The following is a 72,089-nucleotide window of genomic DNA, read 5'->3' as shown; positions in this document are numbered from 1 at the left end:
CTTCCACCAAATTCGGTGAGATCCTTATTTATCTACCCGTTTGCCAGAAGAACATCCCTGTTGTATGATATGAACATTTCATGTCATGGTTATTGTGACTGTGACGAATCCACCTCGTCGCTTAAAACAACCTCTCTAACTTTGCGCGCCACACACACATTCCTGTTATACTGTGTTTGTGAGGACCAATACACTCGCGCTGAGCCCAGTAGCTCCATGAACTTAAAACACAAGCTGTTCCTGGTTACCTGCTGGCGTATTGAGGGTGCACACTTAATATTTCAGTGGGGTTAGCCGTGTGTGTGTGTGTGTGTGTGTGTGTGTGTGTGTGTGTGTGTGTGTGTGTGTGTGTGTGAGTGTGTGTGGGTGTGTACGTGTTTATGCTACGGGGACTTGTCATCTTCAGTCTGGCTGCGTCTTTGCTGGGTTCAAACCCAGTTTGGTGTAATTGAATAAGTCAATGAATCTGTGTAAAAGAATTAAGTTGTAAAACTTATTTGTTTTTGTACATCAATTGTTTGTGGAGGTAATATATGGACAAAACTGATTAATGAGAAGAAATCAGAAATAAGAGAGCCTGTAGGGGCTTAAACTATTTAATGAGGGCTGTGGGAAGAAAAGCGGCAATTTTTGTTTTCTGTTTCTTTGTTACATTGCTGGTAACTGGAGGGAGGCTGAGGCCCAGAGGATCTTGTACATGTTTAGTTTCTTTTGCACCCTGTTTTGAGTTTTTGAGCTCAATAAATCACCAACACCGGTAACCCGACTGAGCCTGGATTCTTGGAGGCCAAAGAACCCCGTCACAGTGACCCAAATCATCACTGTTACTGTTATTATATAGTAAATTAAATCATTACTGTTAAATTGTATGTATTGTCCAATTGTTTATTTGAATTCTTATTCCGGATTAGTTGGAGACATACACTAGGCTATATCAGCCCCACCAAAAATATTTTTCACCAGCCGCCACTGCTCTGACTGAAGAATTTATGGAGTTTTCTTCTTTGTGAAATAATCTTCAGAGGTTCTAGAGGATTCCCAGAACAGTGCCAACCTTCTTTATTAGCTTGTTGAGCTTTTTTTAAGTCATTAGCACTATTGCTGTTACCCCAGCCAATGATGGCAAACACGATCCCTCTCTCCTCAACAAAATGATAGAAGATATGTAGCATCTTGTTGTAAACACTGAAGGACCTAAGCTTCATAAGAAAAAAACAGACTGTAGGGTTGGGAATTGAAAAGATTTTCACGATTCCGATTCCCTTTTTGATTCTATGAAACGATTCGATTCTTTATCGATTCTTTTTTCGACTCCAATTTGGGGAAAAAAGGAGAACAAACAGTTTGATTATCAGCATCAACTTTGTTTACTTAACCCCCTAATTTAAAAAAACAAGCATCACCTTTCTCTCCCTCCCTGAACTGCGGAGCAACTTTGTAGCGTGTTTCGTTACATCCACTGCAACAGCTAGAATCATGTAAGGACTCCAGCTACCAGTAGTTCTAATTAAAAAACATGCTAGCAATGAAGCGCTGGAATAACGACAAAGGCACACTCCCTTATTTACCCCAAAGAGAGGAAGGAAATGAGTTTATTTCTAGAAATGGGATATGATATACCAGGAACAACATTAAGCATAGCCAGTGATGTAGAACTTGCTACTTAGCAGACTTGCCTTCCGTCCTTGTAGAAATTTTAGCCTCTTTCCGGAAGGCATCAAAAACACGGCACTCAATAAAATGTATCCCATGTTGTGCGCGGAGGTGTTTCAGCATGTTCAAAGTATTTCCTCCCGCGATTGAAGTTGTAGCTTTGCAATGATTGCAAAGAGCCTTCTTGCCATCTTTTTTAAAATGAAGCCAAACTTTTGATCTCTTTACTTGGTGTGGCGCCATTTTTTTGCTTTCCTTTTTTGCTTAGTCACGTCGTACTTGCTTACTGAACGCCTTGTGCGTAACTTGCGTAAAAAACGTGACGTAAGTCGTGCTCCCCAGAGCCGGCGCTCTAGGCTCTGGTGCTGCGGGAATCGAAAATGCGTAACTTGCGTAAAAAAACGTGACGTAAGTTGTGCTTCCCAGAGCCGGCGCTTTAGACTCTGGTGCTGCGGGAATCGAAAAAAGAATCGTTCAGCGAGCTGCCAAACGATGCCATGGAATCGGAAAATACGGAACCGGTTCTGAACAGGAACCGGTTTTCAATTCCCATCCCTAACAGACTGTCTTGTCCCTTTTTGTAGATGGATTCACAATTGTGTCTCCAGTCTAGTTTGTTGTTCAAGGGAACACCAAACTCCACTTCTTCTCTCTTGATGTCAATAGGATTTGTTCACAACTTATTGAAAACTTGTTCCTGTTCCTCCTGAAATTTACATTCTTCATTTTTTATTGACATTCAGGATCAGATGATTGTTTCCACACCATGGAACAAAGTGGTTCACCAGCTCTCTCTCCAGCTCCCAATGACTGCAGAGTCATCCCAGTATTTCTGCAGATGACAGGACTCTGTCTGGTCCTGGAAGTCAAAGTTGTACAAAGTAAAAAGAAATGGAGATAGTACTGTCCCCTCAGGTGCTCCTGTACTGCTGGTAACTTGATTTGACAGCTGATACTTCAATCTAACAAACTGTGGTCTGTCTGTCAGGTAGTCTTTGATCCAGGTGATTGTTAAAGCCTCCACTTTAGTCTTAGTCTGAAGTTTCTCCCAAAGTAAGTCAGGCTGAATGGTGTTAAATATGTCATGAACCAAGGACAGATGGACCCAGTATTCAAGGAGAGACAGTCAGTAGGAAAGTTAAAAAAGTTTATAAAATAGAACAAAAACTAAAGAAGAGCTGTGGCTCGCGGACACTGCAGGCGGGGGGGCGGGGCACCGCCCAATCTCAGACACTCTGCAGGAGAAACACAGGTTAAGTGACCATGATGATCTGACAGAAGATGATTATCTGAGTTGGCCACTTACCTGGTTAAACAGTCCAGTCCAAGAATGTCCCCAGTGCTGCAGTCCCAGACGAGATGCTGGAAGCCGATCCTGGTCAGGGATCCAGAACAGACAGGAACAGACAGGTGGGCAGGATCCAGACTTCCAGGCATCCACAGGCTCCCAGGAGGGTTCAGTCTGACTGGGTCCGAAAGCATAACCAGGTGGTCACGCACAGGAGCAGACAGGATCAGGCTCAGTGGAAGAGGGTAGCCGAGACAGGACGTGGAACCAGAACTTGATGCAGGACTTTAAACTGGTCTCCTCCCTGGAGCCAGGCCTACTGGAATAAAAACTGGACCTCTCCATATATAGAGCCAAAAACCCAGAGGACTCCGCGGGGGAGGAACAGTGGACGATCAGGAGACGAGACAAACACAAAAACCCTCTTTCCACTGGCTGCTAGGATCCAGGACATGAACCGTGAAATAAAACTGAACTGACTCACAGAAAACCAACAATGATCTGGCCCTGAATGCTCAGGCTGAACTGAATATAACCAAGAGGAAACAGGTGAGAGGAATAAATTATAATTGAGGCAGGGAGGGAAAATGGCAGGTGAAAGAAATGACCAATTAAAGGAGAGCAAACAGGCCAGATCATGACAAAATCCACTGGAGAAATAAGAGCGCATGAACATCATAATGTTGCCTGCTTTGTCTAAATGACAGTGGGTTTGTTGAAGCAGCTGTTTGATGACATCATCACGTCCAACTCCACAGTGATTAGGGATGGGAATCGAAAACCGGTTCCTGTTAAGAACCGGTTCCGTATTTTCCGATTCCATGGCATCGTTTGGCAGCTCACTGAACGATTCTTTTTTCGATTCCCGCAGCACCAGAGCCTAGAGCGCCGGCTCTGGGGAGCACGACTTACGTCACGTTTTTTACGTAAGTTACGTAAGTTACGCAAGTTACGCAAGTTGGAAGAACTATTCGAGGAGGAAGACAACGAGCTGCGGTCACTTTGTGAATCAAAGCCCCGTCTTTCCTTAGCCCAGAGGGTAGATCAGGAAATCCAGCTCTGTAAAAGCTTGCCCTCCATCCCCTGCAGGGATAGCGCCACACTGTGGTGGTGGAACAAGCAAGATGTGCTGCCCTTGCTATCTGACTGGCTGAAAACTACCTCTGTGTGCAGGCTTCCTCCACCCCATCTGAGAGGGTGTTCTCCACGGCTGGAGACACCATAAGCCCTGAAAGATCCTGTATCCTTCCAGAAAAAGCAGATATGCTCATCTTTCTGCAAAAGAACTGTTAATTTTTCCTACTACTGTTTTATAATTAGTATTTTTTGTTATTTAAAATAGGTTATTATCCCATCATTTGTTATTAGACATTGTTGGTTATTAAGTTTGTTCTTGTATATTTATTTTTCATTTAAACACAGATGTTACTCCAGTTTCACATTTCCTGTGGACATCTTGATCTTGTTGAGTTTGTAAGATTGTGCAATAGTTAAGTAAACAAAGTTGATTCTGATAATCAAACTGTTTGTTCTCCTTTTTCCCCCAAATTGGAATCGAAAAAAGAATCGATAAAGAATCGAATCATTTCATAGAATCGAAAAGGGAATCGGAATCGTGAAAATCTTTTCAATTCCCAACCCTAACAGTGATAGGATAATTTAATAATTATTATCACTGATGATGTGTGAGTTCATTACACCCTAATATTACCAGTCTGTTGTGTTTCAGAACTAATGTTTTCCCCAGTAGTTTATCTAATTAGGCCAGTTCCTCAGTCCAGCTCTACAGTACGTATACCGTTATAATCTTCATTCTGGACATGGCAAATATTTGGGAATGGAATGAGAGCGGCGTCCTTCAGCTAAGAACAAAGTGTAATATTTTGATAAGGCTGGAGTCTAATGGTTGATCAGGGCCCACTTCACGAGATGTGAGCCTGGTTGGTAAGTGCTGCCTTCTGTAACTCTAAGCAACTTATCTGGTCTGAGTAATATTACAATTTCTATCAGAATCTGTTGTCATGTCTCCTGGTTATTCAATACATATAAGTTATGAAATGTTATTTAAAGAGTTTGTCCCAAGTGATCTATTTTCAGGGAAAAGAACTGGAGAGAGAAAGCTTCAAGGCGTAAACATCAGAGCTTTTCTTTCCAAACTGATAGCTGCTTGTTTGCTTGCTGAGGTAGACCAACAGAAGTCTCTCTAAGACCTTCATGGTGTGGAATGTCAGCACAACAGGTCTATAGTCAGTGAGGACTGTTTGTCTTCTTTGGCACTGGAACAAGGTGGGATGTCTTCAACATTATTGGTACTGTTTGTACGGTCAGGCTAACGGTCAGGAGGTGCTGTAGAATCCCACAAAGCTGCTCTGCACAGGCCATCAGGACCTGGTGATTTATTATGATTCAGTCTCTCCAGTTGCCTCTTCACTTGACTTCTAGAGACAGACATGTAAAAGGCGAAGGGAGCAGCACCATCTCCTGATTTGCATGATACCAAACCCATAGAAGCAGGAGAATCATTGGCAGAGGAGGGCAGCGTGTCCATGCAACTGTTGGCAGGAGAGAAATATTCTCAGCTTCTTCCTGAACTGAACTTGTTGATTAATGTATTCGGTTCATTGGCTCCGTCCAGACTTCCATCTGTCTTATCATCCTCCTGCTTGAAGCCTGTGATCTTATTTATCATATATATATGATATTTTTCCAGCTTCGTCCTGTGTCCCCCCTTAGTTTCTCTTATCTTGGTCTTAAGTTGCTTCTGTATCCTCCTCATTATTTCCCTGTCTCCCTTCTTAAAGTTTTTTTTTGTTGTTGTTGCTGAGCGGTTTCTCCAGGTCACTTGTAATCCATGGTTGATTATTTAGAAAGCATTCCACTGTTCTGGTAGGGATGGTGTTATCTCCACAGAAGTTTATGTCATTGCATTGATGTCCTGTCCAAGTGGCTGACACAAAGCTTCCTTTAAACAACCTTGCATGGGTTCTTCAGCTTCCTGTGACCATCTTCTTACAGTTCCTTTTAATGCAGGTTGTCTCTTATAAAGTGGAGTATGCTCTAAGCAGAGAAAAAACAGATTGTGATATAATTTCCCAAGAGGAGATCTTACTTGACATTTGCATAAAATAAGTCCAAAAATTATTTTCTCTGGTATAGCAGCTGACAAACATTGGCAGTGAGGCAGAGAGTTATCATTCAGATCTCCAGTTTTTAAAGTCGTAGGAAAATCATATTTTAATGTCAAATCATCCTGGCTTAAACATGTTTATATATGTTCTCTACTTATTGTTCCAAAATTCAGAAAATTTCTATATAAAAAAAAAAAATCTTTGGGGTTATCTTCTGCAGGCCAGTTAGTTCTACGTCAGCCTGAACACCTAAATTCAGCCAATCATATATCAACGGTCATCTGTCAATCAAATGTTTTCGATCATAGCATCTTGATTCATGTGTCGCAGCTAATATACGCAACGGTTGAAATCAGAATCCTTTCCTTTCCCATTGAGTTGCGTCCCAGTGTTCACGGGGATGGACGTCTGTGTCTTCGGCAGGCGTAGAGCTAACAGAACTGGCAGCGTTGCGAGGCAAGGGCTCAAACATGTACGGCTGGAAGCCTACCAAACCAAGCTTCTGCCGCCCTGGCGTCCTCTTCCACAACATCTTCGTCCCCGCTTTCCTCCTCTAAAAAAAAAATGGATGACGGAGGAGACTCATCCACGACCTCCGACACTAAACTCTCCTCCTCTTGCATGTTTCCTCTGTCCATAGCGTTCCTTGACAGCGTCGTTTCTAAGTCACCAATTTAGTGCTACTTGGTCCCAATGGAATTTCCCATTGGGTACCTGCTAGCGCTAAGATGCTAACTGGTTAGCAAGATGCTTCCTACAAACCGGCCACAACCAAACTTGCTTGTGAACCTTCCGCCACAACAATCCCGCCCACTTGATAATCGACCAATCACATTCACTTTATTCACTGGTGTAAAGTCGGGCACCACTCGGGAGAATTCGGAAATGCAACGGTCGGAACAGCCGCTTCCCTACGACTTTAACACAAATACAATTGATTTTTGTGTCTGTAGCTTAGCAACAACAGAACTGATCACATCACATGAAATAGTCTGAGATTTGATCCTGCTGCCATGTTTCAGTAAAACACATAATGCTGCATTGTCGATATTCTGGCCAGGTCCTTGCTAGGGCTTGGAGTTCTTCTAAACTGTTTCCTAAAGATCTCACATTGATGCAAGAGCTGTTTTACATTTCTTCCTCCTCCCTCTTCTCCTTGTTCCTACTCTGCATCCCCGGTACCTCATTTTCCACTCAGCTTGTACTTATGGAAGTAGTTGAAGTTGAAATGTTAAAGAGCTGCTCCTGGGTGTAAAACAATCAACTTGCTATGGTTGCTGTGGTTAAGCATCATAACAAGCAGGGCTGCTGGAAGTAATTTAGCAGGGGGTGAAAATTTTTTTGTTTTTTTGGGGGGGGGCACATTAGACCTATGAGCCTATATGCCTATTTAAAATACAATAAAATTGAATAATTAAATAGATTGAGATTCAATATTTCATTGTAATATACACTTCAGTTTACCCAACCAGGGTCTGTAACACACAGACATCCTCAGTTTTCAGGTGAATATTTGCGCTATTAATTAAACTTCACAACAACACTTTAACAATGTAGATTTGGTCTGCTGGCATGAACCTGAGTCACTGTGTTTTTGTCACACGTGACTTTATTAGCTCCAAAATCCTTTTATGCAAACCACAAGGAAATAAGTATATTATTATACTATATAATAAATGGGCCATATAGTGACGCTTAAAAGAATTGTGTTGACGCCAAATGATCTTAAAACTTACTTTTATTGAAGAACAGCAACAGAAAAGAGAACTTTGAACTTAATCCTCTGAGCTCTGTTAGTGCTAACCTGGAAGCTGCCGCAGTGCATGCTGGGACAGCCGTCAGTCTCAAGAACGAACAAGTCTGCTCTGATGCATGCTGGGTAAAGAGGGCGGGGCCAGAACAACATCCAGGGACTTTTTGCTTCCTCTGTCTTCTGTTCTTGTGAATTGGAACAGCACTAGGGCTGATGCTGATGGCGTTTCACGAGGACACGAGAACGCACAAGTACACAGATTGAGAAACGGCCAACGTCTCTTAGCGACGGACGAATCAGAAATGCGTTTCTGTGTCATATTTCCACCTCATTCATGTCATCAGACTATGTAAATTTAGCAGTCTGCTGCCGCGAGCTGGATACCTCTTCGGCGACCAGTAGCTTGCTTGACGTTGCCATGACAATGTAACTTCCACAAACTTGTGCTGATTGGGCCTCAAAATAATTAAATAACAATCCAAAATAGTGAAATAAAAAAAAAATCTAAATAATTTTCCAAAGTATTCATAAAAAAATTATAAATTGTGCAAAAAAAAATTTAATACTCTTTTTTATCCGTCTCTCGCCACTAGGGTGTGCTGCAGTACCCCCCGCACCCACACTTCCTGTGGCCATGATAACAAGTATCCAAGCACAATGCAGTTTCACAGCATTGAACAAAAGAGGCAAAAAAAAACATCAGAAAAAAAGAAACTTAGATCCAAAAATTGAGGCATTGACGTTCTCTTAAAAAAAGAATAACAGAGCAAGCTAGCAGAGCTACTCCAACATGCAGTCGCCTTAGGCAGTGCCATTCTAGACTTCTACAATCTAGGCTTCTGGAAAGTGTAATCTAAATACAGGAACTTGACAGAAATTTCATTGTTTGAGTTGTTCCCACTCTGTACCAACAGCAGCCATACAACGTGTATGTTGGTGAAATAATTATAACTGACAATTTGTTCAATTACCAGGTGTTATTAACGTGCTTACCTGTGAGGCCAGACGCTGGATCGGGTGTTATAAACCAATTTGTGGTCAATTACTTGCATTATAATTAAAGCTAGAGTTGCTAATGATCAACCACAAGTCTCCATACTCTTACTTTTTCTCATTTTTCTCCTACTGTGGGCTTTTACGATTGCTCCACATCAGATTCAACGATCTTGTCTTCTGTAAATGATCGGAAATTATCCTCATAAACCTAATGCAGTAAGTAGGTGCACTTTACGGAAAAAAATTAAGTGTCATACTCACCGCCCAAATGATGCCATATAAGGGGAATTTCAATGCTTCTTCTTTCTAAAAAATGGCATTGAAGACAAAGACGAGAGACTTTACTGGTTCGGAGATTGCGGCTCTGCTGGTTAGAAGCTGTGCAGCAGAATCAAATGATTAGTATAAGCCAAGCACTGAAATAAATCACAGGAGTTGTAAATTACGTGGTTGCACTGCTAAAGGTCGACAGTGGCGTTGGATGTAGGAGTTTGCCCTGAAATCGAAGGATTGACGGTTCAAGCCCCGGCTCCGACTTTTATTTTCGTTGTGTCCTTGGGCAAGACACTTCACCTGCATTGTCTACTGATGGTGGCCAGAGGGTGGCGCCAGTGTACGGCAGCCCCACTTCTGTCAGTGAGCCCCAGGGCAGCTGTGGCTACAATGTAGCTTGCCACCGTGAGTGTGTGTGAATGGGTGAATGACTGAATGTAGTGTAAAACGCTTTGGTCAAGTCTCCTGACTTGAAAAAAGGGGCTCTATAAGTACAGGCCATTTACCATTTGAAGAATTAAAAATAAAATATCGAATAAAAGTATAATTGTCTCTGTAAAATGCCTTGAGATGACATTTTTTGTGAATTGTCGCTATATAAATATACTGAATTGAACTAAGCAGCAAGCTGCTGAAAATAATAATCTATTTTCTATTCCAGATGTCATTTAAATCGTAGCTTGTTCTCACATAGAGCTGTTCTTTCTTTTGACTGAATGACAATAAATTAAACCAGTTTCCCTGGATATTGACTGCAGATGTAGTGACCAATATTTCTATGAATAAAAATCTAATTGATTATTGCAAAGTTGCATAATAAATTATGATTTAGCCGAATAAAATTGAGAATTGCTTCCAAGTAAAAAGAAATGTAGTCATTTAGTAAAAAAACTAGGTTTGGATAAGCCAACTGATTGCGCAAAACTCCCAGGTCAAGTTATCAGCGCTCATAAACACCTGAAAGAAGATTAGAAGAAGAAGAAGATTCTCCTAAATCACTCGCACAAACAATGAGTACGAATGTGTTCGTACAAACAGCGTCTCTATTATAGTTTTTACCTTAAAAGGAATTTTATTCAGCTACTTGGTCACTGTTATAAAACAATCACAGACTACCAGCTTAAGTTTGCTCTTATTAAACATGATAATTTCTACCATAGTATTATTCTGTTTATTAAACTTGCTGGGAATTGGAATTTCTACAAAAAGTTATCAACCTTTGGCTTTGCAAGACACAAAACCTTGCCTCTGTTGGTGTTGACTGTCTGTACCTTGTCTGAACTCCACCTTTCTATAATATAGGAAAATATAGCGGTCAGCTGATAAATTTAGAGTCTTCTCTTGGTTGTTGTTCCCAAGCTTACTAGAAGTATAGGTTAGTGTCGCTGCCTCAGCCCTTTTTCCCAGTGCATGTGCTTGAACCCGGTGTTGCCTGTCTGTTACCTGCCAGGGGGAGTATAAACAGAGGAAATAAATATATGGTTTTACTTTACCAGCAAAGCAACTCCAGATTCTCTGGCTCCACTTCAAATTAAGCATCCTAAAATCCTGTTTAAGCCCTGGCTAAATGATGACACTTAGGCTGCCAGGATGGAGTGTTGCAGAGCTAAAGGTAGTGTCACAGTCTTGGTTTTGTTATGATTATTTTGAGTATTCAGCTTTACTTTGCTCCTTGTTTTAGTGTTTAATTATTATTTTCTTGTTAGTTCCTGTCTTCCTGGTTTTCCATTTGTTGTCCTCTGCTGCCCTCTTGTGTCCTCTTTCCCTTGCTCTGTTTTCTGTTCTGTCCTCACCTGTTTCCAATCCTCTCGTTAGCCCTCTCTTTGTCTCTGTCCCCTTTAAAAGCCTCCCTCTTCAGTTCCTGTTTGCTGGATCCTCGTCTAACGTCTGTCTGTTTACCTCGTCTCTCCCTGGCTCCTAGAGTTTGGTTTCCCCCTGATGTCTCCTTGGTTCTGGTTCGTTGTTATTTTTGTTGGATCTTTGATTCCTGCCTCAGTTCCTGTGAACCTCATTAAACCCACCAAAATTCACCTCTGCCAATGTGGTAATGTGACCTTTTTGCTAAGCTTATTGCATGTATTCTAATTTTGGATTTTCTTTATTTTTGAACTTGTTTGCTTGTTTTCAATTTTGTGTGTTGCATGTTTTTTTTTTGGATTTTGTTTGGAGGCCACATTGCCACTCACACCTGGACACGCCCACAGTAACGGCACAGGTGTTCCCCATCAACCAAGCAGCGTGCCGACTGGGACGCTGATTAAAAAGGCAGCTGTTTGGTTGGAGAGACACACCGGACATGGGAAGGCCGATCATGGAGGGAGCCGGACGGAGCGGGTGAGAGAGAAGCAGCGGGAGAGGTTTGGGGACTGACGGCCGGAGGCACGCCGGAGCGAGGTGCAGAGACGCACGCCGGAGCGAGGTGCAGAGGCCCATCATGGAGCGAGGTGAAGAGGCCCGTCATGGAGCGAGGCGCATGTTGGAGGTGACCTCGCAGGCCAGCTATGCTGGAGAGGCCCACACGCGCAGCGTGCCGGAACGAGGATCCAGCGCTGGGGTGGACGGTGCCCTCCATTGTACCTGCCGAGTGCGCGTCTTTTAACAGACTGGGCCATTGACTCTGCTGCTCTTCATCATCTGTATTTTTATCTTTCTTTTTAATCTTTTTCCTTTTAACTCATCTTTTTATCTTTTTTTTATTGGATTTTAATCGATTAAACTTTTTTAGGCCCTGCTCACAATCGCCGCAGTCTGTTTGGTTTTATGGTTTTTTTTTAAGATGATCGCACCTCTAGGGTGCCACACTGTGACTGGCTGTAGTAAATGAAGCACAGAGATCTACATGAACAAGTACAGACTCAAGCCCATCATCTATAAAGTTCTCCTTCCCATCCTGTTAGACTTTGTTGTCGTCGGACTTGAAGAAAAACCAATAATTAGAGAAGCATAAAATGCGGCTTTAAACTGGTTAACATGAAATTAAAATGTGAAAGGTCCACTTTCCCTCCCAAATTTTTCCTTATTAGACGTTTTAAACTCTAACTGCACTGTCCCTTGTGCAAACTTCAGAAATGGGAACGGAATGTTCTCGGCATCAAAACTGGTTTCTCTGTTTATTTATGTTTGAATTGAGAGAACCTTCACAGCTGAGTGATTTGCTGCTGCTTGTTTGGCTGACTCAGGTTTCAGTCAAACAAACAGACCTGAGTCAACGACGAGGCTAAATCTGGGGAGAGGTTCTGCATTGTTTCTGTTGTCAGACAGAAAGTATAGCAGTTCAGAGGCTTCATACTGGTGCTGTTACTGAGCTGTAGTTCTTGGACCTCCATGTCTTCAGCAGCCATCATGACTTTGTCAGCAGCACACGTCGCCTTTCTTCACCTGCCTGACACAATTACCTGCTACTGAGCTGTTAACTCACAGCTAAGATCTAACCCCTTTCCCTTAATCCCACCGCCATTTGACATGCATCCCATCCTGCTCGCACGTGTCTTAGATCAGCTTTAGCTCCCACGGTGAAGCTCCGGCCTGGGCGGGATGTTCAGTAGATTAAACTCTCCACAGGAAGCAGTCTGCCGACCCACAGACGAGAAACTGAGTTTGGGTCCTTCAGCTCTGATAACTGTTTTACAGTCATGCAGTGTACACCTGCTCTAATGCAGCTTAGTGATGTGAACCAAACATGACAGATTAATCTGTCTTCTTTAGGTGTGAGGGATGTTCTTGGAAACATTTCAAGAGTTGCACAGCATCAGGGTGATCCCGTATTTTATCATTTACTGAATATTATCCAGACTTTCCTGTTTAGGTTTTGGACTGTAGTTGTTTGGCACATGACACAGGCTTGAAGGTTTCTGGTCCTCCAGCAGCTCACAGGTTTCTTTATGGGCTGTTTTAATGAAACTTCCCATCCTATTTCATGAAATATAGTTTTTACTTTTTTAAATTGTACTAGATAATTTTGTTAAACATATTGGCTACAACCTACCTTAGAACTTCAGTAGTTTTTATGTTCTTCCATGATCTCGCCAGAGATTTTGATCAAATTTTTATTCACTTTCTGAAATAAGTACTTGGTAACTTCTTGGCAATGATATTTGTTTTCTACATGAACATGTAACATTCCTGGAGAGAATGTGTTTGTATCTTCTATAGCAGCTGAATCTGTTCCGCGTTGCCCGTGTTATTAACTGCGGAAAAGCACATGGCTAATTTGCATACGCGAACAGGATTATGGCTCCACTTCGCAAAAAACAGAGCATATTTGTGAATAAAGGTTTTGAATTTTAATACTGGAAATGTTGAGCTTTAAAACTCAGGACCCAAAAGCAGAGGCAAGTTGGTGTGGCACCCGAGAGGTGCGATCATCTTAAAAAAACCATAAAACCAAACAGACTGCGGTGATTGTGAGCAGGGCTTTAAAAAGTTTAATCGATTAAAGTCCAATAAAAAAAATAAAGATATAAGTTAAAAGGGAAAAGATTAAAAAGAAAGATAAAAATACAGATGATGAAGAGCAGCAGAGTCAATGGCCCAGTCTGTTAAAAGACGCGCACTTGGCAGGTACAATGGAGGGCACCGTCCACCCCAGCGCTGGATCCTCGTTCCGGCACGCTGCGCGTGTGGGCCTCTCCAGCATAGCTGGCCTGCGAGGTCACCTCCAACACGCGCCTCGCTCCATGACGGGCCCCTTCACCTCGATCCATGACGGGCCTCTTCACCTCGCTCCATGACGGGCCTCTGCACCTCGCTCCGGCGAGCGTCTCTGCACCTCGCTCCGGCGTGCCTCCGGCCGTCAGTCCCCAAACCTCTCCCGCTGCTTCTCTCTCACCCGCTCCGTCCGGCTCCCTCGATGATCGGCCTTCCCATGTCCGGTGTGTCTCTCCAACCCAACAGCTGCCTTTTTAAATCAGCGTCCCAGTCGGCACGCTGCTTGGTTGATGGGGAACACCTGTGCCGTTGCTGTGGGCGTGTCCAGGTGTGAGTGGTAATGTGGCCTCCAACCGTTGCATTTCTGAATTCTCCCGAGTGGTGCCCGACTTTACATGAGTGAATAAAGTGAATGTGATTGGTCGATTATCAAGGGGGATTATTGTGGCGGAAAGTTCGCAAGCTTTTTGATTGTGGCCAGTTTGTAGGAAGCATCTTACTAACCAGTTAGCATCTTAGTGCTAGCAGGTTCCCAATGGGAAATTCCATTGGGACCAAGTAGCACTAAATTGGTGACTTAGAAACGACGCTGTCAAGGAACGCTATGGACAGCGGAAACATGCAAGAGGAGGAGAGTTTAGTGTCGGAGGTCGTGGATGAGTCTCCTCCGTCATCCATTTTTTATTTAGAGGAGGAACGCGGGGATGAAGATGTTGTGAAAGAGGACGCCAGGGCGGCAGAAGCTTGGTTTGGTGTAGAAGGCTTCCAGCCGTACATGTTTGAGCCTTTGCCTCGCAACGCTGCCAGTTCTGTTAGCTCTACGCCTGCCGAAGACACAGACGTCCATCCCCGTGAACACTGGGACGCAACTCAATGGTAAAGGAAAGGATTCTGGTTTCAGCCGTTACGTATATTAGCTGCGACACATGAATCAAGATGCTATGACCGAAAACATTTGATTGACAGATGACCGTCGATATATGATTGGGCGAATTTAGGTGTTCAGGCTGAAGTGAAACTAACTGGCCTGCAGAAGATAACGAAGAAAAACACAGATTTTAAGACAGGATTTTTTTTTAAATAGAAATTTTCTAACTTTTGGGACAATATCATCTGATAAAAAGTACATTTATACATGTTAGGGTTCCAGTTTGTGGGGGTTGGCCTGGAGGCCCTCTTCCTGGTTACCACCCACACCTGCGGCTCGTTTGGTCATTACCAGAGGAGTATATGAGCAGCGGACTGTCACTACCTCGCCGCCAGAGTGTTTGCCAGTATTGGGTATTCTCTGAGTTTAGCTGAGTCTAACCTCAGTTCTAACCCTTTGTCTCCTTTTTGTGATCTCTGGCAGGATCATCACCTGATCCACTGGATAAGCCTGGTCCTTCAAGCCTTGGAATGAATCTATTCGCCTCACTGAGAAAAAGGAAAACATTCACCCAAGCTTGTGACAGTCGGCTCCGCTCCTCCTCTGGACCACTTATTGTGGTCCAGAGGAGGTCCTCCAGCAAAGTAATCTCCAAATCTGGACAACCCCCCAACAAACAGGAACCAAGGATCAACCAAAAACTTTTACAGTGAGTCCATTTCTGGCTATTCTTCTGCATTGGCCTATTTTCCATGGACCTTGAACTCACCACTCTGATCTCCCCCTAGGGTTTCCGGTTCCGGTTCACCCGACCGCTGGTTTCCCCCAAGCTGAGAAACCCATGTTTTGTCTCTCTGAGTACCACTGTTTGTCTCACGGCGTTCCACACCTTGCAATAAACTGTTTAACTTTTAGCCAGCCTCTGAGTTGTTTCTGCATGTGGGCCAACTTTTGAAACCCCTCATGACAATATACATGTTTAAGACAGAATTATTCAACATTTAAATATAACTTCCCTACAACTTTAATTCTTACTTTTACAGATTTTAAGATTCTTCATATAGCTAATAGATCTTCTTTAAGCTCCAGGGTAACTTGTGAAGTTCCATGAGAGCCAGTGCATATATAACAGTTTCAATTTAATAATTCTGGGCCTGTTTTTCCAGTGCTCAGTCCTGTTTCTCATTGCAATGGGCTCAGCTTTTACTGTGACTATCGCTATGTCCTCTCTTTCGTCCTTTTGACATGAAGACTGACAAAGAGCTCATATGCTTAACTGTTTCTTTACCAGAGACAGCCTCCTATGGAACTTCTTTACTTCTTTTGTATGTCTGCATCAGTTATCTTAAACCCCCAGTCGGTCCTGACAGAAGGCCGCTCACACTGAACCTGGTTCTGATGGAGATTCCGTTCCATTAAAAGAGAGTTTTCTCCTCTGGTTGTGTACTGTATGTGCTGGGTATGAGGGATTGGTGCAGAGTCAACCACGGAATGCATGCAAATATGTACTGTCTTTACATGCTGATCATGGAGCAAAGTCAAAGACTCGATACAATTAGCTGAGTTCCCTTAGATAGAAAACGTTTAACTGATCTGACTTTATGATTTGATTTAAATGTCTCTTCACAGACACTTGAGATGACATGTGTTGTGAATTGGCACTATATAAATAAAGTGAATTTATTTGATGGACCTCAGGCACCTGCCAGACAGGAGAGCCTCAAACAGTTTGCCTCCAGGGTGGAAGCAGTTTTCCGCAATCTTCCCTGCTCAGGTGTGTATTTCCTGAAAAGCGGGAAGACTGCAGCCAGTCATCTTCTCAGCCGAGCAAATGGCATTATGGCCTGTCAGCACTAAAATATCAATAAACAGGAGATAGATAATCCAGGTCCAGAAAGTAAAAACCCTGCCTGGTCTTCATCCTGTTGACTTAACCAGGCGATTACACCATCAGGAGATTATTCTGTTTTGTTTAGCTGCAAATGCAAATGTTTGGAACGGATCTCTGCACAGACTTTTTACTGTTGGGACCTGGATTAACCACCTCTGAGACAGCTGATCAGCGCTGTGGCTCAGGGTCGATGAGGAGACGCGGCTCGGTCCAGCTGCTTCATCAGGTTTCTGCTTCTAAAAGAGTTTATTGACATCAGTTGTAGAATAAAGACTTTAGGGGAGGGGTGGACTGGGTACAGCTGGCCAACTCTGAGTAGAGAGGGGAGAAACTCTGGGACTGGAGCTTGATGAATGGGATTGTGACCCATTGACTTGCAAGTCAAGAGAACGTTTTGGGTTCAGCCTTTTAGCTGAGTGTGTACTTTAATGTCCTGAACAAGTCTGCCTTCTCCTCTCCCAACCATAGATGTCTCACTTTAGTTGTAAATAGCTTTAAAACAAACTTGCATGACTTCTTCAGCTTCATTTAACAATCATCTCACAGCTCTTTTCATTTCAGGTGGCATCTGATGAAATGGCTTAAACTATTAAATAAAGAATGACAAGATTATTTCCATGCTGGAGGCCTCAGTGCCTTTCCCCCTTTTACACATGACCTGGACGTTTGGCCACAAACCTTGCCAAGTCCCTGGGGGGGCTGGCATTGTGTGTGTGAGACCAAAGACAGCCTCATGGAGATGACTGCAGCATTTGCTTACTACCGGTTCTCTCTGTGCCCAAGATTAATCCTTTTAGAGCAAAACAGCATCCAACCTTATATGGGAGATGATCAAAAACAACTGTAAACTCACTTATTAATTGAAGGTCTTGCTTTTGACACAGATGGCTCCTGGACATTTGCTTTAGACATGTCCTAACTTTTTTGTTGTTTTTGGCGGAGTATCTGAAAAAACGCTGGAATGTTGGAAGTTTTATTATAGAAGGAAGAGAGGGCATAAGGTTATTTAAGGTACTTTCTCCTACTACAACTAATACATTTTCGTACCACTGGGGGTATTTTCTCCTACTTTTCTGCAATTTTATAGTTTCGCTCTGATCCATTCCTGTAAAGATGACAGAGATCATTTCAAGAGTTTCTACACCAATCATTAAAATATTTCTAATGTGGCCATGTCACGATTCAGAACAGAAGGATCCAGTATTTTTGCAAGATAGACTCAAAAAGCATTTATAAATAGGATAATTTCTGTGACAACAGCTGGTAGGACGTCTGAGGCAGAAAACACAGGTTAGTGACCATGTAAATCTAACCAAGGAAGCTTATGACCATAAGTCAATAACCTGGTTTACAAGTTCAGTCCATAGCCGGAGAAGGAGGTAGGATCCAGCCGGTGGGCTGCCAACAAGATTTGGCGGCAGATTGTTCAAGATGATGCAGCCCTGCAGAACATGCAGGAGTCCAAAGACATGTCAGGCAAGCTGATCAGAACAAGAACAGGCAGGCTCGGAGGTCCAGGAGTCCAAAGACAGTTCAGGCAAACTGTTCAGACAGGAACAGGCAGCGTCGGTGGTTGAGAGGCAGAACAAGTCAGGATTAAGAAATCAAAAACACCAAGGAACTCTTAAAACACCCTCACCACTGGCTAGAGTGAAAAAGAATAATCTGGCGCTGATGAATGGATACAAGTAGCTTAAATAGAGTCAGGAGCAGTTGGATCAGATGAGAGGTAATGAGAAACCGGGCAGAATTCGACAGGTGAACGACACGAGAAATTAAGCCAGAGTCAGTGCCAAGATCATGACAGACAAGTCTAAAATTTTGTATTAAAATATTCTGAAGTATTTTTATTAATCCACTCAGTTAATGATAAACTGCTTATAAAGCTTATTCTATGATTAAGAAACTGGGAATGGGACAAAAACATCCTACTATTGGACGCCTGGAGACATGTTTACAGGAAGAAAGGGACAAAATGACACCATGAAAATCATGGCATTGTGTCCTCTAAACCTGGGGGGTGTTGTAAGGAAAGGTAGTATTACAAACTGGGACAAGATGTAAGGTAGAATTATTTCAGTTCACCTCTAAAAGAAGCATCCTGTTCTTTTTATCTTTGTTCATGTCAAACAGTATGTGCAACTCTGATGCTCGCTGCTTTCACCATGTCCCGCCTCGAATAACATTTGTTCAACACTTTGAACACAGGAATCCTGACAGACACTTTTTTTTTTGAAGCTTTCAGATGCTGCTCTTCACAGCCGGGGGTGTCAGCCTCCATTTCTCATCTTCCTCATTTCAATGTACCTCACAAATGACATCTTAAGTTGCCAAAAAAACAGACTAACTGGAACTTCCAGGGAACAGGAAGAACATGCTTGTTATTTAGAGCATAAACTCACACACACACAAAAAATGTCAGTTAGATGTGATAAGATTTTGAAAGCATTTTTCCGTCTCATATCCCATGGAGAACAAACATATTTATTAGAGGAGAAAAGTAAAGAAAGTGGATGGAGGAACCTTAGATATTCAATCAGTTTCACAAATTCACCCAACTGTGTTTAAATCCATTTGCTTTTGGATACCAATCAAGATAAACTGCACAGTTAACTGCAGCTGCCGCTAAATATATCTTGTGTTACATAATGCACATATGTTGTTTTTGGAGTGATGTTATCATGTACCCCCCCCCCCCCACCCCACCCCCTCTCTGTCTCTCTCATATATTTTCCAGGTGTAGAACCAGACTTCAAGGTTTCAACTGTTATTCTCAATCTCTGCTCTGTTATTTCACCTTCTCATTCGTAAAACTTTTTGCCTCAATCCTTTCCTTTTTTGTGTTTTTACGTCATTATATTGTTTATTTTTTCATACAGGTAAAATATCCAGTTTAGCATTATTTATTTATTTATTTATTTATTTACGTGTTTATTTGAACAGGGACAGTGCACATTAATAAACATTTCTGTAAATGAGCCAGTGTTAGCTAAGTAGCTAATTTTCAACTGTAGTCCCTGGGCAAGGTTTAAAATGTCAACATAATAAAAACAACATCATTAAAAATTAGTGCAAACAATAAAATACATAGGTAGTAATCTACATAAAAGTTGGACATTGATCTGTAAAAAACAAAGACGTTATTATAAATATAAGATTTAAAAAGCATTGATAAAAGTGCATCAGACAGGCAGACAGAAGTTATTGATTATGATTACAGGTTTGATTCTCCTGTAACCATGCTTTTAACATGTTTTTGAAAGTTCTGTATGAGTCAGCATTGCGTATATGAGTTGGAATGGTGTTCCAGGACTGAGCTGCTCGCACTGAGAAGGCTGACTGACCAAATTAGCTTTTTCTCAGTGGGACTGTAAGGTTATTTGAAGAGACAGATCTGGTGAGTCTGCTACTTTGTGTGAAAAAAGCGGTAAGTGGTGGTGGAGCAAAGCCATGTAAAATTTTAAAGACCAGGTTTGCATCATGAAATGTAACTAAATTTTCCCAGTTTAACAGGACATGTTTGTCCAGTATACTACAATGATGAAAACGAAAGCAATATTGAAACATTATTGAAAGCAATAATGCTGCTCTTGTGACGGTATCTGTTGGCTTTCTTTTTGACATCAGAAAGCAATTCTGAGTGCTTTAGTGCCTGAAAGGAAACCTAAAAAATAAGAATACTAAAAGATCCATAGTGTTATTTATATTCCACAACAGAGGGAACTCAATCCTGAATTAGAGTAAAAATACGGGACATTTAGGAAAACTGGACATTAGTTAAAAATGTATAAATAAAACATTTAAAAGCGGGGAGTGGATGCACCATTACCTCCCTACTGATCCTATCACCTTAGTCATCCAGAGGCTCCTCTCTGGTCATCGAGGTTATATAAGAAATAAACAGATTTACAACAGAGACATTTTTTTCCTAAAGTATTTTTAAAAGAATTTCACGTTTCACCGCATTTTCAGCTACTGGTTTTCTAGGTGGTGTCCTTAAAAAGAAGTTTACTGTGTTGATAATTGCCAATCTTTTGGAGAGACGGCATCCATGGATGCATAATGGATGATGCAGCTCTTCTTTCTGACAATCTGGCCAAATGTTTTAGTCCATCCAAACCCTGACAACCCAGGGTGCAGACCAGGAAGCAGAGTTTTAGTTTAATCCACCACTCTGCAGATTCTTTATTGTTACCCACTCATTATTCCATCCAGACATTGTCTTGCCCACAACCAAAATCAAATAAATTAGAAAAGAATTTTAAAGGATTAAATCCTGATTATCAAGTTAAAATGAAAATGACTCCAATTGAAAAGTTAAAACTATTAAATGTTTATTCAACATTAGATCTCTTTTTTCAAAATGTCTTTTAGGTAATGACTTAATTTGTGATAATCAAATTGTCAGGGTTCCTGTGTGTGGGTTAGTGTGAGTTGTGCATCTCTAATATAGAGGATCTTTGTGAAGATCTTGGGTAGCCTACACAGGTGAAAGAGATCTTTATAATCATAGTGCTGAGCTTAAAAGAGCACCAGAGCCTATATTCAGTGCTGGTTTCTTGTGTGTTGAAGATGTTAGTTGCTCCCTAGTATTTTTCCTGACCTTTATTGGTTTTGTTTGGTTTTAAGTATTTTTGTATTTTGGATTTTTGCCTCTGTTTCCCTTGGACTTGCATTAAAACCATCCAAACTCATCCGTGCCTACTCCTCTCTGCATTTGGGCCCTCAAAACCTCCACCAAACCTGACACAAATTAATTTATGCTGCCTTACAGAAACTTGGTTGCAGCAAGAGGATTGTGAGCATAAATGAGGCAACTCCCTCTAGTTATTTAGATTGTCTGGGCGAGGAGGAGGAGTAGCAACAATCTTTCAGTCTGACTGACTGATTACTCCAAAGGCAGTTATTATTTACAACTCTATTGAACATTTAACACTTAGTTTCCCTCATCCAAATTGCAAAGCCACAAAACCTCTTCTTTGTTTAACTTTGTTTCATGCACCATGTCCTTACTCTGAATTTTTAGATGAGTTTTTAGAGTTTTTCTCTGATTTTGAGTTGAATACTGGCAGGGTCGTCATAGTGGGGGATTTTAACATCCATGCTGACATTGAAGGCGATAGCTTAAGAGCAGCCTTTAATGCTATCTTAGACGCTATTGGCTTTGTTCAAAATGTGAATAGTCCCACACATTCTCATCTTCATACTTTGGACCTTGTTCTGAGATACGGCATAGAATGTGAAGAAATAACAGTCTTTCCTCCTGTCCTCTCTGATCACTTTTCAATAACCTTCAGAATTATTTAACAGAATTCTCCTCCCACAAAAGGTTTGACTTTAGCTGATCATTATCAGATAGTGCAGATATACATTGTAAATGTGTACGACTTTCTTTCTCCTCTGTATCACTGAACAAATTGATGATTTTGTTGATGGGGTTGCTGGTTTTCTGCATACTGCCTCAGACAAGGCAAAAAAAAAACAACAAACGTTAAAATGCACACTGAAGCAAAATGCTAGGAAACTGGAGAGAAAATGGCGCTCTTCATACCAACTAGAATTCTATAGTCTCGAAAAAAGTTTACTGCTGTATAGGATGACCCTTCATGAAGCAAGAGAGCATGTTTCTCCTAATTAATTGAGGAGAATAAGAATAATCCCAGATTTCTTTTTGATACAGTTACCAAACTCACCCAGAGCCATAGCTCTGTTGAACCGTCCATCCCACCCGCTGTCAGTAGTAATGATTTTATGTGATTTTCTATAAATGTGATTGAGTCTAATTAAAAGTTAGATCATTAGCACTCCTCTAACTATGATTTTTTTTTTTTTATCTCTGGAAGGTGAGGCAGCATCTGAGGAAGCCATAGAATCTGAACCGGGTTTAGACTGCTTTGATCCAGTTTAACTTTCAGAGTTAGCAAAACTATTATCTTCATCTAAGCCTTAAATTTGTATGTTAGATCCATTTCCGACTAAGTTATTTAAGGAAGTATTCCTTCTGATTTCTACTTCCAGTTTAGTTGATATTAGCTTCATCTGGTCTGTTCCTGTTTGGCTGTGACTCCATCCTGGAGAGAAATATCAGCTGTGCTGCTGCCATCAACACCTTTGTTTCTAGATGTTGGAGCTTGGCCTGTTTTCCAGTGTAGTCCTGTTTCTCTGACTGTGACTAACTGGATGTGCTCTCTTCATCCTCTGACATGGGAGCTGGCTCGGAGCTCGTCTGCCTGGCTGTGTGTTTCCTGGACGGGGCCGCCTGTGGAGCTGGTTGACAGTTGCCTTTTGTATTTATGCTCACCATGTTAAGACTGGACTCTCTTGATGAGATGACTGGAGACTGGTGTGCTACTGCTTGGTAGGAAAGAAAACCTGCAACCACAGCCCTTTCTGGAACCAGTTTGACATCCCTGCCCTAAAGGGTAAAATGTCCTTTGAGGGATGCAGTGACACCTAGTGGAACAAATAGTAACTTGCAGCCTTTAAAGGTCCCTCTCCAGTCACACAAATGTTAAGTTTGATTTGGAGAAACAGCAGGATACGTCTGGACTTTGATTGCGTTCTTCTATGGGGAGCTGTCCAGCAGAGGTCCTGTTGGACACTAACTTCTTCCATCTAATGAAGATCCTGCAGAGCTGCTGGAAGTTCTCGCAACAGCAGACCAGCAGAAACTCTGAAGAACACATCACCTACACATTGCATGAACCAGATCAACCCAACAATGCAAATGAACAATGTTTCTGAATCAAAGCTCAGTACAGAACCTGTTTCTCCAGCTTTGGCAGAATTCAGTTCATCTAAAGAACTTCAAGGTGTTGCTGGAGTCGAGGTCACAACCTGAGCTGTTGCTGATAAAACCTCTTATCAGAGGAAGGCAGGAGGCTGGTCAGCAGGAGATACGAGTGTGTGTGTGTGTGTTCAGATTAAAGGCAGCCTGTAGTCCCTCCTCCCCTGCAGCCCTCTATATATTCAGTGGTGAATCCGGTAGGCTGCACTCTTCTGCAGACTCTCAGAGTGTGAGGGAGTGTGTTCAGTAGTGAGAGAGTGGCTGAGAGACACCAGCTCTGACTGAAACATTGACACCTGGTTGCATGTGTGAAGTTTAGAAGATGATTGAGAACTACAACATTCCTTTCTGGATCTACCTGGCTGTAGTGTCTATGTTTGTGGGTGGAGCCATGAAGAAGATCCTGGCATGCCACCTGAGCGTCGGCCCCACTCTGGTGGCCTGGCTGGGGGCCACGGTTCTGGTGGAGCGGCTGTGGGTCTTCTGCCTTCCAGCCATGCTGCTGCTGGTGCTGCTTGCTGCCATGGGCTGCATCTACTCACGGTCCAGGACCGCCCAGCTGCCCAACCTTCCTGCCCAGGGCAAAGCTGTCTTCATCACAGGTAAGAGGAGCCCCCCCCCCTATTACTCTGAGGTGTGCTGGAAACTTAAATATAGAGTTGAGATTATAACACTTTATGAATGTAGTTGGAAGGGAAATACACCTTTCAGTATCTCAAAACTGGAGTTCATATCTAAGTAGATAGAAAAATAATTACATCATATTTAACTGCAGCTTTTCTGTAGCAGAAATAAAATCTTGCAATAACTTTTAGATTAAAGGGAAACCTTCAAAGTTCCTTAGAAGAAAGATTTCTCTGTATATTAGAACAAAAATAGAAATGTTTTCTATCCTGATCATGTTCTTCTTTCCTTAAAGAAAAATAAAAAGATCAATAACCTGAGTTTTTAATAAGTGTACCTGAGTTGGTAATAATTAGGGTGTCTATGATAGGAAGTCAATGGAAAGTCCCCACAAGAATAGTGCAACACAACATGTGTTTGTGTTTACTTGTTTATTTAACCTTTAGGACTCTTTTTGATATATTTACTATCTTTCTGAGGTCCAAATGTGGTAAATCCCCATTTTTTGTTAGGGAGTCAATTTAGAGGTATGTTGTGAATTCACTTTAGGTTATGTTATGGTAAATGTCAGGGTTAGGCATAAATGTATGAGCTAAAATACATTTAAAGTCGTATATATTGATAGAATGTGTCGGGGGGGGGGGCTAGTGTTGCTCTGTGTTTGCGCTGACCTCTGCCTCCACTTCAGGCGCTCTGTGTTTCTGTTAACGAGATAATCAGTTGTGGGGATTAATGCGAGGCTTTAATAACTCTCTGCTGTGATCTGTGGAGGAAATCAGAACGGTGGAAACTTTCCCAGCCGGCTACTCAGAGAGGCTGGTGTTAGATCACCTGCTGGTAGCAAACTCTCCTCCTTATTAGTGTCAGAAGGAAGCAGAAAATATTCCCAACATCAGAGAGAAATGGGTTAAAACGATGGTGGAGCAGCGCAGATCTTTGATTAGAGGCTTTAAGCAGGAAACGAGCTCCATTCTGCTGCTTTTCAAAGGTGCTGCTTTGTTTAAATCAGTGACGTTAATGTCACCAACCTGCAGTTTTTCAATAATACACCTCAGGTCCAGCCAGATAAACTGCTGCTGACAGGAAATCTCCTCTGCTGTGGAGGATAAAGAGATGACATAATGAAAAGGTCACCAACTATCAGCCTCTGTACACCGAACACCAGCCTGACTCAATCAATCAACTCCAACCTCAACTTTACTCACCATCGTCTGTCCTGCAAAGATGGGATTAAAGCTGAGTGTGAAAAAGTTATCCCACATGATTTAATGATGAACTGATCATCTTTGATCGGGGGGGGGGGGGGGTTTCTATGACAACAGCAGTCACAGCGTTGAGTTTTATCTCAATACAATGTCAAAGCAGAAAGGAATCAGCACCGACATCAGAGATCCAACGATGCCATAAACATAAAAAAAAAATATTTCAGACAAATTGTGAGATTTATTTATACTATCAAAACAAAACTATTAAATAAACCTTATATGACGTATATTCATTCATTTAGAATGGCTTTTTATTTAAAATACATAACTGTTAGGTTTATGTATTCAGAAATATTAAAGTATATTTACTCAAAATTAATACTCAATAACATAAAGTTTATTTGTTTGAATTGTATGATAATGTTGTTACCTTAATGCAATTATAAACAATGAACTTAGTGCATTTTAAATAGATAAACGTATTATTATCTATTTTGAGAAAGTATACTTTAATAAATCAAAATACATAAACCTGATTATTATGAATTCTGGATAAAGTCAGGTTTATTTAATAGTTTTGTGTTAAAATGATCTAAAATGATCGAAAGCATCATGAAGTCATTTCTAACTATTCAGAGTCCATCATCCTGCAGAGAGCGAGATAGATCACTACAAAGATGGCAGACAGTCTCCGTAGAATGACTCAGCAAGAAGCTCGGAGAAATGACCCAAAAACTCAAATTTCCACCTCAGATTAAACAGATTAGCAGATGAAAGTTCAAATGTTCTGACCCTAAACCGGTCTGGCTACTCTGAGGCGACGGAGGAGAAGGCCTATCCTCTCCAGACATGGACAAAACCAGAAAAATGGTCTAGACTCAGTATCAGATCTGAGTTAAGAGCTGAATCTCAGTCCCAAAAAGAGCAGTCAAACTCTGTACTGATGAGAACGCTGCGACGGGACCTTCAGGGATGTGCAAAAGTCCCAACCATTGGAACCCTGTTGGAAAGCAGAGGGGATAAAGAGAGCTCAGCTGTTGCAGGAGGTTCAACATGCTGCCCCGTTCTGTGTGATTCAGCAGAAAGAGACATGCTTAACATGACTTAGCAGTTTTGTCTCCAAAGTTTCGCCTGAATCATGGGAAGACATCATTTCAGGCCCGCCACTGAACCTGGTTCTGCTGGAAATGTCTTCCTGTAAGCAGAGTTTTTCCTCTCCACTCTAAAACTCTAAAACTGACCTTATGGGTTTTCCTTGTCCTTTACCTGAGTCTTTACTCAATTCTTAGGAGAGTTTCTAACCGAGTCTTTTAAGAGTTTAGTCTCAAATTACATAGTCATTCAAACCAAATCCCAGATCCAAGTCTTTTTTGAGAGTTTTTTTCCTTTTCTTGACCTCCAGCCTCTTCAGTTTTTTTTTTCTTCCAAGTCTTTGGCCAAAGTCTCGTATGAAGTCCAGTACAGCACTTACTGTTGTTCTTACTGTTAAAATAGAGTTTTTCCTCCCCACTCTCGCTCTGGTCTCTAAAACTGACCTTATGGGTTTCCCTTGTCCTTTACCTGAGTCTTTATTCAATTCTTAGGAGAGTTTCTAACCGAGTCTTTTAAGAGTTTTGCCTCAAATTACATAGTCATTCAAACCAAATCCCAGATCCAAGTCTTTTTTGAGAGTTTTTTTTTCCTTTTCTTGACCTCCAGCCTCTTCAGTTTTTTTTTTCTTCCAAGTCTTTGGCCAAAGTCTCGTATGAAGTCCAGTACAGCACTTACTCTTGTTCTTCCTGTTAAAATAGAGTTTTTCCTCCCCACTCTCGCTCCATGCCTGCTTGGTTTGAGGGATTGCTGTATAGTCAGCAGCAAAATCAAAACATTTGGCTGGAAACAGGTTGCAGGTTCAGTCTGATCATATAATCCAATAAAGCCACTCAGGGTAGACTTGGTGAAGACATGCAGCAAATGATCTGATGTCTGGAATCAAACCCAGGTCAGCTCTAGTCTCCACAGCTGACCTTATGGGTTTTATTTCAGGTCCTTGACCTGAATCTTTACTCAATTCTTAGGAGAGTTTCTAACCGAGTCTTTTAAACAAGTATTTTGTCTCAACTTACATAAGCAATCAAACCATGATGGACGAGGCTTTATGTAGGATCTGCACCTCAGGCCTTTTCTTCCAAGTCTTTGGTCAAAGTTTTGTATTTAAAGTATACAAGTCCTTTACCTGAGCCTTTTATGTCTTCCATTCTTCTTTTAATTACCTTATATTTCTGCGCAAATATATATATATATGTTGTTTTTTTCTGGTATCTATATGATTGTTTTCGTTATATTTTGTTCCTCCCTTTCGTTTCTCCACCTTTCTCTATTTTTCCATCCTTTCTTTCCCTCTTTCTATTTTTGCATCTGACATTTCATGTATTTGTGTTCCCACATGCGTGTTCCTCCCTCTCTCTGCACCTCCCACCCTCCTCTCTTCTCCTGGTTTCTGCTGCTGCTGCAGAGTTCATTCCAGTTCAGTTTCAAGTGAGCAAGGAGTAAATCGGTGCCGAAGAGTTCGTTTTGTTCTGGGACCGTTGTTTCCATCCTCATTAGATTTTAAGCACCGACTGAATTGTTGTGTAACACGTTTCCACACTGTGACCATTCCAGTGGATTTCTGCTTATGCAGAGAGGTTTGTTTCAGGGATGAGGCAACGCTGACCTTTGCTGTGCTGCCATATTGTCTGCAGAAAACAAGAAAAACAACCTCAGAACAACAGAGTGTTTCCTAACGACTGTCTGGGTTCACACAGATGATCTGAAATCAGCACAATCCTCTCTGGGACCGACCGATTGGAGAGGCGCTGATTGCAGTCAAGGAGAAAGAAAGAAAACAAGGTCAAAATGAGATCAAATCCCAACATCTGTCATTATTCATGATGAGGAAATGGCAGAAGTTGCAGAAGTTGATGTAGGTTTTCTTGGAAGAAACCTCATTAAAAAACCCAGGAAAGCAGGTAGTAAAAGTTGAGGCTCTGATGATTTTAATGAGGCTGAAGTAACGAGACAAACATGATAGAGTACACCTTAAAGTTATTGGGTCTCGTTGTTAGACGCAGTGTAATCATTATTCTCATACTTTTCTTTCTTCTGGCTGTAACATAACCTTAACACCAATAACATCTTGAAGCATTCCCAGGGATCCACGGATCGCTCAGCAGGGGCCCTCCTTCTTGCTGTGTCTGATCAGGCAACAAACAGACCAAATGAGCCCGACAGAAACTTCTCACGTTTGGATAGAAGTCTTACAGAACTGCCAAAAGCACCTGGTGGTGCGCTCTACATCTATTTACCATTAAAAGAACTTCACAACTTCTTTCTTACCTCTTCCTGTGTATCATTTGGTATGATCACCTTTCTGAATGTTGCCAGGGTGGCCAGAAAGATGAGGAATAATTCTATTCAGTGTATTTCTATAGCTCCAATTCCCATCATGTCATCTCAGGTCACTTTCCAGTTCACCAGATCATCCAGTCAGATTGATTCAAAGTTTTCTATCTAAGGAAAACCAGCTGATTGCATCGACTCATTGACTCTTCAGCAATCCCTCACACTAAGCATGCTTGTAGCGACAGTGGAGAGGAAAAACTCCCTTTGAACAGGAAGAAACCTCCAGCAGAACCAGGCTCAGTGTGAGCGGCCATCTGCTGAGGCCCACTGGGGTTCAAGGAGACAGAAGCAGACATAGAAAAAGAAGCATAGATACAAAAGGCAACTGTCAACCAGCTCCACAGGCGGCCCCGTCCAGGAAACACACAGCCAGGCAGACGAGCTCCGAGCCAGCTCCCATGTCAGAGGATGAAGAGAGCACATCCAGTTAGTCACAGTCAGAGAAACAGGACTACACTGGAAAACAGGCCAAGCTCCAACATCTAGAAACAAAGGTGTTGATGGCAGCAGCACAGCTGATATTTCTCTCCAGGATGGAGTCACAGCCAAACAGGAACAGACTAACGCCAAACGAAGCCTCAGGAAAGGGCCTGAAAGTCTGCTAACATCTTTCATCCTCCTTAGACTTCAACAAAGGATCTGGACTCATATCTTCCTTTTCAGATGGAAGAAAATAACTTTCTAGATTCTCAAAATAAAATAGTTGTGTGTTTTAGAACCAGCTAGTGTCCTATTAGAGTCCAAGTCTGTAATTGAATGACTCCTGACCTGACGGCGTTATGATTCTCCTCGTTTAGGACTCTGAGTTTTTAGTTTTGAGTTATTAGTTATTCTTTTTTGTTGATCTTTAGTTTATTTTTCATTATATTGAAGCAGTCTTTAGTTCCTCTCTGCTGCCCCCTTGTGCTTGTTTCCTTTGGCTTCCTTCTAGTTGGTCCCATTCACACCTGCTCCATATTCAGCTCATTAGTCCATCCTTTCTTCTGTTCCCCTTATATACTCCACCCCTGCAGTCACTCAGTGCTGCTTCCTTGTCTCTGGCTCACCATGTCAGTTTTTCCCTGAAGTTTTCTCTTTTTTTGTTTCTTGTATTTCGCATTTTTGGATGTCTGCGTCAGTAATTAATTAAATCAACAAGAACTCATGGCAGCTTCACTTATCTCCGCATTTGGGTCCTAAAGCAACCTAACCCACGTTGTTAACGGACGGGTCGTAATATGGCCTCTAAATCTTTCAAGAATAAAAAGAAAAGGATTATTATTTTTTTTATTAATCCTTCCAGGGAGATTTTTATTCCATCCAGGTTCTGAAGAATAAACCGAGTCTCTTTAGATCTCTTGTTTTTGTTGCAACCAGAGATCTCCCCTTGACTTCCGCGTGTGGCTCCCAGCTGAATGATCAGACGGCCTGACAGATTTACAAACTCTTGGCTGGACGCCGCCTCTTTCAGGTCTTTGAAGCTTTAATGGAGCCGCAGAACATGATTCCATCTGCTCTCCGCTAAACCTCAGAGCCATCAATCATACTGACAGAAGCTCCTAACTGATTTTCATCTTTGTGGAAAAGAAAATGTATGAACTAACCAACGAAGGAAATGCTTTATAAAAGACCTTGCCTCCTGAAGTCCAGACAGTTCGTGTCGCTCTATGGTTTTACATGCAGCCCTTTAATCAAGTGATTTATCCATCAGCTTTAGTCCTTTTATTGTATTCTCTAAACCATTAAATCTAGTCCCAGTTATTTCCAGTTACCATTAACCTGCAGAAATAATTACCCTCCAGGTTTAAATCAACTCACATCCAAAGAGGTCACTTCCACTTGCAGACTGTTTAGAGTTGCATTCCTAGTTCTCATTAGGTCATTCTTGCTCTTTAAGGTTCTGATGGTTTTAGCATTATCTAGGTTTTATATCTGAGTCCCTTACAGAAGTTTAGTTCCCAGCCTAGGATGCCAATCTACCTGGATAGTTTCCCCTATTCTATGTTTATCAGAATTCTTTTCTTACAAAGTAAAATCAAATGTTAAATTTCCAGTGCTGGATCCACGTCGGCGATGCTGAGTAGAAACAGGCGGGCAGCAGATCGAAGGTCCTGCTATTAAACGATGCGGTGAAGCAACAGTTGAGCTTGTCGCCTGCCACGTAAATTGCTGTAATTGGTGAATATTAGCTAAACGCATCATAATATAGGCTACGTTCACGCCGCAGCCTGAAGTGACCTAAATCCGATTTTTTTTTTTTTTGGCCATATGCAACCTGGATCTGATCTATTCATGGCTGTCAGAACAACATAGATCCGATTTTTTTCCAATGCGATCCAGGCCGCTTGGCTCTGTGGTCCTGAATCCGATACGAATCTGATCTTTTCAAATGCGACCTGTGTTTGAACGGCCAGGTCGGATTCATCCGACCTGAACGTCATTAATACCCGACAAAGGTCACTATTCTGGGTCTTGCTACGCAGAAGCGGCAAGAAAAACAACAACCTTAGCAGACGATGATGCGGAGAGCAGCATTTATGTTTAACCATACTGAAAAGATTGAGTTTTTATGGTTGGAAAAGATCGCTAGATGCGCGCCGGCGCTACCAGCCATGTTTATTTCCGTAAACAGAGAGCATGCTGGCCTGTGACGTCATTGCGCCCTCTACTGAAACTGTATGGCAGCAGTTCACACAGGAGATCACATACAAGTTGCATATATTCAGTGTATTCTCATTATCAGTTCGTATGAAATTGTACGAAAAGTGATGCCCAGTACTTCGTACATTTTTGACGTTTTTTTCGTCTTATTTCGTTGTATTTTCACGTCTTGCCTCGAGACAAGATATCCGTGCGCATGCGCATCTTACGCACCATTCAATAACATACAATTTAACATACAATTAACCCTGACCCTAACATACAAAACAGCAAGCAACCTAGTGAGAGACATCATGAAGTAATTATTGCACTGTCCGTCCCAGTTTTACGTCCGTCCGCCGATCTGCTTTTTTCGTATGTCTGCCTGCGCATGCGCACTGATATGTTTTTTCGAGGAAAAACATCAAAAATGTACGAAATACTGTGCATAACTTTTCGTACGATTTGATACGAACTGATAAAGAGAATATGTTGATATATTTGGAAATCTGAATTGAGCATCAAGGCCTTCAGAGTGATGGTAGCCTTACTCATGTGAAAGCTCGTTATGCCAAAGAGCAGGTGCTAATGTGCAGGGATCAATTCAAGCAACTATTTTAAGTGTTCATTTTGAAGTTCATGTCACGATTTGGTGTTGGATTGAGGACCCAAAAGGAGATGCAAGTTGGCAGAGGTGAATTTAGGTGGGTTTAATGAGGCAGGAATCAAAAAATCCAACAAAAATAACAAACAAACCAGAACCAAGGAGACATCTGGGGGAACCAAACTCTAGGAGCCAGGGAGAGACGAGGTAAGCAGACAGACGTTAGACGAGGATCCAGCAAACAGGAACTGAAGAGGGAGGGCTTTTAAAGGGGACAGAGACAAAGAGAGGGCTAATGAGGGGATTGGAAACAGGTGAGGACAGAGCAGAAAACAGAGCAAGGGAAAGAGGACACAAGAGGGCAGCAGAGGACAACAAATGGAAAACCTGGAAGACAGGAACTAACAACAAAATAATAATTAAACACTAAAACAAGGAGCAAAGTAAAACTGAATACTCTAAATAAACATAAAACCAAGACTGTGACAGTTCAACTCTTGACAGTTTCTTTAGAATCCCAGACGATCAGTGAACTCTTATCTCTTAACACACATTCAGTAATGACAGCGATAGCTGACTTTGGGGTTGCAGGATGCAGAAGTTCAGGAGGACTACCTGTTCAAATTCCAGTTCTATTTGTCTCAGTTGTTGTGTCCTTAGGCAGGTTTTTTCACCTGCATTGGCTACAAGCCTGGTGGTGTCTTTATGTCAGCGTGCCCCAGGGCAGCTATGGCTAATATCTGCCTGTATCTGCATTTTCTCACACCCAGAGCTTATCCCAGCTTTGGCTCTGTGAAGCATGGACCAAGTGGACCCTTGAACTCTGACAATGGACAACCTCTGATCACTAATCTGATCTCCTTCTGGAGTTGGAGCTGCAGATGTACTGCTGGCGTCCTCACACCCACAGATGTACAGTTCTGACTGCCTCCTTGTTTCTGTATCTTGCCGGGCTTGTTTGTTTGTTTTTTTATTGAGGGGCCCTTTGGGACCTCAGCTCTGTTGCATTACAGAGGAGTCTCCTCATGCTCATCCTACTCCTGCTTGGAGGAATAACACATTTCTGCATTTCCATCTGTCCCCCTTGGCCTAAAACTGGACTCTTCTTCTAAAATGCGTCCTCAGACAGATGGTTGGCCGGAAAAACGTTGGACATTCAGCTCATGTCTTCTCCTCCAATCGGTTTAAACACACCTATTGGCCTTTAGTCTCAATAATGACACCAAAACAATTCATCATGCAACACGCTGAGTAAAAACTAAATAAGAAAACAAGTCCAGTAATTCACTTTCTGTTGTTAACTGATTAATAATGATTAAGGAAGAAACATTTCCTATAAACAATCAGTCCTCTACATCAACAGGTACAGAATGCAAATACTTTGCTGCAGTGTGTGGCACGTGTTTACTTCCTGGTTCCTGGCATGTTTTTTGCAAGAATGCAAAAACATCATGATTAGTATGTAGATCTAGAGCTTTGGAACTAGAGGCTACAGCTGCCAACGTTCTATATCAGCCGCTCCTAACGAGTTCCATCTTTAACCCCCTCCCCCAGAATAACCTGTAAGGTGAAGTCAGTCTATAATCAGATGCAGCAGGGAGCAGAGCTGAGGGACGGACTTCACACCACCGAAGCGTCTTCTTTCTCGGGACGTGATGCTGGAAGCCCTCCAAGGACAGAGGAGGAGAAGCCTGCCAACACCTCCACAGCCTCGCCAGCAGCCGCTTCAGACACCCGCCGCACAAACGGAGCAATCAGAACAAAAAGTTCTGCTGCGGATCAGGCTGTAGGAGCCTGGTGGACGTGACAGATCCCCACGGCGGCTGTTTTCTGAGCAACCCTCTGGGAGAACATATGTGGGGGGGAGCTTGGATGAAACGTGTTTGAACACCAAGAGGACTGAGGAAGTGTGATGATGGAGGGTTAAAACCAGCAGCCACTCGCTTTCTGTGAGCTTTGAGACTCACTTTTTAGGGTGTGAGTCCAACAGAACCAGCTGGGTTCTGCTGCCAAATCACAATGCTGGCATTAAAGGAAGGAAAATGAGCTACAGATGGACGAGAAGTCCAGCAGCAAACATCTGATCCTGCGGACTTCAATTCAATTCAATTCTATTCAGTTTATTTCTATAGCTCCAATTCACATCATGTCATCTCAGGTCACTTTCCAGTTCAGCAGATCATCCAGTCAGATTGATTCAGTTTTCTATCTAAGGAAAACCAGCTGATTGCATCGACTCATTGACTCTTCAGCAATCCCTCACACTAAGCATGCTTGTAGCGACAGTGGAGAGGAAAAACTCCCTTTGAACAGGAAGCAGGAACCAGGCTCAGTGTGAGCGGCCATCTGCTGAGGCCCACTGGGGTTCAAGGAGACAGAAGCAGACATAGAAAAAGAAGCATAGATACAAAAGGCAACTGTCAACCAGCTCCACAGGCGGCCCCGTCCAGGAAACACACAGCCAGGCAGACGAGCTCCGAGCCAGCTCCCATGTCAGAGGATGAAGAGAGCACATCCAGTTAGTCACAGTCAGAGAAACAGGACTACACTGGAAAACAGGCCAAGCTCCAACATCTAGAAACAAAGGTGTTGATGGCAGCAGCACAGCTGATATTTCTCTCCAGGATGGAGTCACAGCCAAACAGGAACAGACCAGATGAAGCTACTATGAGAAAAAGCAGAGAGAGCAGAACGTTAGAGATTGAACTAACAGATTCTGCAGAGTGGGAGAATAGAGAGTAATCGTCTAATATTTAAACTGTGGATGAAGAGCAGCAGACTTGAACAAGTAATAGTTTCAAATCATGTCTTGAGGCCTAAAGATGCAGCAAAGTTATCAAAGAGAGGAAAGTTTTACCATATTTATTATTTGATGAAGTCCAGGCTCTAATCTGATGGAGTTCGATAAAGATGGACTTCTTTGAGTTCTGCTTATTAATGTTAACATATGAGAGATATGATGAACCAATTCAAAGTCGTGTTGTCTAAATTCTGAACAGGAACAACCAAAACGGGATAATTTAATTAACAAAAAAACAACCAAACTAAAAACCTAAAAACTTGCAGAACTAGAAAAACACTCAGAGAAGCTGACCTCCACCAAGCAGCAAGTTTTTCCAGCTATAGCTAAACGTGACTTGATCTGGATCATTACCAAATTTTTATGTATTATATTATTATTATATATATAAAAAAAACAAATAACAAAGGATCAACAACTCACCGTCGAGTGGTTGTCACAGCACACTTAATGCAATGCTTCGGCTGTTTCAATTTAACTCGATTTCCCAGTATTCTTCGGCGATTTAGGAAAACGCCGACATGAGTTGCTAGCCACAGCAGTAGCAGCAACAGAAGAGGTCCGAGTTCACCTTCGACCCAGAACTTATAGTGTGCTTCCCGGTTTGACCCGCCAAAATAAAATGCGGTTGATTATTTTATGCAGGTTACATTAACATGAGGCACCTCTGGGAAACAACATCTATAAAATCCGTTTAAATGAAATGATCCTATAAAAAAACCCACCAACCTCCCATTTTCTCCTGGTTTGGTCTTCAGTAAAATACCCCGCGGACTTTTTGAGTCCGCTGCTGAGGCTGTGAGCAATCACTGCTGCCCCCCTCTGGTTTAGTGGGGAACTGCTTGCTCCACCAAATATCCATAGCTCACCATGTTAGAAAATCCTGTATTCAGACTATGATCTGGATCATCATCAATATTTAATGGATTGCTCGTTGGACCGAGTCGCACCTTTGGAAAAAAATAAAATCAAAATCTGTCCATAATTTATCAAGCTATCCTGTCCACATATGGACAGACAAACCTCCTTGGCAGAGGTAACTACTTGGGCCACATTATGAGTTCTGCCGTCTGTGATGTCGATAACCCGACAAGCGTACATTTTTCTGCAGTCTGTGTAACGTAAGCAGCTCTGATCTTTGGAAACATGGAGACATTTCAGTCTAACTTTGACAAATAATGAACATTTCACCAACTTTCTGTCGAATGCCTCTTTAAGTGGCCTGTACTTATAAAGCACTAAGTCAGGGGGCCACTTCCCAGCTGCCCTGGACTCTCTGACAGGCTAACACAAGCAACACCTGCTCCCTGAGCTCCATCAGTAGGTTGGCAGTTTGGTCTTGCTCAAGGACATGATGACATCAGAGAAAGCCAGAACTGCCGTCAAAATGACAACTGTTACCCCTGATCTGGTGAAATAGTGTCGAACTGGTCCAATCAGAGTTGGGTGCTCCATGCACTTCATTAAGGAGCAGGTCTTTCTTCACAAACACAAACTTATTTTAGCAGATATTTATTTTCTATTTACCTTTATTAATGCAGAATGAATCTCAGTGAGAGATAAATTCTACTCTAAGGAGATGCTGGTTCTATGTTCGTTTCAACTTTCCTTCTTCTATGCGGAGAATTCAGCTGACGTAGGTCACCAAATGTTAAAGGAATAGTACACCCAAAACATGATTAGCCTTCATTTTCTACTCACCCCCATGCTGAACAACACTCTGGAGTACTTTTTTGATATCTCAATTGCATCTGGAGATCTGGGAGGCTTCTTGCTGTCTGCTGACATTCAAATAATGGAGGTCTATGGTGACCGAGGCAGAAAGGTCCATAAAAGTCCACAAAAAACGTGTCAATATTCCTCCATACTGCTCGTCCAATGTATTCCAAGTGTCCTGAGTGGGTAGCGTCCAGAATTTACTCGAAACGAAGTCATTTAGAATGTTTTTAGAGCATAAACAGTAGTGTATAGGATTTCCTGAAAGCGCGTTCACGAGTCTACGGAAACCGCGGCAGACCAAACCAGATGAAAGTGCGCATTCAGCTCGGCAAAGAACTCATGCTCTTCCTCAACACTGAAGTCCTCAGACATTTTTCTTTCGTTGTTTCTTTCTTTGCACAGGTAAACAGCACATTTCTTCTTCTACGCTTGCATTATTGGCAGAGCAGACGCTGAATGCGCACTTTCATCTGGTTTGGTCTGCCGCGGTTTCCGTAGACTCGTGAACGCGCTTTCAGGAAATCCTATACACTACTGTTTATGCTCCTTTTTTTTTTTTTTTTTTTTTTTTTTTTTCTTTTTTTTTTCTTTGGGGGGTTTGGCATGTCTGTTTTCTCGGGGGGGCGGGCGGGCCTGCTGGGTGGGGGTCCTGCTGGCGGCGCGCCGCTGGTGTGTGGGGGTCCGGGCGGCTCCGGCGGGGGTAGTGTTGGGGGGCCGGTCTGGGCGGGCTGGCTGCGCTGGCTGGGTATTCGGGTGGGTTTTCCCTCCTGGAGGCATGGCGGGGCTGCTCTGTTCCCGCTGATCGCGGGGGCTGCGGGGCGGGTGGGGGCCTGGAGTGGCTATGACCGGCGCGTGGTGGGGGGCCGGGGCGGCGGAGCTGCTCTGGCCGCGGGTCAGGGCCTGGTGCGGGCTGCGGGGGGGGCGGCGGACGTGGCTGGGCTGCTTTGGCTTCGTCCGGTGGGGGGGTGGCGCGGTTCGCTCCACTCTGGCTTTGTGCTGCCCCTCGGGCTGCTGGGGGGGGTGGTTGCGCCGGCTGCGGTCTGCTCTTCTTGCGGTTTTGCGCCGGGCGGCTTTTCTGCTCTTGGGTTGATTCTGTGCGCGGTGTGTTGCATTGCGCGATGTTGGCATCGGTCTTGGTGGGGTGTGGCCGTGCTTTTGGCCTGGGGGAGCGTTTTAGGGGGGTCCCGCGGCGCTCGCGGCCGGTTTGCGGCGGATGCGCCCCGGCTGCAGGCGGGGGCCACCTGTGTGTTTTTCCTGGGTGGTGCGGTCGCGGTGGGTGTTGCGGCCGGTCGCCGGGGCTTGGTGCCGGGGGGCGGGGCGTGTTTCGGTGCTCTGTGGGGCTGGGGCGGTTCGGTCGGTGCCGTGGGGGGGCCGATGTTCGGTGCCCGGCCCTACTTCAGGGTGGCCGGCTGCCGGCGGGGCCCGCGGACTCGTCCCCGCGGCTCCCCGGGGCGCCGGCATGGCGGTGGCTGGGGGGCTTCTTCGTGGCTGCCTCTCCTCCTCCCTTGGTGGGGTCTGGTTTCCGGGGCTGGCCCCGCCTTGGTGCCTTCGCTTCTGGGGTCCCCTTGGGCGCCTGGGGCTTTGGGTCTCCCGGCGCTGGACTCAGTGCTCTGGGGGGTGTGCCTCTCCGGCTCTCCACAACCACTATTGAGCATTTTTTCTATGGTTAAAACTTTACATGCACAAGTTCACCCTCACAAACAACTACAGGTGCTAGGCTTCAGGTACTCAGAGATTCACTTCCAAACAGAAACCCCACATTCATATCTTCAGGTAACACAGAGTACATGTCAGACTTAATAATATTACTTTAGTGATAGTTTCAAGGTGTTTGCTTTATTGTATATCTCGTACCATGTTTTTTGGTTGTGCTGTTCTTTTTTTTCTTTTTTTTTTTTTTTTTTTCTCCATCTCATTACAGGTGTTGAAGCAGACTGAAAATGTTTTGTCATTGTCTCCTTCCTATCTCCTCTTTCTTTCATCTTTTGTCCTGTTTTTTTCTTTTTCTTTTTCCTTCTTCTTCTTCTGTTTTTCTGCTCTACTTACATTGCAGTGTCCATATGAACTGTAAAACTCCCTGCATAATTATAATAAAGCAATTTATATACATGAAACAAGTGGAGCGGTATGGCAATTGCGATACCGCTACACTTGTGAAAGTAAAATCTGTTGGGCTCCTTTTGGCATCAAGACAATTATTCTTATTGCCACCTTGCCAGACAGGACACTGTAAAAAAAAAAAAAAAAAAAAAAAGGAATACATTGGACGAGCAGTATGGAGGAATATTGACACGTTTTTTGTGGACTTTTATGGACCTTTCTGCCTCGGGCGCCATAGACCTCCATTATTTGAATGTCAGCAGACAGTAAGAAGCCTCCCAGATCTCCAGATGCATTTGAGATATCAAAAAAGTACTCCAGAGTGTTGTTCAGCATGGGGGTGAGTAGAAAATGAAGGCTAATCATGTTTTGGGTGTACTATTCCTTTAAGGAAACAAGGAAGAACTGTCCTTTAATCAGAACTTATTCCGGTTTAGGAAAACGATATAATAATAGTGATGTGTTTGGTGCAGTTTTACTCTGTTTTCTGCTGGCAGGAAGTTCTGGGTTTAAAACTTGGATGAGTAGAATTAGCATGTAGGATCTTTCAGCGATGGCTTCTCTTTTGCTTCCTCCTGCTGACCCAGAACAGAACATGCATGATAGAGGAAATGCTTGCTTTAAATTCACCTTACTGCGTTTCTGCATGGTTGTTTCCATGTGAGGGATTCACCGAAAACCAGACCAGGAATAGGTACAACTGCACCCCCCAAATTTCATGTATTGCACAGTTGTAAGAAGAGTAAATCAGGGAGCCAGAAACCATCTGGATTCAACTATCATGTAATCCCAGGGTTTCCTTTCCTGCAGGCTGTGACTCCGGCTTCGGGAATGCGGCGGCAAAGCGTCTCGACTCCTTGGGTTTCGAAGTTTTCGCCACCGTTTTGAACCTGGAGGGAGACGGAGCCAGAGAGCTGCAGAGAAGCTGCTCCTCCCGCCTCACCCTCCTACAGGTGGACATCACGCAGCCGCAGCAGGTGCAGCAGGCGCTGCTGGACACCAAGGCCAAGCTGGGCCTCCGAGGTGAGCTGCACTGCAAAAAATCTAAATCTAAATAAGTCATTTTTTCTTGCAATAAGTGCATTTTTTCTTGAATTGAGGAGGTAATTGAGACACTTTGCCAATGGAACAAAACAATTTACATTTAAAATAAGACACAAATGCATTGTCTTATTTCAAGAGAAAATTATCTAATTATCTTATTTTAAGACTAAAATTACTCATTCCATTGGCAAATTATCTTATTTACCTACTCAAATTAATGGTAAATACACTTAATTTAAGACATTTTTTTTTATTATTTTTAGATGGTTTTTGCAGTGTGGGTAGACCAGCAGGTTTAGAACATCCAACTGGAACAACAACCTTTAAAAAGCATCTCTAAGTGAAATCACTGATAGCAAATGAAAGTGCTAGAAACATTAAGTGGGATCAGGTTGAAGGTGAGCCGTGATGCAGAGCTGCAGGTGCCATCAGCTCCAGATGTTTCTGAGCTGCTTTAACCCTTTTTAGGGCGCTCAGTGAAATGCTTTGAAAATCAAAATCCAGGAGAATCCAGGATCCAGGATAAGACCTTCTTACCTTTGTAATATTCAAAGAATATGGGTGTTTAGATGGTAAAAATGAATGTCAATGCAATAACAAGAATCGCCAACTTGCCCAAATATTTCTGAGAGTGAAAAAAAAAAATTTTTTTGGTCCATTATAACCTGAGAGGCATTAATGCTGATACTGCTACTTACAGATTTTATAAACCTAAATATAATTATTAACTAGGATTATTAATTTTGAAACTTTTAAATTAGATTTTTACCTTTTTTTTCTTAATTTGTTGAATTTTTTTTCAATTTAATTTTCAGTAGGTCAGATATCATCCGAGGCCTCGTCTAATTGGTCAAATGCCCAAATAAAATGTACAACCAAGTAGCAGCATCTTTGCTGAATGGCTGGATATAGATCTTGTGCTTCTAGACACCACTGAGGGGGGGGGGGGGGGGGGGGGGGGGGGGGGGGGGGGGGGGGGGCTACACCCTACATATTTTCCATAATTGTAATCAGCTGAAGCTCAAACTGCACAGGGTTTAAAAGTTCGCAGCTCATGATCAGCAGATGGCCGCTCACACTGAGCCTGGTTCTGCTGGAGGTTTCTTCCTGTTCAAAGGGAGTTTTTCCTCTCCACTGTCGCTACAAGCATGCTTAGTGTGAGGGATTGCTGAAGAGTCAATGCAATCAATTGGTGTTCTTTATAAAGGAAACTTTGAATCAATCTTACTGTATGATCTGGTGAACTGGAAAGTGACCTGAGATGACCTGATGGGAATTGGAGCTATAGAAATAAACTGAATAGAATTGAATGATGTATGATCTAACACTATACGTCCAAAAACCACCTGTCAGACTGAATGCCTGAGATGCCCCTGATAGGACAGTTTGGAAGAAGAGGAGGAAGAATTCGCTTGTTTGCAGTTCCGGTAAATCGGCTCGTGGACGTTTATAGATCTGCTTTCATCGCAGCATTGGATCATGAACGCCTCACAAGAGGCGACTGAATTTCTAACATGTTTAGGGAATGAAGGTTGGACAGGATGGTAACCCCAGAGGGACAAACTTCAGCACATTAACTTTTCCTTACAATACAAATCCACACACTGCAAAAAATCTAAATCTAGATAAGTCATTTTGTCTTAAAATAAGTGCATTTGTTCTTGGATTGAGGAGGTAAAAGAGACATTTTGCCAATGGAACAAGACAATTTACACTTAAAATAAGAAAACACAATTGCATTGTCTTATTTCAAGTGCATTTTATCTAATTATCTTATTTAAAGAGTAAAATTACTCATTTGATTGGCAAACGATCTCATTTACCTGCTCAAATTAAGGGTGAATACACTTAATTTGAGAATTTTTTACTTAATTCTAGATCGTTTTTGCAGTGCAGGAATTCCTTCCCTTTTTCAGGTCTAGAAAATGCACTGCAAAAATGATCTAGAATTAAGTAAAAAATTCTTAAATTTAGTGTATTCACCCTTAATTTGAGTGGGTAAATATGATGATTTGCTTTACTCTTAAAATAAGAAAATTAGATAATATGAACTTGTTTTTTATTATTTTAAATGTAAATTGTCTCGTTTCATTGGCAAAGTGTCTCACTTTCGTACTGAATTGGAGAAAAAATGCACTTATTTTAAGTAAAAATTGCTTAATTAGATTTCCATTTTTCCAGTGTGAAATCTGCTTTCACACTGGAAAACTGATCTAGAAATAAGTAAAAATGTCTTAAATTGAGTTCATTTACCCTTATTTTGAGTAGGTAAATGAGATAGTTTGCCAATGGGAGTATTTTCACTCTTAGTATTAAAATAATTAGATAATATGCACTTGAAATAAGACAACTCAAATGTTTTTTCTTATCTTAAATGTAAATTGTCTCGTTCTGTTGGCAAAATGTCTCACTTTCCTCCTCAGTTCAAGAAAAAATGAAATAATTTTAAGAAAAAATGACTTTTTCGCAGTGCAGGTGGACCTATTCTGAACCTCTAGTGTCAGAAGAACGTTCGTAAAGCACTGAAAGTCTCACAGAAACTTGGCTGTGGGCACATCAAGTGACTCTAAGCGAGACTGGATCTGTGTTTGGCGGATTGATGCTCTGCAGCCGGATTTGTCTCCGTTAATAATCAAATTCCTTCCTGGTTCTGCTCAGCTGCTCCCCGGCCCACGGTGTGCCAGACAGAGATGAGCAGGAATGTTTGCACTGTTTGTGCCGCAGCCTTCTAGGAAACGCTGGAACAAGCAGATGACTGCTCTGGGACCGGTCCCAGAGTCAGGGCTGTCCAGTGGGATGGGAAGCGGGGAGGGTGTTGTTCTCTCATGAGGGACTTCTGTGATTGGATCAGAGCAGCGGCTTCCCCGGGCCTTATAATTAGAGCCCAAAGAGTTGGCAGCAGTTTGCAGTCATTTGGGGGCGTCAGCAAATAAAAGAAAAGAAGGGAAGGCAACACCCCCCCCCCCCCCCCCCCCCCCCCTTTCTCTAACAGTTTTCAATTGTCTCATGTTGTAGGGACATAAATGTCATTCCTCTCTTGTGGGGATAAAGTTTTAAAGTCTTTATCACATGAGTCATTAAAGTTTAACGCAGCGGTTTGAGCTCTGGGCCAGATTTCCAGGAAAACTCAGAGAGGGTAGTGAGACCTCCTGCTCTGAATGAGAAGAAAATGATGCACATTTGTTTCATACTTCAGTCTCAGAAGTATTCAGAGAAGATTTACAGGCGGCCGTTTGTCCTAAAATGCACCCGAAATGTTGGTCCTCGCTGGGACGGGACTCTAACCTGGTGGAAAAATAACTAATTCGATATTTAATGTGGACTTGTAAAATCTCAAGATGTTGATGGTAACGTCTGAGTGTAAAAAAACAAAACAAGCGCACCCTGGATGGGAGGACAGAACAAAACAAGGCTGATAACATGAATTGATTTTATGTCGGGTGTTTCCCACTTTTTACAGTAACGAAGTACAAATACTTCGTTACTGTACTCAAGTAGATTTTTATTTTACTATACTACTTTATTTTATGGCGACTTTTTACTTCTACTCCTTACATTTTTACACAAATATCTGTACTTTCTACTCCTTACATTTTAAAAAATTGGCTCGTTACTTTAGTTTTGAATCATTTCAATGGAGTTACCGTTATTATTTTTCACGCCATCAATACCAAATTCAATCTAATTGGATGGGAATCTACGTTGCATTTGACGCACCACTACAAGATGAATCGACAGATTCGGCGGTATTCATTGGCGGCAAATCATTGCAGCTTGGTGGCGGTGGCGTTAGCATAGTAGCATGGACGACGAGATGATTGAAAATGAACACAACGGAGATCTAGTCCTATTGGCAGACATCCATTTAAAATGTAGGCAACGGCATGAAAAAAGTGGTTTCTACTTTTACTTTTATAGTTTAAGTAAATTTACAAGCCTGTACTTTGTTACTTTTACTTGAGTAAAGAAGTTTAATCAGTACTCCCACTTTTACCAGAGTATTTTTTAACACAAGTATCTGTACTTTTACTCAAGTACGGAAAGTGAGAACTTTTGCCATCTCTGATAATACCCGTTTTAACTGTGGTTTGCTGCCATAACCAGAAACAAAGGGAGTAACCGGTGTTAAGGGTCTTGCTCATGGACTCTTTCAAACGGATGACCTTGAAGCCTCAGCCTGACCTTGCCTCAACCTGCTATTCTCCAAACCTCTAAGCCACCACTGCTCCTCTAGATCAAATCAGATTATATTATTGTGTCTTCTTCACAAGCTGTTGTTCATTTAAGGTCAGGTTAAAGAATATTTTATATCCTCATGAACCATAAAATCAGAAGGTTCTTGATTGATTTGACTGGTTCCTGTTTGACATGGGGAGAACCTCCTGAGACATGACGTAACCTGAGCCGTCTCTCTGACGTCTCCATAGTTTTAGTCTTATCAGTTCACACTCAGAGCTAAACACTGATCCCACGGTGGCCAAAAAAACAAAGCCTGGAATTCTGGGTCACTCACCTCCGACGGGCCGAGCCAGAATTGTTTACATGAGCAGACAGGAAAAGGCTGACCTGGGTTTGGCCTGAGGTATAGTGATCACGGTCTTATATGCACGCAACAACCCTGCAGGGGTCACATAGCTCCTCTGAGACCTTTATCGGTTTTCCTCATGCGGAGCAAACACTGTAGAGCTGAGATGGTTCCACGGTGGAAAACCGGCACAGCTGGGATGTCAGAGTTTATTTATATCTGCACAGCTGCTTATTGACAGTCAGCTCATGAACTCACTGATGAATGAGACAGAATCTCTTAAAATGTTTGGTCTGTATTTTTCCACTTTACACAGACATCAAACATTAACAGCTTTTTTTCACAGTAAGAAAGTTAAAGTCAAACCAGAACTTGACTCAGTGACCTGTGTGTGCAGGTCTGTGGGGTTTGGTCAACAACGCCGGAGTGTGTGTGAACTTCGGAGAAGCAGAACTGTCCCTGATGTCCACCTTCAGAGGCTGCATGGAGGTGAACTTTTTCGGCACGGTGGACGTCACCAAGAGCTTCCTGCCGCTGGTGCGACAGGCCAAAGGACGCATCGTCAACATCTCCAGCCCCGCAGGTGTGCAAAACACTCATCATGCATTTGGTAAAATGTTGAAAACAATTGATTCCTTCATTTTCACAGTTAGGACCCACTTTCTGTTGCTTTGTCACATCTCACCCAGAAGCTTTTTTTAGGCTGTATCGTGAGAGAAAGTGAAAGAGTTCAGTGGGTGTAAAAACAGGATTCATAACCGCTATAGAATCATTCTCCTGCCAAGTCAAACAGACAGAACCAGTCCAAGTCAAAGACTACGTGATCCAAAGCAAATAGAATCATTCAAAGACAATCATCCTTTAGGACCTGAAACTTCTGACTTTTTCCATCCAGCAGAGTGTGTTTTTTCCTATGAACCCAGTAAAACCACCACTCTACTGGTTCAGCATCTCATTGGACCATCTACCTGTGTCTTCCAGGTGACCAACCGTTTCCATGCCTGGCTGCATATGGAGCGTCCAAAGCAGCTTTGAACCTCTTCACTGAAACCCTGAGGCATGAGCTGAACCCCTGGGGGGTCCGAGTGAGCACCATCCTTCCCTCCTCCTATAAGACAGGTGAGCCCTGACCCCCCAGCCCACATTATTACACCTCATCTAAAGATAGATCATCTGCAGGTTCCCAGCAGCTCTGGTTTTGTGGTGAGTTCATGAGTTAGAAAAGAAAATAACATAATAAACGGATGTGGGGAGCTCCCCCTGCTGGTCGTCATGCAGTTCTACTTCAAGCTGTAGCTTATTCATTCTATTCCCAGTCAACAGCAGAGGCATTAAAATAACTATACGAAGAAAACCCATTGAGAGAATACTTTGTTTGATAAAATAAGTTAATTAAAATAAATCTATGAGTAAATAATTTTAGTAAAAGTTAGATCGGAACCACCAAGAGTAAATGTGAAAGTTTTATATTGTTTTTATGTCTATGGTAACGCTTGGTAGTATTAGGATTAGATTTAGGTAGAAGAGTCTGTCATTGTTCTATCTGTAGTAAAGTTGGCTTCTGCTTTCCGCAGCTACCTCCACCAACCACGCCTACTGGGAGCAGCAGCACAAGCTGCTCCTCCAAAGTTTGTCTCCGGCGCTCCTTGAGGAGTACGGCGAGGACTACATGACCGAGACCAAGGATCTCTTCCACAGCTTCAGCGAGCACGCCAATCCAGACCTCAGCCCCGTCGTTAACACCATCGTCAAAGCGCTACTCTCGCCACAGCCGCAGGCTCGCTACTACGCCGGCCCTGGCATCGGATTGATGTACTTCATCCACAGCTATTGCCCGTTCAGTATCAGCAACCGCTTCCTCCAGAAACTGTTCCTGAAGAAGAGTCTGGTTCCACGAGCGCTGAGGAAGCAGTCGGGTCTGGATATGAACCTTGGCCTCCACAACAACAACAACGAGGAGAAGCTGCAGCAGTTGTAATCTCTTAATAAGAGGACGTCTATAGTACCACACTCAATAAGCCTGCCATGTTCTGTTTATCTACCTGATTGAGTCCATCCAGGTTGTTCAGGGAACAGCATAAGGTGTGCTCCGTGAACACACTGATTTCATGTGCCTTTATCAAGCAGAGAGCTGGAAACCCACCACAGCAGCAGCATCGGGTCACTGGTGGACCAAAGAGGACGCGCTCATCAATCAGTCATAAATTATTACCACATAACGGTGTGGAAAGCCAAGGTATCACCCGGGTTCATGCTGCGTTCTTCAGCTTGCCAGACTCCACCCGGCTGGTGTCCTTGGACACAAAAGGAACGCTCCCACTCAACAAATACTCGCTGCTGAATGTCTGCCCACTGGTTTCTGTCTCATCAAGTCATGAGAGGACAGGAATACACCTCAGACCCCTAGATGTCTGCGTCACATGGAGTCATTTCAAAATAAAAGGTCCAATACAAACACAAAACAGACATTATAGTAAAACCTCAGTTCCTCCGCCTACAAACCTGCATGTTAAAGCTGCTGTAACAGTAACAGGTCTTCATTCCCAAACCTGAGGCACATATTTAGTCGGAAATATATGCATTTATTTAATCTAAAATATGCTTCAAATTTTATTTGACCCATAACCAGATCCCACCTCTGGATCAGTCAGATGGTTTCTCCCTCGTTTTGAGTCGAAATGTCGAAATGTTTGTAGCAGATTTATTGTTGAGCCAGTCTGGTACCATGTACTGGAAGTTAGAGGAGTGTGTGTGTGCGTGTGTGAGGGTGTGTGTGTGTGGTTGTGCGTCTGCAGATGCTCAGCAAAAACTGAGTCTCTGAAAAAACATCTGTGGAACCGTTCCATTTTATTCTGTTTTTTTTTTTATCCAACTATTAATGGTATATTTTTTTCTCTTATCATCACTTAAACTGTGAATTTTATACAAAAAAAATGAAAAATAGTAACAAAAATATTGTGTTCACTTTGTTTATTCTTTCATAGAAATAAAGTTGACTTTTTCAGACACCGGCTGCTCTTCTTTGTAACGACGAAGATCTGATTGGTGCTCAGTTCCAAACAGATTGTTTTAAAAATGTTAACTTTGCCATTTCTGCCCTTTTATACTGGAGTCTATCCGCCATGAAGATAGGGGGTGTTATTCTTGATGTTTTTAGAGCTCATAGGAGCTCCACTGGAAAAAAAAATTGAAATCTAGATAAGTAACTTTTTCTTAAAATAAGTGAATTTTTCTTGGATTTAGGAGGTAAAAGAGACATCTTGCCGATGGAACAGGACAATTTAATAAGAAAAAACAATTGCATTGTCTTATTTCAAGTGCATATTATCTAATTATCTTATTTTAAGAGTGAAAATATTCATTCCACTGGCAAACAATCACATTTACCTACTCAAATTAAGGATAAATACACTTAATTTAAGATATTTTTACTTATTTCTAGATCGTTTTTCCAGTGTCTAAGTCGGGTAAAACTCATTAGGTTCACAGATCATAGAACCTTGGTTGGTTTGAGCTTTAACTCAGCATGAGGAAGGTAAAGGAGGTTAGGTGTGACTGTGACAACAACAGAAGCAATGGCCGATCTGATGAAGAACCAGATAAGAACGTGTCTCAGGGTTAAAAGAAAATGTCTTTCATATTATCTAAATATTTCTCCGACCTTTTTGCAAGATAAAAATGTGAAAACGGTGGTTGGCACATCCAGTCCTGCAGCTATGGAAGCTCTGGATCTGTTATCTACAGGTTCTTCTTAAAATATTAGCATATTGTGATAAGGTTCATTATTTTCTATAATGTGACGATAAAACATTGATATATTTTAGATTCATTGCACACTAACTGAAATATTTCAGGTCTTTTATTGTCTTCATATGGATGATTCTGGCATCCAGCAAATGAAAAACCAACATTCCTCTCTCACAAAATGAGCATGTCATGAAAAAGGTTTCTAAACGAGCTGCTATGCACCTAATCATCTGGATCAACAAATTAACTCTAAACACCTGCAAAGGATTCCTGAGGCCTTTAAAACTCCCAGCCTGGTTCATCACTCAGACCCCCATCATGGGTCAGACTGCCGACCTGCCTGCTGTCCAGAAGACCATCATTGACCCCCTCAAGCAAGAGGTTATGACACAGAAAGATGTTTCTGAACCAATCGGCTGTTCCCAGAGTCCTGCTGCATCAAGGCGCCTCAGTGGGAAGGAAAAAGTGGCAGAAAATGCTGCACAACCAGAAGAGGTGACCGGACCCTGAGGAAGATTGTGGAGAAGGGCCGATTCCAGACCTTTGGGGGACCTGAAGCAGTGGACTGAGTCTGGAGTAGAAACATCCAGAGCCACCGTGCACAGGCGTGTGCAGGAAATGGGCTACAGTTGCCACATTCCCCAGGTCAAGCCAACTTTGAACCAGAAACAGCGGCAGAGGAGCCTGACCTACAGAGAAGCAGCTCTGGACTGCTGCTCAGTTTTACACGTCATTTGGAAATCAAGGTGCCAGAGTCTGGAGGAAGACTGGGGAGAAGGAAATGCCAAAATGCCAGAAGTCCAGAGTCAAGTAGCCACAGTCAGTGATGGTCTGGGGCGCCATGTCAGCTGCTGGTGTTGGTCCACTGGGTTTTATCAAGGGCGGGGGTCAATGCAGCTAGCTATCAGGAGATCTGTTGAAAAGCTTTATGGAGATGAAGATGCACCACCTGGCACCTGCTCACAGAGCCAAAACCACTGGTAAATGGTTCACTGATGGGCTCAATTGGACTGCCAACTCTCCTGACCTGAACCCCATAAAGAATCTGTGGAATAATGTGACGAGAAAGTTGAGAGACTCAGGACTCAACACTGTAGATGAGCTAAAGGCTAAACGCTATGGAAGCATCCTGGGCCTCTATGACACCTCAGCAGGCTGGTTGCCTCCATGCCACGCCGCATTGAAGCAGTCACTTCTGCTAAAGGACCCCCCCCCCCCCCACCCACCAAGTATTGAATGCATAAATGTACAGAATTATTGAAGGTTGACTTCTTTGTATTAAGAACATTTTTCTTTTATTGGTTGGATGAAATATACTAATTTTATGAGACAGGAATGTTGGTTTTTCATTTGATGGATGCCAGAATCATCCGTATGAAGACAATAAAAGACCTGAAATATTTCAGTTAGTGTGCAATGAGTCTAAAATATATGAATGTTCAAGTTTAATCATAACATTATGGAAAATAATGAACTTTATCACAATATGCTAATATTTTGAGAAGGACCTGTATATGATTACTTGTGATTTGATTTGATTTAGAGTTTAATCAAATAAATTCCAGATTGTCCTGTTGCTCTTTGAACAAACGCCCAACCGAATGTCTAACAGATGGGATTCAATCTTAAATCTTGGTCAAACATAAGAATATAAGAATTTCTTAACAACATTTTGAAGGCATTCAAAATAACAATGCAAATCCAAGAGGTCAATTAAAAGCATATTTCGTAATATAAAATTTCATGAAATGATTTGCATCATCAGAAATCAACTGTTTGCTCTAAGTTACTTTTGGGAGCTTGATAATAGAAAAACTGCATGAATGTTGCTACAGAAATGTTCAAATTTATATTCCATTATCTATCATGACTTACACTATATTGCCAAAAGTATTTGCTCACCTGCCTTGACTCACATATGAGCTTAAGTGACATCCCGTTCCTAATCCATAGGGTTCAATATGACGTCGGTCCACCCTTTGCAGCTAGAACAGCTTCAACTCTTCTGGGAAGGCTGTCCACAAGGTTTAGGAGTGTGTTTATGGGAATTTTTGACCATTCTTCCAGAAGCGCATTTGTGAGGTCGCACACTGATGTTGGACGAGAAGGCCTGGCTCTCAGTCTCCGCTCTAATTCATCCCAAAGGTGTTCTATCGGGTTGAGGTCAGGACTCTGTGCAGGCCAGTCAAGTTCATCCACACCAGACTCTGTCATCCATGTCTTTATGGACCTTGCTTTGTGCACTGGTGCACAGTCATGTTGGAAGAGGAAGGGGCCAGCTCCAAACTGTTCCCACAAAGTTGGGAGCATGGAATTGTCCAAAATGTCTTGGTATGCTGAAGCATTCAGAGTTCCTTTCACTGGAACTAAGGGGCCAAGCCCAGCTCCTGAAAAACAACCCCACACCATAATCCCCCCTCCACCAAACTTTACACTTGGCACAATGCAGTCAGACAAGTACCGTTCTCCTGGCAACCGCCAAACCCAGACCCGTCCATCAGATTGCCAGATGGAGAAGCGCGATTCGTCACTCCAGAGAACGCGTCTCCACTGCTCTAGAGTCCAGTGGCGGCGTGCTTTACACCACCGCATCCGACGCTTTGCATTGCACTTGGTGATGTATGGCTTGGATGCAGCTGCTCGCCCATGGAAACCCATTCCATGAAGCTCTCTGCGCACTGTTCTTGAGCTACATGAAGTTTGGAGGTCTGTAGTGATTGACTCTGCAGAAAGTTGGCGACCTCTTCGCACTATGCGCGTCAGCATCCGCTGACCCCGCTCCGTTAGTTTACGTGGCCTACCACTTCGTGGCTGAGTTGCTGTCGTTCCCAAACACTTCCATTTTCTTATAATACAGCTGACAGTTGACTGTGGAATATTTAGGAGCGAGGAAATTTCACGACTGGATTTGTTGCACAGGTGGCATCCTATCACAGTTCCACGCTGGAATTCACTGAGCTCCTGAGAGCGACCCATTCTTTCACAAATGTTTGTAAAAACAGTCTACATGCCTAGGTGCTTGAATTTATACACCTGTGGCCATGGAAGTGATTGGAACACCTGATTCCAATAATTTGGATGGGTGAGCAAATACTTTTGGCAATATAGTGTATGTACGGAAGAGGATTAGGGCCACTGAAAAAAAAACAAAGTTAACTGATTTTTTTTTTTTTTTTCAGTATAGTATGGGATTAAAGTCAGAATTCTGACATTAAAGTCAGAATTCTGACATTAAAGTCAGAATTCTGACATTAAAGTCAGAATTCTGATTTTTTTTCTCAGAATTCTGAGATTAAAGTCAGAATTCTAACATTAGAGTCAGAATTCTGACTGAATTCTGACTTTAATGTCAGAATTCTGACATTAAAGTCAGAATTCTGACTTTTTTCTCAGAATTCTGACTTTAATCTCAGAATTCTGACATAAAGTCAAAATTCTGACATTAAAGTCAGAATTCTGACATTAAAGTCAGAATTTTGACTTTTTTCTCAGAATTCTGACTTTAATCTCAGAATTCTGACTTTTTATTGTCAGAATTCTGAGATTAAAGTCAGAATTCTGAGAAAAAAGTCAGAATTCTGACATAAAGTCAGAATTCTGACATTAAAGTCAGAATTCTGAGATTAAAGTCAGAATTCAGTCAGAATTCTGAGAAAAAAAGTCAGAATTCTGACTTTAATGTCAGAATTCTGACTTTAATCCCATACTATACTGAAATAAAAAATAAAAAATCAGTTAACTTTGTTTTTTTTTCAGTGGCCCTAATCCTCTTCCGTATTTATGGTACTACAGATCCAAATGGAGGATAGAGGGGTCCCACAATCCAAGACCTTAACAGAGGTCCTTAGAGCTTAGAATTTATAAGAGCTGGCGTTGGATTTCAAGTTGACAATTTGTGTTTTCTCACGTAGAAGGTGAGATATGTCAGTGGTGGTTGTTCTGATCCTCAGCAGCTTATAGTCACATAGCTTTATGCATATGAGGGGATTTAAAGAGGCCCTTAGAGATTAGAAACAAGGTCTGCAAGCGGAGATCCTTGGTTGGAACTGCCAACATCTCCAGATTCAGTTCAAGCAGAGTGCAAGATGCTAAAAGAAGTTTTCAAAAATAATATCAGAATGTCTCAACATTTTCACAGGAACCACGAGCTTCCTGATGGAGGTAACAGTTGTTTCATATTTTCACCCAATTGCATAAATGTTTAAAAAATAAAAACCTCTAGATTTGTGTAATTTGTTCACAGTGAGTTTCTGAGGTTTTAATCAAATAATTCTCAGGTTGCTTTAGCTGGTGATGTAGATGAAGGAGCTGGAAGGGAGGGGCTGCTATTATTAAAGGTTCCTACGATGGAAGTGCAGCGAGCTAACTGCGATGGGAAGCTGCAGTTAGGTGCAAACGCTCCCAGGGAACCCGTTGCCCCCCGTCATCCTTCCTAATGGCGTCAGAGAATGTGCAGCTGCTGCTGGTTGTTTGGACCCGGTCCTGGAAGTTTAGGTCCAGCTCAGCAGCAGCAGCACAGAGGCTATTCTGATTGACTGCTTGGGGCCTCAGGTCACGCAGACTGAACCTCCGTTCCTGGACAAGATCCAGCTAGACTGATCTCACCTCACTTCCCGACATCTGTCTGAATTTGTCAGTCATGAAGTCACATAAAGTGTTGCACAGACCAGTAGGAACACCTTCTGTCTTCATCGGCTAAATCCGCACAAAGCTTTTCTTTCCACCACATAGATTTTCAGCAAACAGATTGAGCTGATCAGTCACTCATATTGCAGATGGGGTTTCAATTAAGTTGCAACATCTGTGATTTTAAAAGAAATCATAAATGCTTTTAGTTCTGAGTAACTTTATTTTTTGGAGCAGATGGTTTCTATAAAATGATCAAGTAACACTCCAGATTATACTGAATGATGAAAAATTACGTTGTGATTGATCTAGAATTCAGAGAGTTGCTAAACAGAAAGCAGGTTTAAGCCGGGCGTACACTGCTTGCAAGCAGCTACAGCTCAAACTGTACGATGAAACTGCAGAGTTTAAAAGTTCGCAGCTCATGATGTTTGTTTTCACACTGCAACGCTCTGATGAGATCTACCTGCTCACACCGTACGTCTGAAAACCAGGTGGGACTCAGCTCCGCAGGGAGATGGCGCTACTCGGACTCGTCTATCCAGAAGCCAAACTAGTAGAAGAGGAATATGAAGCTCAGACTTAGACTTCTTTATTTGTCATTCTGTATGCACATTGCGTTGCATACAGCTTATGAACGTTGCATTGATATTTCAAATGAGATGGAATTCCTTTCCGGATTGTTACACGAGTTATACAAAAAGTGCAGCAGTGGTCAAAGTGTAAACTGTGCAGTGGATAAAAACAGTGTGCAAATTGCAATGGTTCAGTGCAAACAGGCATTTGTGCAAAAATTAGTTATTTCCTTCGGTTGAGAAGGTGAGATGAACTGAAAAAGCTAAAAGTTAAACGTTCAGCAGCATTTGATGCCCGATAATGTGCAATAGGTGCAGAGTTCGGTTTGTGGATCAAAGGTTCAACAGTCTGATGGCAAGAGCTGTATACCAGCCGCTGCCGCCAGGGGGCGCCGCCATGTTAGAATTAGAGTGAAACGCGCTGCCTTGGATATTTGGGCGATTTAGTGCTGAAAGCCCTAAAAAGAAAAGGAGACGACGTATTTGGACAAAGAAATGGCTGAGCTAACGTGGCTACTACGGTCTGACAGTTTGACAGAAAGAACTCCATTTCACTAATTTGCCCCCCCGCCATGCTGCTGGGTTTACATCTGAGAGGAAGAAGAAGAAGAATCTTCGTTTGCCCACTGAGCGATCTGCCTACGGCCGCCTTACGACGGCCGACTTTAGTTCAAACATGTTTGATCTCGACCTTACGATTCCTGATGGGGAGGTTGTCGTTACAGGCTGATCGCCCCTCGTTACGCCCTGGTTACACTCCGCCACGCACCATCACGCTGAAGGTCGACCCGATCAATACATTTCCGCACGACTGGAAAACCGGCCCAAAAAGGGCAAAGAGCGGTACAGCGTTCGACCGGCTTTAGGGATCAGAGATGGAGCCAAACAGAATAACCGACAGTCCAGTTCCAGCTGTTGCCTCGCTGCTGTTTTCCCCTTTCAGCAAATTATTAATCCACAAACAAAGAAAATGCGACAGTTTCTACCAATAAAATCATTGTTGAAGCACCAAAAAGTTTGAGAGAAAGGAGAAAAATTATGGTGAGAGAAACATGGAGAGGAAAAGATAAATTTTCATGTTTGAAATTGTCATGTTTTCGGTTATACTTTGATTTGTGTCTTTCTTAGTCTTCTAGTTTATTTGGTTTCTTTTCCATTTAGTGTTTTTCTAGTTATTCTTGATAATATTTGAGTTCTTATGGATTTCTTGTTTGCCCTCTGCTGCCATCATGTGTTGGTCTCCTTCTTCTAGCTTCCTTCTACACTAAAGTAAAATAAAGTAAAAAAAATCTTGGTGTTGTTTTTGATCAGGACCTGTCATTTAAATCCCAGATCAAAGAGGTTTCTAGAATTTCCTTCTTTCATCTGAGGAATATTGCAAAAATTAGAAATCTCCTGTCCAGGGGTGATGCTGAGAAACTAGTCCATGCATTTGTTACTTCAAGGCTGGACTATTGTAATTCTTTACTTTCCTTTTTGATAAAGCTTCTAGTTAGAGTGGCTCAGGTTATCCTCTGTTCCTCATTATTTTTTTGTTGTTTTTTTTTTTTTTGCCTCTGTTGCCTTGGACGTGTAATTAAATCTAAAAAAAACTCACCTCGGCCTCCTTACCTCTGCATCTCTGCATTTGGCTCCTCAAAAACCTCCTCGTAACCATGACAGAAATACAGGATTTATAATTTGGGCAAACCTGATTATCTTTAAGTCTCAGTCAGTAAAATGGTTTTTGTAAATACTAAAAAAAACTGTGAATAACTTTGGGTATTTGCAAAAAATACTAGTAGAAAATGAAATTATCAGCCACACTGACTGACTTCAAAACATACAAATCGTTGGGTACATGAGGACAGCCAACCTGATATGCATGCACCAAACTGCAGATAAGTACAGATCGGATTCCAAGTGCAGGAAGGTTTCTGAGATTTTCTCTCCCGCTGCCAGCAGATCTATAGATCTGTGTGTAAATGGTGCATTAAAAACCTAGTGGAAAGCTCAAAAAGCAGGACCGTTTAGAGAGGGTAAACAGCAATGCATTCTGGGTCTTAAAGGTGTCAGGCACAGCACTGGCCTTGTGTTTTTTTTTCCTTAAAATTTGGAAACAAACTGCTGCGTGTTTCTGAGCCATGATTGTTCAAATGTTCGCCTCGGAGGAAAATCGATCGGATTATATTTTCCAACCGGTTTCTAACCTTGAAAAATCATTGGAGAAACGTTTGGCTTGGAGAATCAAGATTTCTATAGATACTTACAGATAAGAAATTACTACAATGTAGAAATCAAGCAGAATGACGACAACCCATTGATAGATCTCTTCATTAAAGCATATAAATCAAATCTTCCTAGAGGGTTAATATCAAAACTATACATTTGTATTAATAACCCAGACAACCATTCTACTACCTATATTAAAAATAAGTGGGAAAATGAAGGTAGTTTTACTTTAACTGAAGATGAATGGGAAAGTGTATGTTTATCTCAATGGAAGACAACAAAGTCACATATCTGGAAAACTATCGCACAATTCTTTATAACACCATGTCAAAGCGCTCATTATTCACAAGGGAACACTGGATGCTGGAGAGGATGTGGGTGCCTAAAGGCGCATCATTATCATTTGTTTTGGGAATGCCCAGTTATCCAGAAATATTGGAAAGACATGAACAATGTAATGCAAACTGTTTATAACGTCACCAGAGATGGCAAAAGTACTCACTTTCCGTACTTGAGTAAAAGTACAGATACTTGTGTTAAAAAATACTCTGGTAAAAGTGGAAGTATTGATTAAACTTCGTTACTCAAGTAAAAGTAACAAAGTACAGGCTTGTAAATTTACTTGTCTGCCAGCGTCTCTCAGCTGCAGCCTCCTCCCAGTTAGGAATCGTCGAAAAATTAAGAACTCTTGAGAAACAAAAATCAATAAATTCCTTATGTTTCAGTATCTTGTTCAGTATCTTTCCTAACATTTCAGCTGCTTGAACCCGGGATCTCATTCTTTTGGCCATGACCCAAAGCTCATGACCAAAGATTCAATTAGATTGAATTTGGTATTGATGACGTGAAAAATAATAACGGTAACTCCATTGAAATGATTCAAAACTAAAGTAACGAGACAATTTTTTAAAATGTAAGGAGTAGAAAGTACAGATATTTGTTTAAAAATGTAAGGAGTAGAAGTAAAAAGTCACCATAAAAATAAGTAGTAAAGTAAAGTAAAAATATCAGAAAAATCTACTTGAGTACAGTAACAAAGTATTTGTACTTCGTTACTTCCCATCTCTGAACGTCACCATCCCTTTCAACTTCATGACCATGAACCTTGGACTGAAAACACCGGCAATGGACACAGTAAACAAATACCTTTGGAATATAATGATTGCTGCTGGAAAAAAAGCCATAACTAAGAAATGGATGACGCAGTCAGCCCCCACCATTTCACACTGGATTGAAATTATGACTGAAATAAGAAACATGGAACAAATTACTTTTAAAATTAACTTGAAACTGGACATTTTTCACAAACTTTGGTCCAAATGGGACTCCTACAGGTTAAAACGTGCTGTGCTTCAAGATGGTCCATGATCCATCGCTACTTTCAACGAGCTGTACTTTTGCCAACTGCTCTCTATGTTGAACTGTTCTGTGTTATTAATGTTGTACTGAAAACTTAAAAATAATTGGATCTGTCAGTAAGGAGCCTGATTGACATGGATAGCAGCCATAAGACAAATTTAAACCCCCGACGCCTTCCCCCCGAGAAGACATGCTTCTAAATGAATGAAAGCCTTTCAGATTTGACACCCTTAATATATCACTCAGCTAGAGCTGAAGATGGTGGGAGGTTTCAGTGGAACAACAACTAGATCTGTCACAGCAGATGTGGATGGAGGGCAGTAGCAGCTGTCCACAGGGTCAGAGTTACATAGATCCACATTATCTGAATTCTTTAATCCCTTTTTTGCACTTTTCTTCCAATACATATGGATTCACACACTGCAAAAAATTTAAATCTTAATAAGTAATTCTTTCTTCAAATAAATGCATTTTTTTCTTGAATTCAGGAGGTAAGTGAGACACTTTGCCAATGGAACAGGATAATTAACATTTGAAATAAGAAAAAACAATTGCATTGTCTTATTTCAAGTGAATTTTATCCAATTGTGTTATTTTTTAGAATAAAAATACTCATTCCATTGGCAAATCCTCTTACTTACCTACTCAAATTAATGGTAAATACACTTAATTTAAGAAATCTTTACTGAGTATCTCAGAGCTCTGGATGTTGTCGGGCTGTCATGGTTGACACGTCTCTTCAACATCGCGTGGAGGTCGGGGACAGTCCCCCTGGATTGGCAGACTGGGGTGGTGGTTCCCCTCCACAAGAAGGGGGACCGGAGGGTGTGTTCCAACTATCGGAGAATCACACTTCTCAGCCTCCCCGGAAAGGCCTATGCCAGGGTGCTGGAGAGGAGAGTCCGGCTGATTGTCGAACCTCGGCTGCAGGAGGAGCAGTGTGGTTTTCGTCCTGGCCGTGGAACGGTGGACCAGCTCTACACCCTCTGCAGGGTGCTTGAGGGTTCATGGGAGTTTGCCCAACCAGTCCACATGTGTTTTGTGGACTTGGAGAAGGCATTCGACCGTGTCCCTCGTGCTGCCCTGTGGGGGGTGCTCCAGGAGTATGGAGTCAGGGGCCCTTTATTAGGGGCCATCCGTTCTCTGTACAAGCGGAGCAGGAGTCTGGTTCGCATTGCCGGCATTAAGTCGGACCTGTTCCCGGTGCATGTTGGACTCCGACAGGGCTGCCCTCTGTTACCGGTCCTGTTCATAACTTTTATGGACAGGATTTCTAGGTGCAGCCAAGGACCGGAGGGGGTCTGGTTTGGGGAACAGCGGATCTCGTCCCTGCTTTTTGCGGATGACGTAGTTCTGCTGGCTCCCTCCTGCCAAGACCTACAGCGTGCGCTGGGGCGGTTCGCAGCCGAGTGTGAAGCGGCTGGGATGAGAATCAGCTCCTCCAAATCCGAGGCCATGGTTCTCGACCGGAAAAAGGTGGCATGTCCCCTTCGGGTTGGAGGGGAGTCCTTGCCTCAAGTGGAGGAGTTCAAGTATCTTGGGGTCCTGTTCACGAGTGAGGGAAGAATGGAGCGCGAGATCGATAGACGGATCGGTGCGGCTGCTGCAATAATGCGGACGCTGCACCGGTCTGTCGTGGTGAAGAGAGAGCTGAGCGAAAAGGCAAAGCTCTCAATTTACCGGTCGGTCTACGTTCCTACCCTCACCTACGGTCATGAAATTTGGATCATGACCGAAAGAACGAGATCCCGGATACAAGCGGCTGAAATGAGCTTCCTCCGCAGGGTGGCTGGGCTATCCCTTAGAGATAGGGTGAGGAGCTCGGTCATTCAGGAGAGGCTCAGTGTAGAGCCGGTTCTCCTCCACATCGAGAGGAGTCAGTTGAGGTGGCTCGGACATCTTCTTCGGATGCCCCCTGGACGCCTCCCTCGGGAGGTGTTCCAGGCATGTCCCACCGGGGGGAGGCCCAGGGGACGGCCCAGGACACGCTGGAGAGACTATGTCTCTCGGCTGGCCTGGGAGCGCCTAGGGCTTCCCCCAACAGAGCTGGAGGAGGTGTCTGCAGAGAGGGAAGTCTGGGAGTCTCTGCTTAGTCTGCTGCCCCCGCGACCCGGTTCCGGATAAAGCGGGAGACGACGAATGACGACGAACGAACGAATCTTTACTTATTTCTAGATCGTTATTGCAGTGTATTTCCCTGCTTATTATTTATTGACCTTTCACTGATTTCTTAGGAACAGGAAAATATCCTCGGCTGTTATGACAGCTTCAAACACCTGGGCTAAACACCAAAATAAGTGACAGGTGGATTAGACTTTGCCTGTGGGTGATTATCATGGAAGGTTAGTGGGTATATATACAAAAGTGTTTATATGCAAATCAGGTGCAAACAGCAGAGAGTAGATAGAATTGGACTAAAGGAAATATAAAAGTAAAATATATTCCAGGGAATGAGGTGATAAAATGATTTTCTATGTGAAAACCAATATAAACGCAAAGGAAATATGAGCGCTATAAAAGTTCTGTTTCAGACAGGGGAAAACAGACCACTTGCAACAGCGCACCCTGGTGGCAGAGGAACTTCAACACACCACCCATTTACAACTACTTATCCATGAGGTGCTAGGATAATTATTAGATATTTTCTTATGCAATGTTGGATCCCTTTTAATCCTAAAGTCTTTATTGAAAGGTTTGCGCATCTCAATAATTTTGCAAATCAACAATGTAAAACATAAAGTTATATAGTTGTAGTGATTTTTGTATTTTGTTTTTGCTTTTCCTATCAGTGGTCTTTGCAGTATATCTGATCTGAATGCAGATGAAAGTTACAATAAGAAAATAAATCCAAATCTGAGTATAATGAGCGAGAAATAAAAACATTATGGATTTTGGAGAAAAATACAAAAATAGTTAATCGATAACACCCAAAAAAACACTTACGGTAATACTTACTTACTTAATAGCCCTTGTTCTTCATTTTCCGTTAGCTTTTTACTGACTATTTTTTTACTCACACAGTAAAAGTGGACAATACGGTTTCTTTTCCACTGAATACGGGACAGGTATTTTATTGCTAAATACGGAAAGATTCTGCTTTTCAAGGGACGAATGGAAACCCTACTTACCATGTGTTGCATCTGAGACACGGACACATGCACAACCCTGTACCCACTCTCAAGAGGAAATCCCTATTAAACAAATGACAGAGCGTGCAAGAATCCATTTCTCCTCGTGCACGCTCTGTTTAAAAGTTGCCGTTTGCATAACTCCATATATCTTTAACAACAAAGGACAAAAAGCTCAGATTGCTGAACAACTGACAGGCATGACATAGGATGGCAAAACATCAAAAAAAAGAAAAGCAATAGCACGGACCCTAATTAAAAGACACATTAAAAGAGGGTAAAAGGGAAGATTAAAAACAGCGGAGGACCAAAAAAAGAGCAATGTCAGCAAAGGAATTAAGAAAGACCACAAAGCTGAGAAACAAAGCAAAGAACGTGGATAAAAATCCACTTTAAAGTTCAAATGAACTCAAACATTACAAATAGACGACAAATGCACCACATCAGGAGGAGACTAACCCCCAAAGCCTGAGAGAACTAAAGGCTTCAGGTCTGACCTGGGGAGCTCATTCATAGCAGAAAAGGCTCTTGCACCCCTAGAAGTGAATTTAACCCCTGGGATGACTGAGAAAACCTGTGAGGAAGCTTTAGATCCCTGGGAGGATCGTAATGGACAATTAGCTCTAAGATGTACAGAAAGGAGAGACAAGTGCTTTTCATACCAGCAGTAGAACCTTAAACTAGATCCTAAAAAAAGCAGGGAGCCAGCGAAGCTCAGCCAGGATCAGGGGGATGAGCTCAGGTCTGCCCCTTCCGGTTAGCATCTGAGTTTATTTATTAAGGTATGAAACCCACTGATGCTAGGGCAAGTCCAACATGACAGGGCAAGTCCTACATGACAGGGCAAGTCCAACATGACAGGGCAAGTCCAACATGACAGGGCAAGTCCTACATGACAGGGCAAGTCCAACATGACAGGGCAAGTCCAACATGACAGGGCAAGTCCTACATGACAGGGCAAGTCCAAAATGACAGGGCAAGTCCTACATGACAGGGCAAGTCCAACATGACAGGGCAAGTCCTACATGACAGGGAAAGTTCAACATGACAGGGCAAGTCCAACATGACAGGGCAAGTCCAACATGACAGGGCAAGTCCAACATGACAGGGCAAGTCCTACATGACAGGGCAAGTCCAACATGACAGGGCAAGTCCTACATGACAGGGCAAGTCCAACATGACAGGGCAAGTCCAACATGACAGGGCAAGTCCAACATGACAGCAAGTCCAACATGACAGGGCAAGTCCAACATGACAGGGCAAGTCCTACATGACAGGGCAAGTCCAACATGACAGGGCAAGTTCAACATGGCAGGGCAAGTCCAAAATGACAGGGCAAGTCCTACATGACAGGGCAAGTCCAACATGACAGGGCATGTTCAACATGACAGGGCAAGTCCAACATGACAGGGCAAGTCCTACATGACAGGGCAAGTCCAACATGACAGGGCAAGTCCAACATGACAGCAAGTCCTACATGACAGGGCAAGTCCAACATGACAGGGCAAGTCCTACATGACAGGGCAAGTCCAACATGACAGGGCAAGTCCAACATGACAGGGCAAGTCCAACATGACAGCAAGTCCAACATGACAGCAAGTCCAACATGACAGGGCAAGTCCAACATGACAGGGCAAGTCCTACATGACAGGGCAAGTCCAACATGACAGGGCAAGTTCAACATGGCAGGGCAAGTCCAAAATGACAGGGCAAGTCCTACATGACAGGGCAAGTCCAACATGACAGGGCATGTTCAACATGACAGGGCAAGTCCAACATGACAGGGCAAGTCCTACATGACAGGGCAAGTCCAACATGACAGGGCAAGTCCAACATGACAGCAAGTCCTACATGACAGGGCAAGTCCAACATGACAGGGCAAGTCCTACATGACAGGGCAAGTCCAACATGACAGGGCAAGTCCTACATGACAGGGCAAGTCCTACATGACAGGGCAAGTCCAACATGACAGGGCAAGTCCAACATGACAGCAAGTCCAACATGACAGGGCAAGTCCAACATGACAGGGCAAGTCCTACATGCCAGGGCAAGTCCAACAAGACAGGGCAAATTCAACATGGCAGGGCAAGTCCAAAATGACAGGGCAAGTCCTACATGACAGGGCAAGTCCAACATGACAGGGCACGTTCAACATGACAGGGCAAGTCCAACATGACAGGGAAAGTCCTACATGACAGGGCAAGTCCAACATGACAGGGCACGTTCAACATGACAGGGCAAGTCCAACATGACAGGGCAAGTCCTACATGACAGGGCACGTTCAACATGACAGGGCACGTTCAACATGACAGGGCAAGTCCAACATGACAGGGCAAGTCCAACATGACAGGGCAAGTCCTACATGACAGGGCAAGTCCAACATGACAGGGCAAGTCCTACATGACAGGGCAAGTCCAACATGACAGGGCAAGTCCTACATGACAGGGCAAGTTCAACATGACAGGGCAAGTCCAACATGACAGGGCAAGTCCTACATGACAGGGCAAGTCCAACATGACAGGGCAAGTCCAACATGACAGGGCAAGTCCAACATGACAGGGCAAGTCCTACATGACAGGGCAAGTCCAACATGACAGGGCAAGTCCAACATCACAGGGCAAGTCCAACATGACAGGGCAAGTCCAACATGACAGGGCAAGTCCAACATGACAGGGCAAGTTCAACATGGCAGGGCAAGTCCAAAATGACAGGGCAAGTCCAATATGACAGGGCACGTTCAACATGACAGGGCAAGTCCAACATGACAGGGCAAGTCCTACATGACAGGGCAAGTCCTACATGACAGGGCAAGTCCAACATGACAGGGCAAGTCCTACATGACAGGGCAAGTTCAACATGACAGGGCAAGTCCAACATGACAGGGCAAGTCCTACATGACAGGGCAACTCCAACATGACAGGGCAAGTCCTACATGACAGGGCAAGTCCAACATGACAGGGCAAGTCCAACATGACGGCAAGTCCAACATGACAGGGCAAGTCCTACATGACAGGGCAAGTCCAATATGACAGGGCACGTTCAACATGACAGGGCAAGTCCAACATGACAGGGCAAGTCCTACATGACAGGGCAAGTCCTACATGACAGGGCAGCTCCAACATGACAGGGCAAGTCCAACATGACAGGGCAAGTCCAACATGACAGGGCAAGTCCAACATGACAGCAAGTCCAACATGACAGGGCAAGTCCAACATGACAGCAAGTCCAACATGACAGGGCAAGTCCAACATGACAGGGCAAGTCCTACATGACAGGGCAAGTCCAACATGACAGGGCAAGTCCAACATGACAGGGCAAGTTCAACATGGCAGGGCAAGTCCAAAATGACAGGGCAAGTCCTACATGACAGGGCACGTTCAACATGACAGGGCACGTTCAACATGACAGGGCAAGTCCAACATGACAGGGCAAGTCCAACATGACAGGGCAAGTCCAACATGACAGGGCAAGTCCTACATGACAGGGCAAGTCCAACATGACAGGGCAAGTCCAACATCACAGGGCAAGTCCAACATGACAGGGCAAGTCCAACATGACAGGGCAAGTCCAACATGACAGGGCAAGTTCAACATGGCAGGGCAAGTCCAAAATGACAGGGCAAGTCCTACATGACAGGGCAAGTCCAACATGACAGGGCACGTTCAACATGACAGGGCAAGTCCAACATGACAGGGCAAGTCCTACATGACAGGGCAAGTCCAATATGACAGGGCACGTTCAACATGACAGGGCAAGTCCAACATGACAGGGCAAGTCCTACATGACAGGGCAAGTCCTACATGACAGGGCAAGTCCAACATGACAGGGCAAGTCCTACATGACAGGGCAAGTTCAACATGACAGGGCAAGTCCAACATGACAGGGCAAGTCCTACATGACAGGGCAACTCCAACATGACAGGGCAAGTCCTACATGACAGGGCAAGTCCAACATGACAGGGCAAGTCCAACATGACGGCATGTTCAACATGACAGGGCAAGTCCAACATGACAGGGCAAGTCCAACATGACAGGCAAGTTCAATTAAAAATAAAGGCTAGGTTCACAGGTCAGATTGAGTTTATAAATGATCATTAAACACTAACTTTTCTGTTAGTCAGTAATAAATAATATTGTTACCTTTAATAAATGATGATTGATGATCTATATCAGGGGGTCACCAAAGTGGTGCCTTCGGCCACCAAGGGGCCCTCAAGGACCACATGGGGTTCCCTCAGTCTTCTGTAAGTGGATCATTCCATGGAAAGTGTTAAGATTGGACCTTTGAATTTAGAGGTTTTTGATCATAACCTTTTTTCTTTAGTTTAATAGCCATTATAACATGTTACACTTGCAATAAAACATATTTTTTCAGCTCAGACACCCTTTCTGACTGTATTTTAGCACATTAAATCCAGAGATCAGAGTTTTTTTTCCCACATCATCGCAGGACAAAGGTTTACAAATTCAACAGTAATTTTAGATAAAAGTAAGACTACCAAGAATTCGTTTAAAGTGTTTTTTAATGTTATTTTCATTTTATGTACATCATTTATAAACAAATGTAATATGCGAGTGATCTTACTTTCTTTGCTAAAATTTTTTTATATATATATTTTTTTTATATTTATAAAATTATAAATAAAATAAAAAAATAAAAATATATATGATGTATGAAGTTTAGAATGCTGACCTTTGCAGTGCATGGGTCAGTATTGGTTGCCCTTCCTACGATTCAGTGCCTTGGAAGTGGTCCTCAATAAGGTGTCTGACCCCTGATCTACAGTGTAAGTATAAATATGTGGAAGAAAATAAGGGCTCCTTGTATAAGACACCTAGAGAAATACTACGGTGGCCCTGAAGTGCAAACTGCAACTACAAATCTAAAAGCGCAACTACATTAAGGAAAACACAATTACATTAACCTACCGGAAAAGGTAGGTACCAGTGGGAAACATGAGACATCGCTGATTGGACGACGGCGCCGTTTGACCCTTGAACCGGAAGTCATTCTGCCTTCTGCGGCTTTTGAAAACATGGATATTGTCGGCGCCCGAAACATAGCTGCCGTTATCCAGGAATATTTAGAATCAGGACATACGTACGAGGTGATACTGGATATGCTCAAGACTAATCACGAAAATTCAGTTAGTTTGCGTACACTGAAGACACACTTAAAAGAAGCTGGACTGTTCAGACGACGCAACTTCCGGTTCAAGGGTCAAACGGCGCCGTCTTCCAATCAGCGATGTCTCATGTTTCCCACTGGTACCTACCTTTTCCGGTAGGTTAATGTAATTTTTTATTCTTAATGTAGTTGCGCTTTGCTTTATGTAGTTTTTTTTTTTCTTAATGTAGTTGCGCTTTGCTTTATGTAGTTGCGATTTCCTTAATGTAGTTGCGCTTTTAGATTTGTAGTTGCAGTTTGCACTTCATGGCCACCGTAAAATACAGACCAGGCTGCAGCAGCCAGGGCTAACGGGCTAACGGGCTGCCGTTACCCTCGGACCTCCACTGGTTGCCCCGCGGCCCTCTCAACTTCAGAGTTTCTTTTTTGTATTACGCATTAAATCAGTAAATGGGCCACATAGTGTCGCTTCAAAGAATAATGTTCTTGCCTTAAATTATCTTAAAACGACTTTTCATAGAACAACGGCAACAGAATAGAGAACTTTTAACTTCATCCTCTGAGCGCTAACCTGGAAGCTGCTGCTGCCGCAGTGCATGCTGGGACAGCTGTCAATCTGGAGAACGGACAGGTCTGCTCTGATGCATGCTGGGTGAAGAGGGAGGGGCCAGAACAACATCCGGGGACTTTGTCCTTCCTTGGTCTTCTGTTCTTGTGAATTAGAACAGCACTAGGGCTGAGGCTGATGGCGTTTCACGAGGACACGAGAACGCACAAGTACACATATTGGGAAACGGCCTGTGAAGGTGGCAGGAGAATGCTGCTGGTTTTAAACCATGTAAATGTGGCCTTTTGCTATTATAATTATCTTTAATTTTATATTTTGCTGGGTTTTTTTTGTTTCTCTTAACGTTTGTTGATAGGTTTGTTATGCTGTTAAAAAGCAATAGAAAGAAACTTAAAAACTTAAAGTGTTCATTTTATTCATAAAGATATTAAATTTATTTAAACATTTTTTCTATCTTTAGAGAAAGCATATATTACTCTTCAAATGCACATTTTTTTTTCTTTAACCAGCAGTGTTACTGCAGGTTCTGCTTCTCTTTGCAGGTGTTGATGTTCCTGTGGCAGCCATTAGCATCCAAACCGGATTTCTTCCTCAGCGCACGTGGCATCACCGTCTTCTTCAGGAAGCGTTTCTTCTGAAGGCGGTCTCTGAGACTCAGTGGGAGGTAGCTATGGATGAAGTACATCAGGCCGAGGCCAGCATGGTAGCGAGCCTGCGGCTGCGGCGACAATAGTGCCTGGACGATGGTGTCTATGACGGGGCTGAAATCTGTACTGGCCCTCTCAGAGAAGCTCTGGAAAAGGTTCTTGGTCTCGGTCACGTAGTCCTCGCCGTAGTCCTCGAGCAGCTCTGGGGACAGACCCTGCAGCAGCTCCTTGTTCTGCTGATCCCAGTGGGCGTGGTTGCTGGATGCGGCTGTGGATGGAAGAACCTAACATTACCAAACAAGTCCAAAAACAGAAAATTAAAAAGAATCAAACAATTTGTTTCCTAGTTTGAAGACGTTTCTCTTCCCATCCAGAAAGCTTTTTCAATTCAAAATGTCAGAAATAGCGTTTAGTTCGAGGCTTAATACTGTAGCCCATCAAAACCTTGTTTTTGTTTAGAAAACATGCAGATTGAAATGAACGAAGGGGTCCACTAACCTGACTCCGCCAGATGGATTTGCTCCGCATATCCATCTGGAAACCTTCCATTGAAGTAATTTTGGGAAGGGGCGAAAATACTGGTTAGCTGATTGGCCTATGTTGGTGATAGACGGGTCAAATAAACCAATCAGATCAACGAAGCATATGACGTACTAACAGAGCGACGACGAAGAGGAGCCAATTGATAGATCAAACTCTTGCTGAAACCAGTCGGGAGAAGAGCAAAAACATCTTTTCCTCTGAGAAAAGCCTCCAGAGCAGTGTTTTGCTCTTCTTTCAGTGAAGAAATACTCTGTAATTCCCATAAAACTTGCTCGATAGCCACGCTAACGCTAGTTTCATCGGCTGAAGCCGCCATGTCCTTTAGACTGAACTGTCGCGCTTCTCGTTGCGTCACACCTCAACCCGCCTCAAAGCCAACGCTGATTGGACGTTCGTTTGGTGAACGGCTCCAAATTTTCTTCAACGGAGAGTCTCCAGACTGATCTGCGAGTGAAACCTTGAAAGCTCGCGAGATCAGGATGGTCTCACGAGGCTAGGGTTCCACCCCTTTGGAATGGGGGTCGTTTGGCTTCTTTTGGTAGCCTGCAACGCCCCATGCCTGTCTGAGTCTCTGAAAGGGGGGTCGTTAAAGGAAGAGCAGCATGTTAACAGCAACATTAGCCAGAGTGATTAAAAATCTTATGTGTAGCCTATCACCTTGAGGTCTTACCTGTCCTGTACGAGGATGGAAGGATGGTGATCACTCGGACCCCCCAGTGGTTCAGCTCATGCCTCAGGGTTTCAGTGAAGAGGTTTAGCGCGGCTTTTGACGACCCGTACGCAGCCAGACATGGAAACGGTTGTTCACCTGGAAGAAATGGTTATTTTATGTTTGAACCACAGAAACTCTGACTCAGACCAGTTCCGTCTGTTTGTTGTGGAGCGATTAATGGTGTGACAATCGCGGCCCTGATAGCTGACCTAAATGCTCACTTCACTGACCTGCCTAAACCTCCCCAGTTACTAATTATCATTCATCTTATCCACCTGCTCCTGCTGCGTCATACACGCCTCAAGCCAGCTATCAGGGCCAGATCATTGAGTTTGTGTTTTTGAGTTTCTCTTTGATGCCTTAGTTCATGTGCTCATTCTCGGAGGCCAGTGAATAGAGAGGGTTGTTAGTTTTGCCTTGGTGTTTCCTGATGGTGTCCTTGCTATTCCCCGCTGATCGCACCCTGTTCCTGTTATCGCTGGGCAAAGGGAGCTAGTTTAAAGTTCTGCAGTGTTCCTAGTGTTGTGTCTAGGTCTGCCTCTAACCTGCTGAGTCTGCCTGTTTCCATCTGAGCGTGTTTGACTGAACTCTCTGCTTGACTCATGGAACCCTGAACCTGCCTGAATGCTCTGTGGATTCGAATTAGGGTTATAGTCAGGTGGATGGTCAAGGCATAGACTTAAATTAAGTAAAATTAAGAGACATTCCTGCAAAGGGAGAAGAACCTAACATGCCTGTGTGGTTGTGGTGGTTGGGGGGATGTTGCACACCTGCTGGGCTGGAGATGGTGACGATGCGTCCTTTGGCCTGTCGCACCAGCGGCAGGAAGCTCTTGGTGACGCTCACCGTCCCGAAGAAGTTCACCTCCATGCAGCATCGGAAGTTGGACATCAGGGTCAGTTCGGCGTCACCTAAGTTTAGACACACTCCAGCGTTGTTGACCAAACCCCACAGACCTGCACACACACACACACACACAGGGTCAGAGCTGCTGCTTGGCTGTGAATAATTTCTTAAAGAGTTTTGGTTTAACTTCTGACTGTGAGATTAAAAATCTGTTAATGTTTGATGTTGCTGTAAACTGGAAAAACACAGAACAAACCATTTGAGAAGAGATTCTGTCTCTATCATCAATGAGTTCAGGAGTTGATTGTCAACAAGACATCAATGTGAAACCATCTCAGTTCCACATTAGGAGATCTGCTTTAGCAGCCATGTGACTGCAGGGTTGTCCTGTGCATCTAAGACTGTGATCACTGTGCTTCCTAATTTGGCCTTTTAGGACAGGATTTAATAATGCTCTGTTACCATTCAGCCGTTCTCTGGATCCTTGGGTTTCAACAGGTCGGCCTTAGACAGTCTGTAGTGCGAGCTGACAGAACTGACATAGACTCCTATACAGGTGTCCAAACATCCTCACAAAAACTGAGTGAAAGTTAAGTTGCCTCTAATTTAAGCCTGTGTTGTTGTCACCATCACCAGAAGATAATTTACACGGGTATATTACAGCTAAGGCTGATCTCCAGCAGTCAGACCAGCTCTTTGTCTGTCATGGTGAAAACAACAGAGGTCACTATTGGGTCACTGATGACTCTGTGCTGGTAGACTCGTAGGGAAGGAGGATGCACACCAGGATGTTTATGGGCCATTTCACCAGAAGACACTATGGCTGTTTCTCAGCTCACAAGAATGCGAGTATGGACTTGGGTCACCGCATAGTATGTTCGTGAGAAGAACACAGGAAAGTGTGGACTTTGGGAGAACGGCAGCATCAAATCTGGAACAGAAGCTGATGACATCACCACATTAAAGCTCGTCTGGAGCTGCATTTCACCTCCTGTTATTAATAGTCTCTAGATAATAATAAATTCAGACTTTTTTCATTTATTGGGGGAATAATAATGAACACAGTCAGATAAACACAAATTAAATGAACATTTTGCCAAATAAAACAAATAATCAGCATCATAGCCAGCGGTCAGTTAACCTCTGAGGTCTGCTGGTTGCCACGGTCCTCTCAACTTCGGAAAAAAATAAAAATAATTACGCATTAAATCACGAATTGGGCCATATAGTGACCCTTAAAAGTATAATATTCTCACCTCAAATGATCTTAAAACGTACTTTTATTGAACAGCCGCAACAGAAAACGGAACTTTTAACTTATTACTCTGAGCTCTGTGAGCGCTAACCTGGAAGCTGCTGCTGCCGCAGTGCATGCTGGGACAGCTGTCAATCTCAAGAACGGACAAGTCTGCTCTGATGCATGCTGGGTAAATAGGAAGGGGCGAGAACAACATCTGGGGACTTTTTCTGTTCTTGGGAATTGGAACAGTAATAGAGTTGAGGCTGATGGCGTTTAACAAGGACACAAGAACGCACAAGTACACATAATGAGAAATGGACAATAGCTTCTTGGACAACTCCATGCACATTTCCAAGGTGCTACTATCATAAACTCCTGCTGCCTGTGTGTTTCCTGGACGGGGCCGCCTGTGGAGCTGGTTGACAGCTGCCTTTTGTATCTATGCTTCTTTTTCTATGTCTGCTTCTGTCTCCTTGAACCCCAGTGGGCCTCAGCAGATGGCCGCTCACACTGAGCCTGGTTCTGCTGGAGGTTTCTTCCTGTTCAAAGGGAGTTTTTCCTCTCCACTGTCGCTACAAGCATGCTTAGTGTGAGGGATTGCTGAAGAGTCAATGAGTCGATGCAATCAGCTGGTTTTCCTTAGATAGAAAACTTTGAATCAATCAGGTTGAATGGTCTCTGTAAAGTGCCTTAAGATGACATTTGTTGTTAATTGGTTTTCTGTAAATTAACTGAATTGAACCATTGGTAGAAGCACAGAAGCTAGACTGTAACCATGGTAATGAATTCCTGGGTGACTTCTGGTCACATCAGACATTCAGAACTCCTCAGTGAGACCAGGACCAGGCTTGGTTTATAGACATAACGTTTAGGTGGGATAAATCACATACATATTTACATTAGAATTCCACCTGAGTGGAGCTTAAGGAGACATTTCCACTTTGTCTACTGCAACCGGCAGTCATCCAGGACTTCACAGAGCCATAGTTACAGTTTAACTAATGTTCCAATTGTAGAAACTTAAATTAGGTTCAATCAAATTAACTGTGGTCTTGTTTTAGTTATTTTTTTTGCTCTAGAATCTCTCTGTAGTCTTATCTTTAAAATCACCACTGCTTATCTCTGAAATGAAACTGCAGCTTTTCTTTTCCAAACTGCTGACACTTTTTTTTTACTCTTTGTACACCTACCAGAAGAAGCCCTTTTTTTTCCCTCCATTGAGTCCAAGTTTGACATCTGTTCTGCCTGTTTTAGTTATTATTTTTTAACATCAAACACTTGGTTCTTGAAGCGTTTGTGTTTTAACTAAGAGGTGAAGGCCTGTTTTTGCATCTGTTGTTTCTTTTTGTTTTCGTTCCTGTGACGTCTGAGGACAAACCGCCGTCTGCAGCTTCTATAAACTATCTGAATACTTCTAAGATTGGAGGATGACACAAATCCTCACAACCATCAATTCATTCAGAACAGGAGGTCTCACTACCCTCTCTGAGTTTTGCTGGAAATTTGGCCCAGACCTCAAACCGCTGTGTTAAACTTTAATGACTCATGTGATGAAGACTTCTGATCTTTGTCCCCACAAGAAAGGAGAGAGATTTATGTCCCCACAACATGAACGCTTCTAGAGAAAGAAGGAAGCGAGAGACGTTCCTGTTATTGCACAGCCCTGATTCTGAGGCTGTTCCAGAACAGTCATCTGGTTGCTGCAGCGTTTCCTAGAAGGCCTTGGCACAAACATTCCAGCTGAGCAGAACCAACAGAACCAGCAGACTAATTTATATACTTACTGCTACAAATCAAGCAGCAGAACATCTTCAAACAACTCAGAACCAGACTCACGAAGGGTCACTAGAAATGTCCGAGTTCACTTTTCTGAGAGATTGTCATTGTTAGACTCAGAGGCCGACTGGCTTCTGATTTACAGTAGATATTCAGAGAAGGTCCATCTGAAAGCAGGAGATTGTCTTAAAACTGTTTTAGTATTTCAGACCTGAAAAAAGGGAGGAAATCATGAATGCACGTGGATTTATCTATAAGGAAAAGTTAATGTGCTGTTCGGAATCCTCTCCAAACTTCCCTCCCTAAAGCTGCTCAGAAACACCTGGAGCTGATGGCACCTGCAGCTCTCCCTCACAGCTCTGTCATCCTGCTCACCTTCAACCTGATCCAACTTTTCATTCGCATCCTTCTAAATCTCTGTGATTTCACTTAGAGATGCTTTTTAAATGATGGCCAATCTTCCAGTTGGATGTTGTAAACCTGCTGGTCTACCCAGCTCACCTCGGAGGCCCAGCTTGGCCTTGGTGTCCAGCAGCGCCTGCTGCACCTGCTGCGGCTGCGTGATGTCCACCTGTAGGAGGGTGAGGCGGGAGGAGCAGCTTCTCTGCAGCTCTCTGGCTCCGTCTCCCTCCAGGTTCAAAACAGTGGCGAAAACATCGAAACCCAAGGAGTCGAGACGCTTTGCCGCCGCATTCCCGAAGCCGGAGTCACAGCCTGCAGGAAAGGAAACACTGGGATTACGTGATAGTTGAATCCAGATGGTTTCTGTGGGGTAAGGGACATATACCTGGACTGGTCTCCCTCACATGGAAGCACAAACACACAGAGCAACAGTAAAGGGAACATTTTATTTAACATGCATGTTCTGGGTCAGCAGGAGGAAGTCAAAGAGAATCCATCTTTGCACAAAAAGAAAATACAAACTACTCATTCAGGAGTTAAACCCAGAATCTCCTTTCTGTGAGAGAACAGTGCAAATAACTCAACCAAACAAAATGAAACCACAAAGAGGAATAAGTTCTGACTTAAAAACCGAC

At 43.0% G+C, this 72,089-nt stretch overlaps 2 protein-coding genes across 2 annotated transcripts in view; one reads left to right on the top strand and one right to left on the bottom strand.

Annotated features, from left to right (window-relative positions):
* Positions 1-23,489: 23,489 nt before the first annotated feature.
* Positions 23,490-46,953, top strand: LOC119780173 (corticosteroid 11-beta-dehydrogenase isozyme 2-like). The gene is made up of 5 exons (XM_038280099.1): positions 23,490-23,886; positions 39,189-39,401; positions 44,345-44,530; positions 44,929-45,066; positions 45,522-46,953. Exons 1-5 carry the CDS (start codon positions 23,607-23,609, stop codon positions 45,923-45,925), a joined length of 1,221 nt encoding a protein of 406 aa, XP_038136027.1. The 5' UTR covers positions 23,490-23,606; the 3' UTR covers positions 45,926-46,953.
* An 18,741-nt stretch (positions 46,954-65,694) lies between these two features.
* LOC119780159 (corticosteroid 11-beta-dehydrogenase isozyme 2-like) overlaps positions 65,695-72,089 on the bottom strand; it is an 8,732-nt gene continuing 2,337 nt past the window's right edge. Inside the window, exons 2-5 of the mRNA XM_038280070.1 lie at positions 71,554-71,766; positions 67,961-68,146; positions 67,149-67,286; positions 65,695-66,203 (exon numbers count right to left, since the gene is read on the bottom strand). Coding sequence (XP_038135998.1) covers positions 65,803-66,203; positions 67,149-67,286; positions 67,961-68,146; positions 71,554-71,766 — 938 coding nt within the window. The 3' untranslated portion in view covers positions 65,695-65,802. The remainder of the gene's footprint in view (positions 66,204-67,148; positions 67,287-67,960; positions 68,147-71,553; positions 71,767-72,089) is intronic.

This window comes from Cyprinodon tularosa, unplaced genomic scaffold (assembly GCF_016077235.1).
Source record: "Cyprinodon tularosa strain WSP-4 unplaced genomic scaffold, ASM1607723v1 ctg1023, whole genome shotgun sequence".
Taxonomy (NCBI): domain Eukaryota; kingdom Metazoa; phylum Chordata; class Actinopteri; order Cyprinodontiformes; family Cyprinodontidae; genus Cyprinodon; species Cyprinodon tularosa.
Note: the sequence above shows the minus strand (reverse complement) of the source record. Positions and strands in the feature narration are given on the sequence as shown.

What these genes read in the sequence shown, in the direction of transcription:
- LOC119780173 (XM_038280099.1), top strand. Translation starts at nt 23,607, where the DNA reads ATGATTGAGAACTACAACATTCCTTTCTGGATCTACCTGGCTGTAGTG. An exon ending in CAAAGCTGTCTTCATCACAG is followed by an intron (nt 23,887 to 39,188) that starts GTAAGAGGAGCC and finishes CCTTTCCTGCAG; the next exon opens with GCTGTGACTCCGGCTTCGGG. An exon ending in TCCCTCCTCCTATAAGACAG is followed by an intron (nt 45,067 to 45,521) that starts GTGAGCCCTGAC and finishes TGCTTTCCGCAG; the next exon opens with CTACCTCCACCAACCACGCC.